Consider the following 72,089-nt stretch of genomic DNA (forward strand, 5'->3'; position numbering starts at 1 on the left):
ATTTTTGCGGACGACACCCTGGTCTTCTGTGATGCTGATGTGTGTCTCAACTTAGATATTTAAGGTGCATCTTGGCATGCTTTCAGGCAGTTTTTGAGCTGAAGGTCAATGTGGCTAAGAGCGTGCTTGTCCCGATAAGGGATATTCAGGATATTTCCTTTTTAGTTGTAGTCCTTGGGCGTAGGGTGAGTTCTTTCCCTATTCCTTATTTGGGCTTGCCCCTAGGGGTTTCCTCCAGGAGAGTGGGGAGTTGGGACCCTGTAATTGATAGGTATACGAAGAGATTGGCAGGATGGAATAAGCAATACTTGTCTAAAAGGGGTAAAGTTACTCTTATAAAGAGCACTTTATCGAGCCTTCCCACATATTTTTTTTATCTATGTTCCAAATTCCATGCTCCGTTGTTGATAGGATTGAAAAAATTCGAAGGGATTTCCTTTGGGGTGGAGGGGGCGAAGAGTTTAAGTATCACCTTGTCAGATGGGAGCAAGTTTGCAAGCCCATGAAGTTGGGTGGTCTTGGTATCAGAAGATTGGTTCCTTTTAATGAAGCTCTCTTGGGTAAATGGTTGTGGAGATACGGGAGGGAAAGACATCACCCTTGGTGAAGGCTAGTTTCATGTCGGTTTGGGGAAGAGAATGGCGGTTGGTCTACCCATCCAATTCTTCTTGTGGGAGGAGTCGGGGTGTGGAAATCCATTTGAAAGGGATATGATGTCTTCTCTTCTCACATCAGATTCAAAGTTCGTGATGGCAGATGCGTTCGTTTCTAGGAGGATCTTTAGTGTGGTGACCTACCATTATCTCATACATTTCCTAGATTATATAGTATTGCAGTTGATAGACACGCCTACGTAGCTGACTGTTATCGGCTTGATAGTAGTGGGATTACGTGGGACGTGCACTTTAGGCGTTCCTTTTAGGATTGGGAGTTGGATAAGGTATGTGTTCTTCTGAATTTGTTGTATCGGCATGAGGTAGTTGGCAAAAGGCAGTGACGATCTGCATGGATTCCCTATTCCCATGGCCGTTTCGAAGTGCGATATTTGTTCTTATGTCTATCTAATTTTGTTAGCCTTGACTTTCCGTAGAAGACCATTTGGCGTTCTATGGCTCCAACGTGGCATTCTTTGTATGGACCGCTGTATGGGGTATGATCCTAACGATTAATAATTTGAGGAAGAGGGATAACTGTTTTGTTAATTGGTGTTGCCTATGCAAGCAAGATGATGAGTCAGTTGATCATATCCTCATGCATTGTCTTGTGGCGTACGATTGTTGGAATCTTATTCTTGGGTTATTTGGCATGCGTTGGGTAATGCCACGTTCTTCTAAGGATTTGATTCATGCTTAGAGAGGATGTCGTGTGAGAAGTGGTGTGCGCGATTACTAGAGAATTGTCCCACATTGCGTTTGGTGGTGCATCTAGAAGGAGAAGAATAGAAGAATGTTCGAAGGAAATGAGTCGTCTACGGCGACGTTGAAACTTTATATTATTCGCTTTCTTTTCAGTTATGTGAAGAGGAGTTCTTGTTTTTCTTCCGATAATTTAATCATTTTTTTGGATTCTTTGGGGCCTTAGTCCATGGTTCCACTTTTGTATAAGGGACTTGTTCCCCTTTTGAACGCCTTTTTATTTAATTCTTACTTATCAAAAAAAAAAAATGAGTAAATTATAATGACACTGCGATTTGTCACATTGACAGTCATATGAATTGAACGCATAAGACTAAAAAACAGTATTCCTTCTTCTTTTCTTTTCTTTTTTTAAAAAATAGAGTTGATAAGTTGTAATTGGTTCGTGACTGAACGAGTACTTAAATGAAAACAAAGCAGGTTCCGATAGATCGAGCTTAAGAACAGAAATTTGGCTACGTCAATTAACTAGTAAAATCCTTTCAAGTTAATTAAAGCAAGATCGGTAGTGATATACATGTTGGGTGTTTTATGAACAATGACACCTCTTTAGGTTTAATAAAGTTGACAAAGACACCTCCACTAGCCACCTGCCACATCTGACGTGGAATTGACTAACTTGACCTTTGACTTGTTAGTTTACCTTTTTAAATTTACAATTTAACTAAAGGAATTGACTAACTTGTCCTTTGACTTGTTAGTTTACCTTTTAACTAGAAGAATTGACTAACTTGTCATTTGACTTGTTAATTTATCCTTTTAACTTTACAATTTAACTAGTTGGTAAGTATTTCGATTGTCTAACTTTATTTATTTTTATTTAGGGTTAAGTATAATGACACCCTTCAGGTTTGCCATAAAGACACCTATATACAAGTTAAGTCTTTTTTGGACAATGACACCCTTTGTCAGAAATTGAATCTAAACAACCCTTTAAGCAATGTAAAATGTCAAAACTGTCCTTTAATATATTTTTTTATTTAAATTATAAAATATCAGAACTCTTAAATGACACTTTTGTCCTAAGTATACCCTTATTACACATCACTTCTTCGTTCACCGCCACCACCGCTACCACAATAGAAGAAACACACCAATAACTACCACCACCGCCGCCACCACCACCAAACCCATAGCCTCTAAAACCCTAACCCTAAGTAACCCACCACTAAGCACCATCACCTTCAAACACCCAAATCTTCAAGATATACACACGTGCCATGCACGTGATGAAAAGTTATTTTATAATCTTAATTAAAAAATTTATATAAAAATTATCAAAATAAATTCACTTTTTCAAATAATTGATTAGTTTCTTTTTTAAGTAATTAAAATTTTAAATATTTATGAAGCTGAATGTGGAATGTGTTGTCAAGATTAAAATTTAATATGAAAACCTGAAGTGTAAAGGGTTGCAATTATTTGTATAATGAAATATATACTATTTAAAAACTTATGGACAAGGAAATATATAATATTACAAAAGTTATTATTTTACTTAATAAATGCTGACATGACATAATTAAACAAACACATAAAGATCAAAAAAAAAAAATCAAAATGATTAATGCAATTCAAAGACTAATTTACCTGTAATAAAACAAAGAATTTTTAACCATGCTGCGAAATTGATCAATTAAAATAAATTAAGATATTTTTTTAAAAATAAATGAAGTCATCATCAAAAAAAAAAAAAAAAAAAATCAATGCAATTTAAAGAAATTACTACTAAAGTTGACAAAAAACATAATGTATCTTTAATAAAATAAAGAATTAATGTACACCTATAATAAAACAAAATATTTTGAACCACGACAGATCAATTAAAATAAATTAAAAACAAAGAATTTTGGGCCATTATGTGTTATATCACTTGTTCCACTTTTGTATTGCTACTTTTGGAAGACCATGTGTTATATCGCTGGATATTCATTTTTCATGTATAAATGTAACTAATATATCTTACCATAACATTATAATAAAATATAATAAAAATTTTATTATAAAATTATAATATTATAATGGAAATATTTAGATCTATATTTATATTTAGGAAAGAGTTAGAAATAGAATAAAATATAAAAAAATAAAGTTGTTTTAACCTTGAAAATTCCGAGCATAATAGGATTTATTTTAATTAGTAACTTATAGGATTTATTTTAATTGGTAACTTATTTTATTATTTAATAAATTATTTTATTATTTTATCTATAAATGATTTGAAATATCTCGATTGAATTTCAATTAAATAATTACCTATTTAATTTTAATTGATAATCAATTAAAATTAAATAAGTAATTGTTTAATTAAAATTTAATCAAGATATTTCAAATCATTTATAGATAAAATAATTTACCAAATAATAAAATAAGTTACCAATTAAAATAAATCCTATAAGTTACCAATTAAAATAAATCATATTAAACAACTTTATTTTTTCTAATTTTATTATATTTCTAACTCTTTCTTAAATATAAATATAGACCTAAATCTTTCCAAATAATAAAATAAATTACTAATAAAAATTAGGTAATTGTTTAATTAAAAGATTTATTTAATGATTTGAAATGATAAAATTAATAACGATTAATAAATTACCAAGATGTTTCAAATCATTTATAAATTTTTAAGTTAAAAAATTACCTATTTAATTAAATTTGTAACTTGTTTTATTATTTGGTAAATTATTATTTTTATTTCATCTATAAATAATTTGAAACATTTTTATTGAATTTCAATTAAATAATCACCTATTTAATTTTAATTAGTAATTTATTTAATGATTTGAAACTAATTGAATTTCAATTAAACAATTAACTATTTAATTTTTATTGGTAATTTATTTTATTATTTGATAAATTATTTTATTAAATAATTATCTATTTTATTTTAATAAATATTTTTTATTTTAATAAATAAATACTGAAATACTAAACACATAAATATTTTTTTATATTAATAAATAAATATTGAAATATTAAAACAAAAACTGTTTACACTTTTAATAATAGTATATAGACCTATATATATTTATATATATATATATATACCCTTTTCTAAGGGTGAGATCCGATCCACGGCAAAGAGGTGTCATTGTATTTTACATATTAAAGAGTTTTATAAAAGACAGATTTATCGGAGGGATAACATTATTTTAAAAGTTTAAAACATTAATTTCATTTCGGCTTCACTTATCTAAAAGTTTTATTCTTTACTACTTTTTATTTTAGAAGCAAAATTTTTTATTCTTTGTAAAATTCTCAGATCACTTCTGGTTCTTAAGCCTGTAAAGAACGGGATATTTTTTTGAAACAAGATCCTCACACGGCATTTGCATTACATTACAAATTTAATATATAAAAAAAATGAAATGAAGGATATGACAAACTTAAAAGGGGTGTATGGTAATTTACCCAAAAATGGATGTACCACTTCGAATCTTGATTGCACTTGAAATCAATTTACATAGTGAAATATAGTTGCCCCAAGTCTTCTCCAAACACCAAAAAAAAATGGAGAGTTTTTTAAAAAAAGAGCAACACAATTCCTATTGCTTCAAGGGAACGAGTCGATCCGGAACCAAATTAATCCTGCCGACCAGATTAAGAAGCATTACACAACAGCTTCGGTATTGAACTTATTCTAATCAAACATTATTAAGCCTATTTAAAAATCCTTTGAATATGAAAAAAAGCCCAAAAATAATAATAATAATAATTTCCCACTTTTTTTATTTTCACGGGACACATTAAAATTCCTCAAAATTTAACACCCATATTAACAAATCCCCAATCAAACCCTACAACCATGTAATCCAACCATGTGCCCAATAAGATCATAAAATGAATCTTTTGGATGAGTAAATTGAAATTATTAATGTTGCAAACGTAGAAATTGCCTCAAAACATTCGCCTCAATAAGAACGGTTTTGGGACAGAGTGCGTTTGCTTCTTAACAAACAAATACATAAATAAAACAAGCTCAATATATATATATATATATATATATATATATATAGATATATAATGAAATTAGAAAAGGCAAAAAAAAAAAAAAACAGAAGATTTATAGATTATAGACATGACATGTGCCAGTATGTAAAGGGCCTGAAAAATCAGCAGAATTGGGTCAGATTCAGGCGAGTGATACCGGCGGCTTTCTATTGCAAGTTTGTAATATGTAATTGACTGGTTCGTGGATTGTCGAGAACCAGTCAAGAAGCTGAGACTTGCTTTGCTTTTTCAAATAAACAAGCACACAAAATTGAAACAACAAATTGATGACAACAACGTGTGTGTGTGACTGTGTGAGGGGGGAAGAGAGAATAGGCGGAGAGTGAGGGTTATGGTTTTGGCTCATATATATAGAGAGTAAACTTTGTGGTGATTAGGGTTTTTTTTTTTTTTTTGGTTTTGAATTGGGCTTCCTTCATCAGTTAATGTGCTTGGACTGTTTATATGACGATGGGTTTAATCTGGACACGTTTAGTTATCAGGCCCAACCCGTTAGGGAAGAGGATAGTGTGGTCATTTGTCTACTATTGAGCTACTACATGGAAAAATGTTATTGCAAATACATGAGATATGAGTGCAAAAATATAAAATAATAATAATAAGAAGAAGAAGAAGAGATACAAAGGATAAAGAGTAAATATATAAAACATAAAAGAGAAGAAGAATAAAATAAAAGAAAAGAAAAATGAAACACCTTCGAAGAGGAAAATTAGGATTTGCTTACTAAAGGGCTCTAACTGAGATGGTACAAGCTCTCCTTCTTTATGGGGGAGATTCAGAAAATATATATATATATATTTGAAGGGATCAAAGAAACTTGAAAAAGTAAAAGAGAAAAAAAGAATTAGGGAGATTTTTAGAAAGAGAAAAGTTTATAGGACATTTTTAAAAATCATGCATATTAAAGCGTGTGTATATATCTATATCTATACTATTATAAAAGTGTAAATTTTTTTCCTTATTTCCAAACACTTTTACTATTTTTTAAAATCATAATTTGACATAAAAAAATAACATTTAATAGAGAATTTTAGATGATATATATATAGATTATAGAATAGTGATTTTGGAATCGAATTTGGACCGTTACCGCAATTTATGGGAGGAGGAGGTGGAATTAACCTTTTTCCTAGTATATATATTTGTGTGGAATTAACACCTTAGCTTACACTTGATAGTTCCTTCAAAATTGGAGGAACAATTTCTATGTCATTTAATAGGGTATACAACAATTTATAATACTAATTTTAACGGTTTAGACTCTTGCCATTTGATTAAAAAAATTTAAAGTATACCATAAGCCGAGAGCCCTCTCATCCATATCATATTGCAGCCGAGCAGCCGACAGAATTAATAAATGTAAATCCAATGGTTTTATAAAGCATCATTTGCATGATGGATTGATCATGTTTTTTTTTTTTTTTTTTGCAGATGCAAAGAAAACTTGAGGTATTAAATGGAATTTTTTTTATTTTTAAGAGTGAGATACGTACATATAAATTATTAAAATAAATTTGTTGATGTATTGGAAGAAATTAAATTAAAAAATATAAATTATTATTTAAGAGTGAGATTTAATAGGAATGGAAATCTCTTAGAATGTTAAATGGTGAAGTTGATATTGAGAAATGACAATAAGTGAATATTAATGAAATTAATTGAGGTGTATTCAATTTACTTTATATTTAATTACTTTGTGATTTATAAGGGTTAAATTTTTTGAGAAGTTTATGAAAATTGCTTGGTAATTCTCTACCCAATTATATAATTTATTTGTTTCTTCAACCCTTATTTTAATTTCTTTCTATTTAATCAATCAAAAAAATTGAAAATCTTTGTAAATATATATTTTACTGAAATAATCAGATGTTCCAATTTTTTCCTTTTATTTTTTATTTTTTATATATATTTCCTTGAACCTTACATCTCTTAAATTCTAAGTTTTGATTTTGTTGTAAATGTTTAATAATTTTTGTGCTCCTTTTAGGCGGTAAAGCAAAGCCTTAATAATCAATATTACTCATTTTTTAATCATATATTTTTATTGTTCTTATTTTTGCCGATTATGTGTTACAATAAAATTATTCTACTTCTTTTTTCTTTTATTAACTATAAGATCCTAATAAAGTACCATATTAGAAAACAAGTGAACGTATTTCTATTCACAATACTATCCTATTACCTTATGATCATGCTCTCAATTTTTTTAATATATTTATTCACTTTTTTTTTTTAGTTTTAATAAATACATTATAATTTCTATACTTTTTTTTATTATTTTTGATATATTGCTTCATAAATATTAAAAATTTTAATTACTCAAATAAGTTGCTAATTAATTATTTGTAAAAGGGAATATATTTTTATAATTTTGTATAATTTTTTTTATTAAAATTATAAAATAGCTAATTACCACGTGCATGGCAACGTGTCTTTTGATAGTATATTATAAAAGTGGGGCTTTTTCCTTATTTTCAAACATATTTACTATTTTTTAAATCATATGTTGACATATAAAAAGAATATTTAATAGAAAATTTAAAGATGGTATATCTATCTATATGTATATATTTTCTTTATTTCTAAATATTTTTACTATTTTTTTAATCATAATGTGGCATTTAATTTATATCTTTTCTTTTTAAAAAAAATATTTTTACTATTTTGTTTAAAAAATCATAATATAACATATATCTATATTTATGTATATTTATATATATCTATCTATATCTTTTCCTTATTTCTAAATATTTTACTTTATTTTTTAAAAAATTATAATGTGACATAGAACTATATTTATATATATCTATATCTATCCATCTGTGTTTATATCTTTTCATTATTTCTAAAATATACTTTTTACATAGAACTATACTTTTTAAAAATCATAATATGACATTTAAAAACATTTATATATATATATATATATATTTTTCAAATACAATAATTATAATAACAATAATTATAATTGTTAATTCATATTCAATTTAAAATTCTAAAAGGTACAAAATTAATCACAACAATAAAAGCAATATATATCACATACTTTTTGCTAGAAAACAATTCTACCATATATGTCTTTCATTCGGTCGAAAATCGATTTTACGATATAAACGCTTATAACCTCCCTTCTATGTCATGCGATAATGATTCCTTTGATATTATAAGCTTTATCACAATGATGCCGTCGTAGATCAAATTATTTCGTAAATTGAATTTCACTTTACTATCTACCGCAATGGTGTGCTTGGGATAGAAGTTTTGTATAAATGTATTACCATGCTATTAAGCTATTTTCTTTCTACGTATTCCCTAACCAGACAAATATCTAATATGAGACCAAATTCTTGACTCCACTTATTCTAAAATAAATTTATATTTATATCTACATAAAATTAAGATAATTTAAAATATTGATTTGTAAAATAATTTATCTAAATTTAGAATTTTTTTTTTTTTTTGTTAAATCACTGTCACATCAAATTCATCAACTAAAATTTTGATAATTTTATTTAGATTTTTAATTAGCACTTACTTTTTGCTAATACAAGAAGAGGTTTCTTCTCCCTTCATGATATCATCTCTTTCTCACCATTGATTTTTTTGGATTCATATTTTTTTCTCTTTTACAAGCTAACACTAGCACAAACACAAATTAGACTTACACTTGAATAGTTCCTTCCACGTGGAAAAATTAAAAAAATTGGATGAACAATTTCTACGTCATTTAATAGGGTATACAACTATTTATAATACTAATTTTAACGGGTTAGACTCTTGCCATTCGGTTAAAAAAATTTAAAGTATACCTTAAGCCGAAAGCCCTCTCATCAATATTGCAGCCGACAGATCTAATAAATGTGAATCCAATGATTTATAAAGCATCATTTGCATGATGGATTGATCATGCGTTTTGCAGATGCAAAGATACATTCAATTAGAATGAATGACCTTTAGCATTATGTGTAAATATATATATATATATATATATATATATATATTTATTTATTTATTTATTTGTTAAAATTGAAAACTTTGAGGTATTAAATGGAAGGTGAGATAGGTACATATAAATTATTAAAATAAATTTGTTGATGTATTGGAGGAAACTGAATTCAAAAGGATGCTATGCGAATAGATCAGAGTGTTTAATATGAATGGAGATCTCTTAAATGCTGATGCTGATATTGAAAAATGATTCGGTTTCACCTACTTGAAAACTAATTTGGTATCTGTTGCTATAAATGAATGTAAGTTTTGCAGTCCAAATATATTTAATCTAGGTTGACAGAATATTGTGTGTATTCAATTTACTTTGTAATTTATAAGTTTCAAATATTTTGAGAACTTTATGAAAGTTGCATGGTAATTCTCTATCCAATTATATAATTTATTTGTTCTTGAACCTTATATTAATTCTTTCTATTTAATCAATCAAAAATGGTTCACCAATAATGGACAATAAAGTTGAAAATCTTTGTAGATATATATTTTACTGAATTAAAAATCTTTGTAAATATACATTTAATGACTTAAAAATACGGAAGAAATCAGTCTCCATGTCTATTCTGAATTGATGCCTTTTTAATAAAAATTGTTCAGCAGCCAATAAAGTTATTTGGATGTAATGTTTAGTAGGCAGGAATACAAAATATAATACAAGTAGGGATAAAATGAAATGATAAATCTCATTTTATTGGACAGTTGTAATGACATTACCAATTTAAAACTTAAAATAAAATAAATTTTAAATTGCAAATTTCAAATTACACTTTTTAATGACAAATAAATTAAACTAACAAAATAAGACTGATGGTGGAACGTAGCTACAGTGGTGGTGGACTAAACAAGAGTAAAGTTAAACTACTAATTTTTTTTTCCCCTTCTAAGATCAAGAACAGTTCTAAAGTGCGAGTGTTCACTCATCTTTATATGGTGAAATTCATCCAAACAAATTGTTGTAAACTAAGAAAAATGCTAAACATTCTACTTGATTACTAACCCATGTTTGGTTGGCAGGAATGAGGTGGTGGAATGAAAATCCCTTCTTTTTCTACCTAAAACCCAAATATGTGACACCCTAATGCTTCTTTCGGTAGGAAGGAAAAAAATTGAACAGAAGGGAGAGAAGAAGGATGCCTGAGGCTTTCATAGGGAAGAGATTGAGTATTCTCATAGGGAAGAGATTGAGTGTTTCCCTCATTTTGTTCGTTAGATGGAAGATAATGAAAAAAAACTAACAATTTAATTTGATTTGTAGGATAAAATGAAAGATAATCTTTTAAGTTGTTTTTACCATTAAACTCATTACTTACTTTATTTATGGAATTTATGAAGGATGATATAGTAATTTAAAAATTCTATAATAGGCTCACTTGTCTTCTCTCCCATCTTCAACAAGATGAGAGGATGAGTCATTCTTCCTATTATCATTTCTTTACTTATATGCGAATGAAGAAAATTTGTTATTTACTTCCTAAATTTAAAATATTAATTTGTAAAATAATTTATCTAAATTTACAATTATTTTTTATTTTTTATTTTTAAATCACCATCATATTAAATTCATTAACTAAAATTTTAACAATTTTATTTAGATTTTAAATTACATGTGCTTTTTTGCTAATACAAGAAGGTTTCTTCTCCCTTCATGATATCATCTCTTTCTCTCCATTGATTTTTTTGGATTCATATTCCTTACTATAAGAAGTTTCACTGGATATATATATATATATATATATATATGTGCAATTATCTTTTTTCTCTTTTACAAGCTAACACTAGCACAAAGACAAATTAGGCTTACACTTGAATAGTTCCTTCCACGTGGAAAATAAATAAATAAAGTATGTATACAGTATACCATAAGCCTAAAGCCCTCTCATCCTAATGAAATGTAAATCCAATGGTTTATAAAGCATCATTTGCATGATGGATTGATCGTGCTTTTTGCCGATGCAAAGATACATTCGATTAGAATGACCATTAGCATGATGTGTAAATACTTTTCGTTAAATATTAAATAGAATTTTTTATTTTTGAAGAGTGAGATAGGTACATATCAATTATTAAATTTGTTGATGTATTGAGGAAACTAAATTCAAAAGAATGTGTTTGCCAATCAATCACATGATTTAATATAAATGAAAGTCTCTTCATGGGAACGTTGATATTGAAAAAATAATCTGGTATCAGTTGATTGAAAATTAATTTGGTATAAGTGGATAGAGATGACACTAAGTTTTGCATTCCAAATATATTTAATCTAAGTTTACATAGTATTAATAAAATATATATTTAATCTAAGTTTACATAGTATTAATAAAATTAATTGTGGTGTATTCAATTTACTAGTAATTTTTAAGTGTCAAATATTTTAATTTATGAAAGTTGGATGGTAATTCTCTACTCAATTATATAATTTATTTGATTTTCTAACCTCTATTTTAATTTATTTCTATTTAATCAATAAAAATTGTTCAGCAATAATGGCCAATAAAAGTTAAAAATCTTTGTAATTATATATTTTACTGAATTAAAAATCTTTGTAAATATATATTTAATGACCATAAATAATGAAAAAATCGAAGAAATCAGTACATCTATTCTGAATTCATGCCTTTTTAATAAAAATTGTTAAGCAATAATGGCCAATAAAGTTATTTGGATATAGTGAATGAGATGTTGCTTTGTTTAGTAGGCAGGAATACAATATAATACAAGTAGGGATAAAATGGAATGATAAATCTCACTTTATTGTATAGTTGTAAATATGAAATGATATAGGAATGACATTACCAATTTAAAACTTAAAATGGAATAAATTTTAAATTGAATTTTCCAAATTACTCTTTTTAATGACAAATAAATTAAACTAACAAAATAAGACCAGTGGTTGAAGGTAGCAGTGGCGGTGGACTAAACACAAGTAAAGGTTAAACTATAAATTTTTTTTTTCTTTCCCTTCTAATTGATCAAGAAGGGTTCTAAAGTGCGAGTGTTCACTCATCTTTATACGGTGAAATTCACCCAAACAAATGGTTGTAAACTAAGAAAAATGCTAAACAGCTCAGATCAACCATGAACAAAAAAGTAATGGTAAAAATTTTCAGTGATTACCAACCCATGTTTGGTTGGCAGAATGTGGTGGAGGAATGAAAATCCCTTCTTTTTCTACCTAAAATCCAAATAACTGAAACCCTAAAGTTGGTAAAAAGTGAATATATCTGGCACCAAGTGTGTTATTTGGAGGAACTATCGACCCATGTTATCATCTTTGATCGAACCCCATGCCTTGCCATAAAACCTCACTTTTAGCCCAAGATTTTTGTCTTCAAGAACTCTGAATTGGGCGTGCCAGAGTTCACATTCAACTCAATGTGTGAATGAAGAGGCCAGCCAATCAATACTTTTACCCTAAGTCACACCGAGTACGGAAGCACGAAAGTAATAAAATTTAAATCACTTTGAGTTCACATTCAACTCAATGTGTGAATGAAGAGGCCAACCAACCAATACTTATACCCCAAGTCAAACCGAGTACGAAAGCGTGGAAGTCACAAAGTTTAAACCACTTAGAATAGGAGTGGAGCGGCACCCGTTTAGACAAATTGTGTCACTTATCTTTTACCATGATTGGAGTTTGAAGCGAAAGAGACTAACTTTGAGAGATGAGAATGATCACTCTCTAATTGTTGTTTTGCTCTGATACAAGGATTTTTACTACGAGTATTTGGAATTTGGAAATGCAGAGATAGTAAAAGTAATAATGTTCAGTTCATACCATAGTGTCCAGTTCAGAGTTTGCATCAAGTTCTTTCACCAATCGAAACTTTGAAAGCTTTACAACAGTAGTAACTACTAGTAAACTTGTACGTTAAGGTGGACAATGTTGTTAATGGCTGCAACTAGGGACTATAGCTATGACGGCACTGCTAACTACAACGCAAAAGAAAGGTTACAGCTATGGCTATGGAGACTAAAAGCAAAATGCTAAAAATGTTGAAGACAAACAAGATAGCTTATACACAAAGAGGCCTCCTTACCCACGAATCTGCAATCGGCAAATTCTCATCTCGTAACCGTAGAATTTTTCTTCACAATCTGGACTGTCTGTCAGCGAAAAATATACGACGACGACTATTCAAAATCAAAATGACTAATGGTAGCGACGACGATAAATAAAATTTGGCATGTACTCTATCTATGAAAGTCACACCTGCTCTGCTCTAGAAATACTGAAATAGATTTATAAACCACAATACACTGGCCTCAATCCTGGCATCTCGATGAATCAAAGTCCACCACGCTCTAGTCCAGAATACCTACAATGACACGGTCCAACATCCCCACAAACATAGAGTTTCCATATACCTTTCCTGTGAGATACAATCAATCAATCAATCTGATTATGTTTTGGGTAAAATATCAAAAGCCAACCCCAACAAGAGTTTGAGGATTCTTACCACATCAACAGGAAACTTAACCAATTGGCAGAACATAGGAGTCATTCTGTCACAAACTAAAAAATATGATAACTTCAATATAAAAGCATCCATTAATAACCTGTAATGTGCTTAACCAACCCCCAACTGAAGGCATGGACACGAAGTTCAAAAAACCAATGGTCAATTAGAGAGGTCATCCATCAAGGCGTTCAAATGTGAGGCACTTCAAAACTGGTGTGTTGCACACTTGTGATTGTAGAGAAGACCTTGAAGAATGTACGAAAAAGCAGAGTCTGCTATGCCCAACTGTTATAGATGTTTGGATTAAGTCTTTAAACAGGCCCTAAGTATACTCTAATGCACTCTTTTCTGGCTTTCGAAAATTCCTTTACTTAAAAAGAATAGAGCATTTCAGATATCCGCCCATCCTGATCTATTTGAAAATAGATCGAATTCATTTATCCATATATCGTGTTTCTGCAGGCATAAGAGCTCTTTCATTTATGTTCGGCGGATGCCACTCCCGTGTTTGTGTCTAATCAATAGCCTAAAGCCAGTGGTTCTCCAATTTAAGCAGTGTTGTAGAGAAGAGGACCATGAAATGAATAAGAAATGCCAACACTACAATCAACTATTTAAGCAATGTTGTACAGAAGAGGACCAGGAAATTAAAATTCAATGATATTCAGGAGCCTGAATAAGTGACATCAAATGGTTTGGTGTTAAGCACTAAGAGAAGGCTATACTTGCAGAGTAAAACGTGGAACTGAAAACAGTTTCATATTAATAGATGATCCAATGAACAGAGCAACTGGAGTTCAACCAAAAGATACTGCTGAGAAGACCTAATTCTGTTTTTATTTTAATGAAGATCTTTTGACTAGACTGATCACCAGCATAGAAGCTTTTTGTGTTTGACAAGAACTCTGAGCCATAGAAGATCTACACAGAATTTCATTAAAATATATATAGCCCAGCAGAAGTTTACTTGCACCATCCTTTGTCTGAACGTTGCTACTATTACTTTCTACTCGCCAGTTCAGAAGTTCAATCAAGGACAATTGCAAATGCAAAACTTGATTAAAAGGTCAAAAATGCCCCAGAATCGAAGGCTTTTATGTTCTCTTTAAGACCTCAAAATCCACACAAACAATTCTTGTCTACACAGGAAATTAATCTTCCCAGGATAGAAACAATCCAATAAAAAGAACAAATTCATGTCATCAATTCTAAGAAAAGGAAAGTGAATCCAAAAAGTACAAAGATGAGATAACACTTTAAACATCTTTAGAGTAACTCCAAGGTGAAAGCTCTATGAAACCAAGCTTATAATTTCAGCAATACTTTTCCCGACAAATACGTGTATTTCTTTCCTACCAGATACACCAAAAAATAGCCAGAGACACTTGCTCCACATTTCCCTCTATAACTTGTTTCCAACACCAACAATCAAACTTGATAGCAACTTAAAAGCAATCAAAGTACCTAATCCCAAAAGGTGCTAACAGAAAAATCCAAACATAGCATGCAATGTTTGAAAAGGTGATCCATCTACCTGGAATGCACAAATTCCCACCCATCAAGTGATCAATTGCAGGAAATTTATCATACAGTACAGCCTAAAAAAAGAGAAATCTCCTTTGTGAATACCTCTGGACCTCTACGTTGATAGAAATGTCCCATCGATCATCATTTATCAATTTCTCATACAAAAGTTTAACAGAAGAAAAAAGCACTGATATCATGCTTTTCAACTCCCATTTTTTGAAATTCAAAGAGAAACAATATTCTGACTCACCACTTATTCCCTCCAAAGCGCATAATCCTCCCCCAAGCATATTTATTTTCCAGAGCCAAGAAGTAAGAGGAAATTCCTCAATGAAGGTGTACTCTCCACGTCATACATCCTTCTGAAGCTTTACCCTCTCCATCAACCAGCAACCCGATTTTAAACTTCACAAACTTACCAACAAATCCCTACATACATAATTACTTTCCAAAGCCCGGCCCCATAGTTCCAGCAATTCCCTAAGCACTGACCACAGAACTCTCAAATGGAATTCAAAAACCAGTTCAACCTCAGATTGTTCTCTCGGTAAGAGAAAAGGAGTGAAACGCACGTATTTCCAAACCAGCCACTTTACCAACACAAATCTGGTAAAAACAAATTAGAAAGCTCAATAAAGTTCTATCTGACTACTTGAGGCTCGTATATTCAATGGATGATCAAAACTTATCTCTACAAATGGATGGTCAAAACTAATCTCTACAAACGGATGATCAATTGTTTTTTGAGTATCTTGATTGGAGAGAGTAAAAAGTTTTTGGTCTGACAAGAGAATACGGGGAAACAATTGGATGGTGATAAGTAGGGAAACAATCGGACTTTGATAGATATTCAAGGATAGGGAAAAAAATTTCCTATCTATTATTTCAAAGGTCCGATTTACACCAGAATTCCAAGTAAGTTATTAAAGACAATATAAGATTCCTCTACACCCTTCTCAATACATGTAAGCTAGTTACCTCGCATACAATTTACCCTTTTAAGATGATATATAAAGCACTTACAATATCATTAGTAAATCCAAATACTCTTTACACTAGGAGACAAAATCAAGTATCTCCTAACAGGATTCTTCACGCCTAAGAAGGAATAACCACACAATACTCTGAACTTGTTATGAGCTGAATGACTTACGTACTTGATCTTGTGCATAACTGGACGTTCAGGCTTCTCAATCGTCTTACAAGGAAGTTCAAAATGTAAGCTACAAGATTACGTACAACAATACACCATGATAAAAGAATTACAGCTGAATTAAATTCAGTGTTTATTGGAAACAAAATGACATTTGTAGGTGTCAAATATACTTTGGTCCACATGGCAATGCCACACCATCAATAATGGCCCACATAACAAAAGTCAAACGATCAACGGGTAAATTACGTGATACATACCACGTCATCAATAAATCTCAAACAGAAGACTGATGACTTGAGTTGGGAGCAGGGCTCAGGAATATCTGGGATTCGAGAAGGTACTTGGTTTGGTGGATGAAGTCAAGGATTTGTCGAGTCGACCCTCGACCTGACTTGTAGAGAGAGAAATAGCATTTTGACTCCCTTACAACTTATCCCCATCTTAGTTAATATTGTTTTATAATTATTTGAGAAATTTATCTCTTTTTATTATTATTTTAATAAACCCAAATGTGTCGTCGTATGATGACATCACCCACTCTCTCACTTGGCCTATAAAAGGAGATGATCCAAGGTCAAGGAAGAAAGGGGGGACAACACAAAAGGAGGAGGAAATAACCTCCTAGAAATGGAGAGCTCTTATGCTCTCTCATACCCATGCTTTCTCCACACCCTCTAAACTTTCTTTTTTTTTTGATAAGTAATACACCCTCTAAACTTTCACCAAAGGATTCAACGGTGTACTAGCACACTGCCATCTTCTTTCTCTCCCCCAAGTTTTCCTGGGCTTCCACCTCTCTTAGTCCACTTCGGATTCTACTATGTTGCGAGAAATGCCTCTTTTTATATTTTATATTGTGTTTATTTCAAGAACCCACTACTTTTTTATTTTTGCATTAAGTGTAGAAAACTAGAAATATATAGAGACTTTTTATGTTGAGATAGAAGAAACAAAGGTGAAAAGAAAGATAGCTACTTGACAACTAGTGACTCTCATTTGCAAGCAAATCCCCATCTCCAACTTAAAAACAGAAGCAAATAGAACTCTCTTAAAAGATGTGCAACTTGACCTAAATTGCATCTTGTCTATGGTAAAAGATGATATATTAACAGTAGGCAATAAATATTGCATTCTGAAAATACATTCCAAACACATCGTCATCTTTAACAGCATGACATATAATTGATAAAAAAAATGCAATGCAAATGACATATAATTGCATACTGAACATCCATCCTATTTCACTGGGGAGGGGGAAAAAAAGAAGAAAAGAAAGATCCCCAACAATCTATGCCAAAATGTGGATAGGCAAACTCATAAAGAGATGTCATATATCGATTATATAATGATTAATTGTATAACCAAAGCTGACATTCCTAACAATGGTCTATGGTTCACTCAAAAGTACAGAAACCAAAGAGACTGATGATAATCAAATGCAACTAATACCACAAAACATAGTTGATTTCCAACATATCCAAATACGAATTTTCAGACCCATCAAATAGAACATAAAAAACAGCATTGAGTACCAAAAGTGTGCACATTATTCAATTCAAAAGAACCCACATTCATTTCAAGATCCTTACAGTAATCACTCAGGAGATTCTTAGCAAGTGTCCCACTGCTTCGGCTCGGGCACCGCGACGACCATCCCCTGGAGATCCTGCGTGAGCAGCACCTGGCATCCCAACCTCGAATGCTTGTTTAAAACCCTAGCTCTCGAAGTCCTCTTCAGGATGTACTGCTCATCGTACGACGCCGGGGGCATCCTCTCGAGCCACTCTTCGGCGATGTTCACCTCGCACTCCGCCGAGCAAGCGTCGATATCGTCCAGCCTGTGCGACTCCGGATCGATGAGGCCGTTGTTCGCTAGGGCTCTGAGCAGGGTCTGACCAGTGAGTCCGACAATCTCGCGCTTCACGCCATCGGGATCGATGGCGAAGAGCTTCACAATTCGATCAGCGACTTTCCTGGATGATGATGATGAAGATGGTGACGATGCCGATGAAGCGGAGGATCTTGTGATGATTGCTTTGGAGGAGAGAGAAAGTGAAGGGTTTCGGCAGATTCGGGATGTGAGTCTCTGTAAACCAGCTATCGCCATTGTTGGGGATTTTCTGGGGTTCGAGAGAACGACGATTGTATTAGACTACGGCACACCGATATAGACTAGTTTTGGTCCGGTGAATGTTGGTCCGGTGTGGTGAGGTTACCAATAAAATGATGCCATGTCATCGTTACGGTCAGTTTGGCATGAATTTTGTTTTTGGCATTTTGTTTTTGATATGCTTTGGAAAAAAATCAGGAAGGACTTTTGGTAACGATATTTTACTGTAGAAATATTGGTCCCGGTTTGTAACTTTAAAAATAGTTCTCAAGAATTCAGAGAACTATAAACAGTTTTCAAATAACAATAAACAGTTCTCTGAAAATAAGTTTTTTTATAACTGAGTTTTTAGAAAAATAAATCAAGTAGAGTTTTTTGTACAATTTTCCATTTTCTGTTTTCTGAAAACAGAAAATTGTTTTCACAGTTACAAACCAAGCAAGGGTTTAGTTTTGAGCTATTGTTCACGAAATGTTTTAACACTGTATAAAATAAAACATGGCAGCACTAAATATGTTCTTGTTGCCAAAATCGACATTGTAGCCAGCCTAAAAATAAAAACAGCAGAAATAAAACACATGCCAAACAAGGCCTTAACAAGTGTGTTAGGATTTGGGATGCATTCTTACTGGATCGGGTTAAGGCTTCGTCCAGCCCAAAGTGACAAACACATGGATGGATATCCAACGAAGAAGTGATTTGTGTTTGACTTAATTGTGTTTAGTTGAGTTCACATGCTAATTAAATGTATTGCGGTACATTTGTTTAACTAAATCTGTCCAGTAAATGTATCATGTTGATGCCAAGGGCAACAAAGTGGTATCACCTCTATTTTTTAAATTGGATGGTGATGGTTGAGTCTCCAAATGAATGAGTAAAGTGGATGCGTAAGTTTCTTTTCAATGACAAAAATGTATTTTGTTGATGTTAGAAATAACTCGTGTAACTAAACTTGTCGAATAAATACGCTTGTCGAATAAATACGTCGTGTTCGTATTAGAGATGATGATAATAGTTTAATTTTTTAATTAAACATCTCTTATCATATTGTATTACCTATATTATATATGTGTCGAGAAAAACTTGACACGAGAACAAGTCGTTGATAGAGAATGGTTGATAGAGAATGACGATATATGTTTGATAAACAACATATAATTAAATGAATTCCCGTAAAAACAAAACAACAATATATAATTACTAAGGCGACAAATGAGCCGAGCGAAACTCCAATTTGTTCGAACTTAGCTCGTTCATTTGTGGTTTTAGTTCATAGACTAGTCATTATTTTAAAAAACTTTTCACTTTTCATAACAAAAGTTGTTTAAGTTTGATTTGAGTTCGTTGAAGAGCGTTTTGACTCGTTCATGAACCTATATAAACCTAAATAAGTTTATATTCACAATTACATGTTCGTGAATTTAGATTTATGAACTTAAACAATATTAGCTCCTGTTTATGAACAAATGCAGTGACGGAGCTAGGATTTCAAGTGTGTGTGGGGGGGGGGGGGGGGGACACATATATATATAACAACTATAAAATTCAAAAAGACAAAGAAGAAGAAAATTATTAAAATATAAAAGGAAAGAAAAATGAAAGAACTTTAACAGGAAATAGTTAAAAAGTTTCAAAGAAAAATTTGACTTTTTCTACTAAGGAAATTTAAGGAATGTGAAGAGTAAAAGAAAAAATAAAGAAAAAAATAAGAATATAATTTTAGGAATTACAAATTTGAGGGGGCACTATATAAATTTTTTCATACATATGAATTTTTTTAAAAAAATTACCACATATATTATAGGTTGCTGACCAACTCAGGGGGGCACGTGCCCCCCCCTAGGCCTTCATTGGCTCCGTCAGTTTAAACAAATTTAACGTTCATAAGTAAAGCCTAACAAAATTCAACTCATGTATCAAACAAACTCAAACTCAAACTCGATTCATTTACTTAATGAACCAAACTTTAAATGAGTTGATATTGAACTCTTCATGAATAATTTGGTTCAAAGAGACTTGATTTATCGATAAATGCTTCATTAAGTAGAATTATGGCATTGATGGTTCTAAACCTTAATATCACTTTACAAAATTAACGTTAAATTTTAGTTTAAATAAATGCAGTAGCTCAAAATATTCAAGAATACAAATCTGAAACTAAAGATCTTGAGTGTAGCTTCCGGTTTTCACACTCCAATTTTAAGAAATAAAAAGAAAACTCCAACTTTAAGGATTAAGTAATTCAAATCCATTGTTAGAAACCAAAGGTGAGCACACCTGTTTTTCTCTGCACGAGGACATTCTCTTCTTTTCCAAATCTATTGCAGAGTATATAATTTTCCTCCAAACCAAACATTCCTAGAACCTTAAAACATTCCAAACCAAAAATTCCTCACCCCACAAACACTCCATAGACCAGATTCCATGCAGAGAGCTAGTCACATTCTATGCACAGATGTTTAAAATTCCTTTCCATCCTATACCATCATAAAAATTCTACTAAAAAAGATCTGAATTTTTTTATTTATCGCTAAACGCGAAATGGTATTTAGTGCAAGATTATTCTAAACTTCAATCTAACTCTAATGATTTACCATTAAGTTTTCAGTTTCACAAATTCTTCTGCTCAAAATATTCAGGATTACCAACCTAAAGAGAAAAACCCCAAAGGAAATCAAGGATCAGATCCATTGCTTTAAACCAAAAGTGAGCACACATTTTCTCTCCCTATATGGACATTCTTTTCTTCTCCAATTCTATTGCTGAGTTCATAATTTTCTTCCAAGCCAAACATTCATCGTACCACAAATACTCCAGAAATCTATGAAGAAAGCCATCCAGATAGAGAACTGAAAGGATTGAGGGAAAGGGAAAAGAAAAAAGGAAAAGAAAACTATGGAACAACGAGGCCTGTGTTTGAGCCTCCAAGATTGTCTGAATTCTGCCCAATGCATTATAACTGGAAAAATCATCATTCAACACAGCCCAGGAAAATCTGGTCCCGGAAAATCAGCATCAGTTCAGCTGTATAGTAGCACCCAAGTCGACCCAAGTAAGTTCTCTACAACTGCAACAATGACACTAAGGTTAGGTGTGGCACTAAGGTTAGGTGTGGTAGTTTCACCTTCATTCAGTGCCTCCATGTTGGCTTTTGCATGGTGGTTTAGAGAGCTAACCTAAACACAATTATTTTACCCCTTTGGTTGCCTGAAATTGACTGAAAAAGTACATACCTCAAAACATTATCATAACATAATATTCAACTGATGTCAAATCTTTTCATTATCCAATAGATACAAAAAAGGGGAAGTTAAGCGGGAAAGCATACCTCAAACATGGAAAGAGTAACAAGCACAATGGGATAAAAAACACAACATATAAATTAAAGTTCCACGTCGAGCCAGATTTTGGGACTCCAGGAGCTTTTGTCATCAACAGCCAGCATAAGCACAAGTTCTTCCTTGAATCTGCAACTCTCCAAATCTCCGAACATCAGACTGTTCATTTTGACTGCAACTCTTGGGTTTATCCCTTTGATAAAACAAAAAGAAACCGACTCTTCTTTTCAAACACTGTAAGTTACATACTGAATTGGTTCATTTTTTCCCTTCTTCCTTGTTTTTTCTGTCATGTTTTTGGAATGCAATCAATTAAAGCATGTGACCTTGATTAGAGTTATCTTCCAAACCAAACACCAAATGCTTTGGTGGAATTGAGGAAGGAAGAACTTGCTAGCTTGAGAGGAGATGGAACAGGGAAGAGGAAAGAGTGGGATCGAATCTATGACTATGATAAATACAATGATCTTGGCGATCCCAATAATGGTCCTCAACATGCGAGGCCAGTCTTAGGTGGGTCAGAAATGCATCCATATCCCCGAAGGGGAAGAACTGGCCGCCCTCCTAGCCGCCAAGGTATTCAAAATTTTCTTGTTTTCATATTCCATTTTTATATACACTGATGATATATATAATAACTGTTGCATACTAATGTTCAGATCATCAAACTGAGAGCCGGCCAGAAACAATCAACTTAGATATATATGTTCCCCCAGACGAGCGATTCAGTCCCAAAAAACTGTCAGAGTTCACAGAAAATTCAATCCAGGCTGCTGTACATTTCCTTATACCTCAAGCAAAATCATTATTCCAAGAAAATTCCAGTAGTTTTGAGTCCTTCAGTGAAATACGCGACTTGTTTACGAGCAAAAAGTACCAAGTAGTGGAAGAATGGGTTACCCATAAATTGAAGAAGCTAGTACCAGATAAGCTCTTCAAAGAGATTCAGCAAACAAGCAAGGAGAACCCAATGGATTTTCCATTACCTCAAATTATAGCAGGTCAAAAAATATTTACCTACAGTTCACAATCTTCAATCAGAAAGTATATCATTTGCAGAATAGTAGTTTCACTTGTTTTTTTTTTAAAAAAAACAAACTTAAATTTCTTTAATTTTCAGGAAATGAATTGGTATGGAAAGACGACGAGGAGTTTGGGCGTCAGATGCTTGCAGGAATTAATCCAGCAGTTATCCGGACATTGGAGGTACATTCAAACACTGAACTCGATTTGAGCTATTAAAACTTCATCCTATGGCCTAGAACGAAAATTGAAATGTATGCCATTATCAGGTACCATACTACTGCAGAAACTAGAGCATGTAACGGAGTAGTTCCATGATAATCAAGATTAGATAAGAAAGAAAGTAGGAAGTGCAATCTCATCAAAATACAATATGCATAACACAATAAACCTCTGCAGATGAGCTCACTTATGATTTTCAGGTACTCTAAATGTGTGACCGACGTAATTTGTGAATTAAACCCCCCCAAAAATCAATCCAACATATAGCAAATCATAAGATCAACCTAAAGGCTAAATCAGGAAACTTGATTTAATGGAACCTTATGCTAGAAGACTTTTCCTTAGCATTTTAAATGAGTGCAAATACTCAATTAAAATGTATCTCATGACCATTTCTTTTCGATCAATTGTTGACAAGTTTCCTCACCAGACAAAACAGGCACCCAATATATCAAACCAAAGAAGTAAGAAACCAATCCTCATCTAGCTGGTTCAAGAATCTGTTCACCCTGAATACTGTTTTGAACCTCAAATATTAAAAATACTATTTTTTGCCCCAACCTTCTTTAATCTCTTCATATATTTTGTACAATGATTTTACATTTGAATGGTTTTTTGTGGCGTTATCACTTCTAATCTTCTATTTGTCATATCAATAGCAAAATACAAGCACGAGTTAACTGTTCAACAATTGAAATGCAATACAGAAATTCCCACCACAAAGCAAAGATGGTACCGTGAGTTCAATAAAGGCATCTGACATAGAGCACAACCTCGATGGGCTGACTATTAACCAGGTAACCACATCATTTCTCTCTTCCTTGAATAAATGAATGGTCGATGATGAAAAATATTTCAGGATAATCTAGTTATTTTAGTGCCAAAGTAAATATAGAGCTTCTCTTATATTAATATCTCAAGTTATCAGGTTTCATTCAGTTATTTATATCTCAAGAGTTATTTTAGTGCCAAAGTAAATATAGAGCTTCTCTTATATTAATATCTCTAGTTATCACGTTTCATTCAATTATTTAAATCTCAAGTTTCACTTATTATCATTTTTCTTTCTTTTTTGGTTAAACTATGCAGCTAACCTGCTACCTGAACTTAAATATAGAGCTTCTCTTAGAGCATCTAAAAACCTCTTACAGCCTCATCAGTTGTAAGAAATTACTGTGTAATTTAAAAACTGGAAAAGAAAAAAAGAAATAAAAAGATAAAGAAAAAAGAAGCATAAAATCGTTATATCATGCATGGCTGATATATCCAGTTCCTCAATTTTCAGCAGTGATAGTAGGAAACTATAAGCAACCATAAACTAGCTAAACAACTTTAGTACTTAATATAGACTTCCAACTGATCTCTTATCGACTTGAGAATGACATGTGCCATAGTTCATGGGAAAATTACCCTGACCTCCCAAGGTTTGACTTTATTACCTTCGGATTAAACTTTTAAAAAAATAATTTTGACACCCCTGCTCAGAATTAAGACCCGTTGGGTTAGTTAATGGTAGCATTGAAATTACCAAACTACCCTCATCTTTGATACAACCATTCTGTGTGTCATGCTGACATAAGCAACCCAAAATTTTAAAAGATGAAATTGTCCTTAATATGATTGCCCACTCACACAGTCACACCGTCTCCCTGTACCCAACCACCACCAGCAGATTGAGTTAAGGGAGTGGAGTTGAAATAACATAGCTAATTTCAGTAGCATTGTATACTGTTCATCTAGGAGCATAATTTACACATTAACTATTAACTTCAATCTAATTCATAAAATGATCTCCTTTCCATTTGAAAAATGCAATAACTTTTTTTAATAAGAAGGCTTTGTACTCAGGTGCAGACCCTTGCTTGTTTGCGATCCCTTCTTAAAAGTCCTTCCCGATTGGCCTTTTGGCAGTAGTTCAGTTGTGAAGAGAGAGGATGGGTGAAAGGCTCATTCGACTCCTATGTTCTCTCTTTCTCCACCTCCCCACTACCACCACCTCCTCTATATTCTCGCTCTAATTATAATACAAATGCAATGTGTGTGTGTATAAACCCAGATGCAATGTTAATTATGATATATATGTATATATGTAAGCACAATACATAGCATGATCTGCGAGGAACCCATCGATTGAATGAGCATGAGCATGACCATGAGAATTATTACTTAAACTGAGTGATGCTTTACATGTTTAATTAATAAAACCAGACATCATACCAACAATAAAAAGCAGAAGAGTGATGTTTTAAAATATAGCTTAAGAAGAACCAAAGAGAAAATGAAAATTATTTATTTAAACTTAGTGCAAGGAAGGCAGCTGCAGAGATTGATGCAGCAACGTCATATAGTTACTATAGAACACTGGTTGCACCAGAGAACCTGGTTCAAGTGGTAAAGAAGTGAGGTGTTAGTTCTTTCTTAGAGGATTGCATCTCACAAGAAAAAGCAGTCTGTTGAAAAGATGTCAAAAGTTGGCTAAGATGCTTTGACTATATAGATGGCCCAATCAATTGGTATTGGTAAGGAGTGAAATGGGTCAAGTTTAAGGAGTATAAGGACAACAGAAAGGCAAAAGAGAAATGTAGCATAGCTGGTGAGAAAAATTGTGATGACCTATATGGCCATTGACAGAGCAATTGGCGAAAAAAGGTGTGAGTTGACAACCACAAACAGCAATGGTACATGGACTTGTTAGATGTTTTAACATGATGATCATTGCAATGTGTTTCAGACAACAGAATGAAACATATTTCAAACTTTTGAAAGCCAGTTTCAGTTGTACCTGATATTGCTTAAGCCCAAGTCATTTGGCAATCAAACTAGGAACTGATCTCGCCTTGTTCCAGGCTCTAGACAAGCACAATATACTCTATTTAAGAACCAAAAGAATGAGTAAAAAGAAAGAAAAAAATAAAATGAAAAATACAAAAATGAAAACAATAGATAAATTTAATATATTACGCAAAGGGAATCCTACCAATTACTTTCTCATTAAAATATATGCATAAAATATTCATGTCCATTTAAAATACAAGACTCGCTCATAGATAATACATTTCCCCAAAAACCAATGTGAGTGGTACCGCCAGAACATGATACACATGTAAAAAAGGACAGAATATGGATTTGTTAAGTTAATATGACTTATGTTGGTGAACCATGCGTGACTTGCGAAATTCGATTTCCAAATAAAACACAATCTATCTTAAACCTAATCTCTATGATTTTAGAAAAAGTCTGCAAGCTTATTCATACCTAAGGCATAGATATTTTGAGCATATTGAGTGCATCCTAGCATAAGTGTATGGTGTGAATGTTGATCATCTGATTTTCTATGATGATAACGGAGTAATCAACACCAAAGTTCAATCACACAACCAACACAAGCTTGGACGACCAGTCATGGAGATTTCTGAGGTTTGGAATCCGGTAGTTGTATAGTTCATTCACATAGTAGATGCGGTTTGCCTAGACTAGAACTTGTGGTTTTTTATTAAGGTTTGTGCAAGATTACAACCCAAGACAGTAGAACAATCTTTTGAAGCCAACAGCGAGAAGGCATTATGCAAGTGAAATCTTCAATATATTGTGAATTAATAAAGTACACAAGATGTGTGTCCTGTGTACCCTAAAACAAGCTTGTCTTTCTCCCTCTTTGAACTTCAAAATCTTAAGCCAACAAATCTTTATCCAAGTACATTATGGTTTTTCCTAAAGGCAGTTTTTGGCACATAAGATCTTATTGCTCATAACCTTCGAATTTACATCACAGGCAACGAGCCAATGGAGAATCTCCATCTTGGATTACCATGATTACTACATGCCCTTTTTAAAAAGAATAAACACAAAGGGTGTATGTGCTTATGCGTCTCGAACACTATTGTTCTTAAGGAATGATGCCACATTAAAGCCAGTGGCAATAGAACTGAGCTTGCCTAGCTCCTCGAGTGACGAGGAGATCAGCAGAGTGTTTGTTCCATCAACTCAGGGTACTGAGGCAGCATTGTGGCAGATGGCCAAAGCTCATGTTGCAGTCAACGATTCCGGTTACCATCAACTAATCACCCATTGGTAAGTTATTTCGATTATTTTGCATGCTCGCTGAAACTACAGTTTTGAAATCATTTTCGAAATTATTTTGCTGGCAAATTTATGAATATAATGTCATGATGCATTTCCTAGGTTAAAAACTCATGCAATAGTTGAGCCATTCATCATCGCCACCAGAAGGCAGTTAAGTGTGATGCACCCAATCCACCAGCTATTAAATCCTCATTTCAAAGATACTATGCACATAAATGCACTGGCTCGGAGTATTCTCATAAACTCTGGTGGAATCCTTGAGAATACATTGTTTACAGGAGAAACCTCAATGGAGTTCTCCTCTGCTCTCTATAAAGATTGGAGATTTGATGAACAAAGCCTACCTGCCGATCTAGTGAAAAGGTATGTTATTGATCTTAATTTATGTCCCTCAATCTAGGCTAAAATGCAGAATACCTCAAGGATCATGTTCAAAAAAGAAGTGAAGAAAATGCACAAATTAAACCAAGACAAAGATTTACATGGTTCAGCCCTAAGCCTACACCCATAGTGGAACAAACAAGAGATTAATCCACTATTATAACTTAAAGACTACAACATGTATAACATTAACAACCCAAGGGAAACATGGTGAACCCTATCAACATCTCTCTTATAATATGTATCCAGTTACCGTCACTACAATGCAACCTGCTGCCACGCCCAACTTACCATCACTTCCACAGTCACATTATAGACAAATTTCTAATGGCACTGCTTCGAATTTTGAACCTAAAGAATTCACCAAACTTGCTGCTATCAAGAGAAGAAGTGACTTCGCACACAAGACAAGATCAGCTATATGGTTGTAGGTACATATACATATAATTGTAAGTAGATGTATATGTAGGAGGATATGTGTAAGAATGTGCATATATAGAAGGTATTGAATATTATATTACCAAAAACAAATAACATAATCACAATATCAACATTGCCTCAGCTATATGTCATATTTAATAACAATCACATTTGAAGATTATTCGTTTTTCAAAGGAACACAAGAAATAGTTTTGAAATAGCTGACTATTTTTATATTGCTTTTTTTTCTTCCATATTATAAATCCCTTTGGAACAAAAAATCCAGACGTATGGCCTTCAAAGGCACAGAGAAGGGCTCTGGAGTTCAACTTCTCTTTGAAGACTATCCCTACGGTGCAGATGGACTTGACATATGGGTTGCCATTAACACATGGGTAACAAACTATTGCTCATTCTTCTACACAGATGATGATTCTTTGAAGTCTGACAACGAAATCCAAGCATGGTGGTCAGAAATTCGAAATGTGGGTCATGGTGATAAGTGCAATGAAACCTGGTGGTACAAAATGGAAACTCGTTCTGACCTTATAGAGGCTCTGACAATTCTTATATGGACTGCATCAGCCCTTCATGCTGCAGTGAACTTCGGGCAATATGGATATGCTGGTTACCCTCCAAATCATCCTACACTGTGTCGAAAATTTATTCCGGAGGAAGGAACACTAGAATTTGCTGAGTTTCTAAGGGATCCTGACAAATACTATCTTAAAATGTTGCCTGAAAAAATTGAGATGACCCTTAGTATAGCACTGATAGAGGTGCTTTCACGTCACACATCAGATGAAGAATACTTGGGTCAAAGACCATCATTGAGGTGGACAGCCATTGAACAGATCCAGGAAAAGTTTAAGCAGTTTAGTGAGGACCTTCAAGAGGTGGAGAAAAGAATCTCAGAGAGGAATAGAGATCCAAAACTTAAGAACAGATGGGGTCCTGCCAATATTCCATACAAACTTCTGTATCCTGATACATCAAATGTTAGATCCAGAGGGGGCATCACTGGAAAGGGGATCCCTAATAGCATATCCATTTAAAATATCTTTAAGATGGTGTGTATGTAAATTCAAGACAATACTTACAATATTTATGTTTCGAACAAATATTTCTTGCATAAATGGACTCATTCAAGTTATGTGAACTCATAAACTTTGTTGATGATACTGAGTAATCCACTCAAGTGAGAAAACCATCACCGCATCAGATGAGCAATTGGGCAAGTGATACATGTATACTTAAAGGTACAAAAGGAATTTGACGTGGTATTTTAGTTCAATTGAACCATCAGGTTTCCATCTTATGTATAAAGCTTCTATGTAATCATTTATGATGTTATTATGGCCTTATATTAACACATTTTCCAACTTTAGATGAATAATAGAAAGTTACAACTCTTATAACCATTAGGTTAGATAAAAAGAATATAGAATCACAACATTTCAAGCAAGTGGGCCAGAACATATTCGAATCTAGAACAGCAACACTGCATTCGAATTGGCCAGCACATAAACACAGAACATGCATATGCATGTCATCTAATCAAAGAAAACATATTATTACATTTAGTACAATTCTTCCAAAACATGTGCCCAATATAAGCAGAGGAAACAAAATAGATAGATGTTAATTTGTTGGAGCGATGATAATCAAACTAACATACCAAATGGAGAGAGAATGTTGAAACTGCTCAAGAAAGCACCACATTTAGAAGACACAATTATGAAGTGAGGTGCAGTGACCTTGAGATGCTTGAGAATGTAATCTAAAACATGTAGTCCACAAAATCGAAAGCAAGCATCGCCACGGACTTTTTTTCCTCTGGTGCAATTTTTATCAACATCGACCTTGCAAGGCAAAAGGTGCATGATCAACTTTTCCAGGATTGCCTAACACCATATCAGCAACCATTTCAGCAGTCCCCAAAGCCTGAAAATAGGGGGGCAAAAAGCGACATGATTATTTCATTACTTTAAAAACAAGTAATTTGGAACCAACACTAAAAGGACTGGGTCACCCACTCTCCGCTTTGGTTTAAACAGCAAGCAACATGGACAGATTAACAACCCACAGACATAATTTTGGGTAGAAGAAACTGAAATTTTAGTGACGACAGACACACACACGCACATCTAAGTACATCATACTGGAATAATCTTGTATGAGTATCCCCTTAGATTTAATTTCCAGCAGCATAAGCAGAGAATAAGAAAAATTACCAATGTAAGTCCTTCGCCTTCATGCCCAGCAGCAAGGAACACATTTGACAAACCAGGAACAGGCCCAATCACTGGCTTACCATCAGGCACTGGAACAGTGAAATGTTATATTATTACATCAGTCTACAGTTGAAGACTCATATGTCCAGCACTATCAAAATTCCAATACTCAATTAATAGTTGAGAAAATATGTTTACTTTGCAAACTTACTATAAGGTCTTAATCCTATTCTCACTTCTCTGCTTTTGCTGAAATCACTCAAACATACTTCTCTTAAAGTGGGAAAGAACTCCCCAGCCCGATCCCATATATTATTGAGAATGGACGCATCCATTTCTGTATTGAACCCAACAAACTGGCGGCTGCTCCCTGGAAAGACAGATATGAGATGGAAGAATGTGCAAGTGTATAATTAGCAGAAGCTACTCTTAAAGAAGGGAAGCAAATGACTAATACAATAATAATTCAAATGATAATTGCTTAAAAAATTTCTACCAGACAGATATAAGAGAACAGGAATTAAAAAATTTGGAAAGATTTCAGGTTCTCTTGCATTGTAAACCCCCTAATAGACAAGCTAGGTACTACCACCACTGAATAAGAGATTTTGGAGCCTCATAATCAACCTCCATTACAGCATTCATATTCAATACCCATGCTCTTCTGGAAAGTCATGACAATGTAAAGAATGTTATTATTTTAAGAAGAAAGAAATGTAACGATCGGTCCAGGTATTTGTTAACTTCATACACTATGATTTTCTAATGAATCACCTTTGGACCTCAAAGACTCTTGTTGAAACCATCAGAAAGTGGAATCCAAATCTCGTTCTCTGTGTAGAACAATTTCACAAAGATTTCCCTTTCTATCTTCCTCAATTGACTCAACTATCCCCAGTAAGTTACAGAGTATCTTTGAGGCACTATGGTTATCATAATTAAAATAAATAAATAAATAAAAGGAAAGAAAAAATCTAAAACCAGCAATCATGGAAAAGTATACTTTGGTTAGGAGGCGCATTGCCAACAGCGTAAGCTCAGCTTCAGCCAAGGGAAAAGAAAAAAAATTAGCGCTGGACACGCAATACCAGTGCAAGAGAATATAACAATTAATGTAATTTTCTCTAATGGAAGAAATGAAAAGGAAAATTTATTATTGAAATGGGAAGAAAAAGACTCATTATAAGAAGGGAGAAAAAGATTTATAAGAAGAGCACAATAAAGAAAGGAAACAGAAAATAAAATTAACTAACAATCCAGAATAGGAAATAAATAACTAAATTGAAGGCTAGAACAGTTACCAAGAACAAGGTTTCCCGACGCATCCATGGTGGCTGTCATTGAAATAGACGAAGTTTGTGTATGAGTTGATCCTGAAGCAGAAACTGAAGAATCCAGTGTCACAACTTTATGACCAATGTAGCCCATCTCCATCAGACCATGATTCAGTTGTAAGGAACTGAAATTTTCTAGCACAAGCAGGTGACCCTGTAATTTAATATCAGACAAAAGGCATATTTAACAACCAAAAACTAAAGCAAATCATGCAACAATTTTGACATGAAGAATCACACTAAAAATATATCAGGGGATTAATATCATCACTTAAGAGCATGTTTTTCGTACAGACCATCTATTTTCTGTAGGTTGGGTAATATTTGTATATAGTCATAGAGTTGGGGTCTTCATGTAAATATGCGATACTTATAAATATATGTACACATTATTTTTTAGGGCTCTCTGTATGTGAAAGTACCCCCAAAATCAGTTTCGTATCTCTCTCTCTAACTCAACATGGTATCAAAGCCAACATTAAAACCCTAGCTCTTCATCATCAGAGAAAGTCGCCGCTGTTGTCGGAGAGAGTTGCCTCCAGCGTTGTCGAAGAGAAGTACAGCAATTGGCTTCGAACAGAGTCGTTGTCTGAGGTGTTGTCACCGGCAGAGGTAAACGCACGATATTGAGTCATTGATAGTTGTGGTCGTATTTGTTCCTATTGCCGATTGACATCGTGGATTCCTTCCTTGGTCGTTGTCGTAATTGCTGTGTGTAGTCATTGCGGTTGCTGGGTCTCTGTGCTCACTCTTGTATTTGTTTCTTGCTCGTCAGATCTGGTTCGTCCATCATCATTCTCGCAAGTTCATGTGTGTTCGTTGTTGGGATTCTCGGTGGTCGCTGGTTGTTGCTTGTTTCTCAGCTGTAGAGAATTGAGTTGACCCGATTCGACCAAGAACCAACTGATGGATTGCGTTCCCAGATCAGATCTGTGCATTTTCTTTTTTGCCAGTATAATCTGTTAAGAGGCCGGTTTCGCTTGTTTTATTGGCTGTTCAGTGTTCCATTTGGCTGTGCAGTGTTCAGTTTGGCTGCCCTTGATTTGTTTTGCATTTCTTCCCAACTTCTAGTTTCATAGCAGAACCTAATGAAATCAAGACAACTTCTGCTACAATTACTGATCATGTTGGAATACAAATTACTCAGTTAAACTAAGCAATACCAATTACTTATTATTGGCTCAGGCTGTGAATCCTTGGGAGCTAGATGGAAATTAAAATATGTCATCAATGATCCTCTAGCTAAAACTGATAAAGTGTATGATTATTGGAAAACTGAAAATTGCATGGTTATGTCGTGGCTGTGGAATAGTATGGAGCCTTCAATTGCAGCTAATTTTATGTTCGTTAATACTGCTAAGGATATTTAGGATGTTGTTTGAGAAACTTATTCTATGGACAAAAACGTTTCCAGAATTTACTCTGTGTATGAGAAGATGTTTCTTTCACAACAAGCAGGAAAAGTATAGGTGAATATTATAGTGCTTTGAAAGGACTGTTGGATGAGAGAAGTCAATATCACCCATTAACTACTGATGTTGAGGTTCTAAAATGACAACGTTTTCTATTTTTCTTGCTGGTTTAGATGTTGATATACAAAATATTCGTAATCAAATTCTTGCTAGTGATAGAGGACTCCCATCTTTGGGTAATATTTATGCTCGATTACTCCAAGTTACTGAATCATTGTCTTCAAAATCAGTTGGAAAAGAAAATCAGCTGTGTTGTCCTCATATTGGAATCAATATTCCACTAGGGGTCGTGCTAATTCAAGTTGTAACTGTGGCTATTGAAGTTATTTGGGTGGTACACGAGGACATGGTGGTCGTGATCATGATCGTGGCCGTGGGGACACACGTCATTGTGGTAATTGTAATGGTACAAATCATAATATTGATGCTTGTTGGGATCTATATGGAAAGCCAGCTTGGGTGAATCAAGCAATTATCTTTTCTGAAGGTGCTTCTTCTCATTCCTCAGTTGCGATAGATCATCTAGCTTCCAGTGATTCCATTTCACAACCAAGTTCCTCACCACTGTCACACTTTCTGATGAGGAGTTAAATGCCCTGGTCAAGAAGGCACAAAATTAGACCATTGCCGATGTTGCACATTTACTCACTCAGGTAATATTGGATGTTTTTCCGACTTATAGTCTACATCTTCCCCATGAGTTATTGACTCAGGGGCATCTGCGCATATGACTGGTAAGGATTTGTTATTTACTAAATTATATGTGACACCTCAAATCCCGTGATCCGAAACATCACCGGTAAAGACCCTAAACCCTGACCCGATACCGAGTCAGAATGGGGAAGCGATAAAAGAGAAGGCACCAATAGAGGTAGAAGCTACCTCTAATGTGATGCCCCAAATCCCATGATCCGGTGCATTAACCAAAAAGATCCAACCCGACCCGTAACCCGAGTCAAGAATGCGGAAGCTAAGAACAACATTAGCCTACATGGCTAATGAGACCATGAATGAAACACCAAAGGTCAAAATATGCCACGCTAAACAGATAGGAACATTCCATGAGGTTCTAGACTATATGGGAATGGATTCGTTACAAATCGGTATTTTTAACATACGAAAAACATGACCAATCTTCAATAAAATGATCATAACTCACTCCATGATTTGAATTTTGAGATGGAATTGGCACCATTGGAAAGATCGTTTCGACGCAGTCAGTTTAGACACAAGAATGACTTGGAGTTAAAAAGAATGAGATATGATTGTCTGAAGTTAGCTCGACGGTGCTGTGAATAGGGGGTGCGACCGGTCGTAGTTTTGGGCTACCGGTCGCCCAAAACTGAACTTGCTGCCCAAAACGAAAAATAAGGCTAGAAAAATAATTACCAAGGATCCGGTCACATGCAGAGGTGTCAAAACGCACCCAAATGACCCCGGAATGTCTCGGAATGGTCAGTTCGGTTGCAAGAAGGTACGGATGAGCTAAGGAACTCATCCTAAGGATTCGACCATGCGCCAAAACTTTCTCCAAACCTCATATAAATACAAATCATGGCATGGACAAATGTGATCCAAATGAATAAGTGAAACATATATTGAAGTGTGCATTAAAGATGAAACTCACACATTGGAAATAAAATGGCCTTATGGCCTCAAATACATCATCTTGAATTCACTTACACTTATATATTCTAAAAGTAATACATGAGTTTACAATTAAGAGGGAAAGAAATGTAACATAGGGTTTTGAAACCCTCAAATATACATTAGGGTCAATTTACAACAAAATCAGTCCACCAATGATACAAGACATGTCATCAACTCCAAAAGTCATCCTGAGCAACTCCTTTCCTGAAAATTGGTTATATAATAGGGGTGAGCACCACGGCTCGGTAGGATGATGGATTATACAAGTAAAATGCGTCCTTTGGAATCCCCAAGGACATGCAAGAAATGCTCGGCATCCCAAGATGGTAGGTCATGCAACCTAGAGTCTAAGCTTCGTGAAATGAAAGGGGATCATACATCAATTCTAGTTTCCGTAGCATAATAGTTCGACTCAACATAAACAAAACACCTAGTGAAGTCATATACCCAAAATACCAAGTAGATAAATAACGATCACAATAAGTTACAAGTTACATAAGGCACATTATCCCCATAATGGCAATCATGAACCCTAACAATAACAAGTCCAAGTAATTTCATGAATTATGAACTCAACGCAATCCCATGAACTCCACCATGACTCAACTCACATGATGAGGACGCCATAATGCAAATGATAATGCTCATGCCGTAAATCATATCCCGCATATTCCGATAAATTGGTGCACCACCGCACCCCATTGGACAATGTACACAGGCCAATGTACATAGGGGCTCACAACCCTTGGGCACCAATCCCCATTTCTCAAAAACTTTGGATAACAACTATCCATCAAAAGAAAAAAATAAAAAAAATCAAGTATGTCATGCATACGCAACCCGTGAACTCATGAACCGAATAATGACCACAATGTACCCATGGCCAAAGTGGCACTCACACATGACCCATGCATGATAAAAATATATCAATGCATCCCAATGCCAAAATAATGTCTAGCTACTCAAATAGACATTTGATCAGTCAAGTCCCCCAATGAATATAACCACATATACACCCAAATGTCCACATTGACACCATTTCTATGCAAGGAATGGTTAGGCAAATATAAAGTAATCCAATACGCAAATTCTATCCCTTCCCATCATGCTCAACATTTCTAAAATCCAACACAAGCCCAAGCTACACAAGAATCACATTCTTAATCATTTAACATTACATATATCACATATATGAACAATTAAACATGCACATATACATTTAGCAAATAATCATGCTTTAAATTTCCCCACATCCATAAGACCCAAAGAAGGTGCAAGTTACAAGCATAAGACACTCCTACCTCACTTTGAGGTGAAAACCTCAAATGACACCGAAACAGAAATGCTCCAAATGCGACGAGACTTCGAAGGAATGACAAGGAAGACGATAGGAACAATAAAGCCTCCTACGGCCGCCTCCGAATTCAAACCCGAACTCGGCCCCCAAAACTCAAAGTGTTCGGAACCAAAAACAAAACCAAGGGTTTTGAAGCCCTTGGTGTCCCTGACAAGAAACTCTTCAATAGCGAGTCAAGAATCAAAGCTCTAACCCACCCCACACTCAAAAGTGTCCGGAAATGAAAATAAGGACAAGGGTTTTGTAGCCCTTAGTGTCCCCAACCTTTCTCTTTCTTAAGGCTAGTCAAAATGGTGAGTGGAAGGCAAGGCAAAGCAAGCTCTAAGGTTGGCCATCAATGGAGGAACAAGGTGAGAGGAAGAAAATGAAGATTAGGAGAATGGAGACCAAAATCCAATCTCACACACACACATCCACACCCTCCACTTGTCAACAATCCGACCATCCACATGCCACAAATCAAGACCCAACACTTGTTCGAATCAAAACACAACACATGGCACTAACTTTCAAAAATTGCACAAAAGTCCCTCCAAGAAAATATCTAAAAAGATAATCGCACTATTGCCCCAAATGAAAATATCTTCAAAAGATAATCGCACAAATACCCCCAAAATGGAAATGTAACAAAATAAAATCGCACAAATACCCCCAAGTAACAAAAGGTAAAACGTAAACAAGTGCAATACAAATCCATAATGGCATGAAGGTAAAATACGCAAGATGAAGTGAAAGAAGTGTCGGGAACTATTCCCGAGCACTTGACTTCTTGTCCGACAAGACACAAACCAGAAAATAAATGGAAAAAGAAAATACAGAAAAATGAAAAAGGGACAGATCCTCACATTATACAAGTCTAATTATACATCCTCTGTTATTATGGCTTATGGTAATACTTGTCCAGATGTTGGTCAGGGTACTATTCAACCTACTTCTTCCATTTCATTATCCTTCGTGCAACTTGTTGCTCAATTTCCTTCCAATTTGTTATCTGCAAGTAAAATAACTAGAGCACTTAACTGTTCCGTAGCTTTTTATCATTTTTATTGTGTCTTTTAGGACCTCAAAACGAGGAAGACAATTGGTGGCGCACTTGAATGACGTGATATCTATTACTTGGACTGCGGTTATCCTATTTGTGGCGTGGCTCTTCACTCGAGGGTCTCTACTGGTATTACTGACTTTGGTCATCCTTCATTGAAGTATTTGAAGTCTACATTACCTTTTCTTAAGTCAGTGTCTGGTTTAAAGGGTTAGGCTTGTCAATTAGGCAAGCACCATAGAGTTTACTTTCCTTCTAGAGTCAATAATCGTCGGTCTTCTCCTTTTGAGTTAGTGAATACCGATATTTGGGGCCCGCCAGTCATAAAAGTGTACTAGCTTTTTCATATTTTGTTAATTTTGACAATAACTATTCAAAGATGACTTGGTTATTTTTAATTAAAGATCATTTTGATCTTTTTTCTATATTTCAGTCATTTTATAAAGAAATTAAGGTTCATTTTGGATGTGCCGTTCGTACTTTGCAATTTGATAATGCTATGGAATATATTAAAGGTGCTATTTCAGAGTTCTATGATTCCCATGGTATTCCCCATCAAACGTCTTGTTTTTATACTCCTCAGCAGAATGGAGTCGCAGAACGGAAAAATAGACATTTGGTTGAAGTCGCTCGTACTTTAATGCTCAATATGCGTGTTCCAAAGGAATTCTGGGGTATGCCGCTTTAACTGCTTGCTATTTAATGAATCGTATGCCATCTTCAGTTCAGTTGAAACTTGTGTATGTGTGTTTTAGGGTTAGATTAGAAGAAGAAGAGCAGAGGGAGGAGAGAAATCTGACAGAAAATAAATAAACCAGAAATATATAAAAGATACTAATCTGTGTAATCTCCATATAATCACCAATAATGAGGCAGAAAGATGGGAATGCAAAACTGTCAGACAATTGAACAAAGAAGCGTTGTGGGTATTTGAAATGGCCAAGAAGACTGATGTTTAATCAAAGAGAGATTATATATTATAAAAAGCATCTCAGTTATCAAGGCCAATGTGATAGAAAAAAAACAAGGCACAGGATGTGAGAAGAGGAAAACAAGGTATCCCATCCCATCTACCTCATTGTCATACTCATCGATTCGAGAAAAGAGAAAGGAAAACTAAGTATTGCTCTTAAAAAGGGAAGAAGATACTTGAAAATAACACCCTCTTTAGCATGAAAGGCCAAAACATTTCAGTTCTTCTGAAGAGAATCTTTGCTAATCTGAAATATTTAAACAAATGCAAGCATATCCTAGATTCTAACCTTTCGAGGCATTACAGGGACAGCAAGATCAATATCAGAATCCCTAGTCAGATCAAGCATCAAAGACCCACTCCAACAACCGGTAGCAACTACAACGGCCTTTTTGCTATACAAGGTGTTCTTGGTAGTCTGAACAGCTTCAACCTCCCCACAGCCACCAGATCTGAACATAAAAGTATTGTACTAGTTAATCTTGGTCAATATCGCCTAGTACAAGAATTTCCATAATCATTCTCTACTTTCAGCATAGCAGAAAAATGATGAAAACAAACCTTAATAAACAAGTCACAGGCTCATTATAGAACTCTGCATATCTTCCTTCTGATGCAAAATGCCTGTTACCCTACAATACCCACTTCTATATTAGTCACAATGCACGAGTAGCAAATACCGAAAATCACTTCGTTAAACAAGTCAGCTTTCTATCACAAGGCACAAAAGACATACCTTCTCAATAAATGCAACCGTACGTTTAGCATCCAATTGGTAGTCATCAGGTACAAAGGCCGCCCCACCTTCCTTTCCAACCAAAAGTGCAGGTTCCTCTAAAAGCAAATCACAGCTACCCAAGAACTCTGCTCTTAGCCCAGCTTCAGAAAGCCGATCCACCCTTCTTTTTAGCATGTCACACTCTTCAGGGGTTCTACCAATTAATAAGCTGCCTGTTAAAAAGAATACGACAACTATGTTTATAATATGCTTTTATAAGCTATTAAAATTATGTAACAAATTCAGTGGATGTCATTGGCATTGAGCTCACCACCAAACCTAAAGCCATGTATATGCTGGTATATATACATATATATATACATGTACTGTCTGAGCACATGAATCCCAAGTGTCGGATAAAAATTGACTTATGGAAAAAATAATAAATAAATAAATAAATCTCAGGATGTGCAGGTTTCCAAACCAACTTTTATTTTCCCCTAAAGTATGTTTCCCAAAAGTCTCCTTTTTGTTGGGTTATGGGGGAAAATTGTAAATCTATAGAGGAGATAGTTGATATTTTGGGTTCCTTGAGCTCTTAGGACCTTTTTGGAGCTGTTGTGTAGTTTTCGGGATGCGTTCCACTTTTGAAGGCTTTCTTATTCATATTTACTTATCAAAAAAAAAAAAAGTCTGTTTCAACATTTCATAAGCAACTAAATGCCTTTCAGGCAGAACACATATTCCGGATAATATTGACGTTGAAACAAATGTAGCATGCATATAAAATAGTGTCTTGTGACAAATTCACACCCCTCATCATCCAAGTCATACTCTTAGAATACCTGTCTTTTGTCCTCTCCAAATCCATATATCCATTGAAATCTTTGGTCTATTTATAAATTGTATAGGCCACCAAAGTCCCCTATTAAATTCTAGATTCCTGGGCTCAACTCTACTTCATCTTCCCTCTCGGAAGGAAGAGAGAGAGAGAGAGAGAGAGAGAACTAGAGAAGAAAAAGGAAGTTCTCCTTTGGTTCTGCCATGTGAAGGATATAAAGTTGAAATGAGACCTCAAGCCAAACACCCACATGAACAAAAAAATAAAACAAAATAAAATTAGTTCTACTCTGGTTCCATCATCACAGAGCATACAGGGAAAAAAAATCTACACGCTAAGCAACCTGTTTTCTATCGATCCTGTACCTTGAGGCTTTCTTATAAAGCCCCTTAACTGAAGGGTTTTTTTTTTGGCTACGGATTGGTACGGATAGAATCCGAAAACTCTGCATGGCATGAAACAATTATAAGCAGATGAAGTAAACCAAAGAACGATTTCTCTATTTCGGACATTGGGCAGGAGAGCCAGATCTAAACCACAGTAAAGAAAATGGAGTTATTTATATCCTTTAGAAATCTTAAGTATTACATCTCCTATGCTAGGCTCACTGGTCTGATTTTTCTTGAGTGCTGTCTTGCCAATTTCTCCTCTTTTGTTAATCAAATCACGGGTAGAGCTGCTTTCATAGAGAAACCCTATGGTTCATGAGATTTTGAAGCCTCTCAAGTTAACATACAACATTATACAGCATATCTGCAACAAAAATAATCAAGCTTCTGATTGCTTAAACACTTGCACATAAATTATATTAACTACATCTACATTAGGCAAGATCTTCCTATTTGAATTAAGAATCTGCTTTGATCAAATATATAGGGGTTGACACAAGCACGTGTAAATTCACATTATGATGTTGCTTAATACCTTATTAACTGTAAATCAGTTGATTGTTTAGGAGTGGAACTCTTGCTTTGTTCTTTTGTTTTGTACTTAATTTATATCAATATCCAGGTGGGGTTCACACATCTACGCAACTATTACAGTGACTTGTCCAAAAAGGTCCCCTCCAGCTGACATTTAGACAAATGTGGTACTAAAAAATCAATAACAGAAGTGGAAGAACCAAAAAAAACTCATTTCATCCTTTGGGGAGAAAATCAGAAAAGTTAAATACCTTAAAGAAAAAGAAAAATCTTAAGAGTTAACTATGCAGAATCTATTATAAAGCACTATATTAACTCGAGAATATTAATTAACCTGTCTTCTTCCAACCGAGTGTCTCTAGAGGATTCATACCCTGAAGTTGAATGTTCTCTGCCAACATCTCCCACAGTTTACGGCTTCTTGTTATTAACTCCCATGTCTCACTCCCAGGAGTTCTGTGTACCATCCATATATAGCCCTGTCCTAGAACCGGTTCAAATGCCAAGCAAAAGGTGAAGACATCGTACAATCAATCAGAGTTCAGGAAGAAGAAATATGCACACCATAACTTTCAGAAAAGAAATAAAAAAATTGCACACCATATATTGCTTGAGCATTTTTTTTCACTTGGTCAGATTTTTTTTTTTTTTTTTAACATCACTTAGATCAAAATAACAAGAGCATTTCACATCTATCTACAGGAGCTAATGCCATGATTAACAGAGTGTCCCTACATTGAACATCAATTATCTAGTGACCCACAAATTGTCTTGATTTCCTGAAAAGAACAGGAACAATAATATCTAATAAAAAATCATACCATATGAGCAGTATATCACTAGTCTTTGAGTAACATCAAAATCAAGGAGCTTTTTTTGAATTGTATTTGCAACTAAGATGTTAATGGGTAAAAGGATAGGAGAATTTGAAAGTATGGAATGATACCAAAACAAACTAGTATGCCATATATATATATACACACACACATACATAAATACTGGCAATATATATATATATATATATATATATATATATATTGTCACAAGTGAGTTGTCTACACTAATAGATGACAGTTTGACATACAGCAGAAAAGGTGTCAATGCTTACATGTATTGATGTCTATGCCTGTATATGGCAGGAACTGTGGATAAACTATTAACAATTAGTAGGTAACAAATTTGGATTATGGAACTCAAAGTGAGTTTTTGGCTGAAAGATCGTTGCTCATCTTAGATTACAAAGCTAAGTTGATCTATCAAACAAAACCTCAAACACTTTATGGGATGCAGCTTTATTTTTTAATTTGAGATTACTCCACTTATGGGGAGTTATGAATGATCCAATATTCTAGTTTCCTTCCTGTCCTAAATTTTCTCATCAACCAAACAGATGTAGAGCGTACCTGCACCAGTAGCGCCAGAGCACGGCACGGCTGCGTCGACCACGGCGACGGATAGGTCCGACCCGAGAAGTAACTGGCGGGCGATCGTCAGCCCAATGATTCCGGCACCGGCCACTACCACATCGAAAGAATGGGACGCAGCGATCGGGTTGGAATCAGAAACACGAAGGGCTTTGAATGGATTGATGTGGACTTTCTTGGTTGACAGTGACAATGATTTGTCGACACATTTGCAACCAAACAAGCTTGAATTGAAGGCGAAACTGCACAACAAAGGCCTGGGAAGAGATGCTCCGACGCCATTTAACTTAGGGTTAGGGTTTGGAGTGACAGAGAGAGAAATGGAAGCCATGAGTTCTTCGTCCAGGTGGTTTCTGCTACTGAGAGTAAGCTGATTGCTCAGTTGAAGCTTCGATAATGATGTGTATTGTAGTTACACGTGGGTTATGAGTAGGGTCCAAACCCAACCATCAATGAATAGAAAGGGATTACAAATCCAAAAGGCCCAATGGCCCAATTTGTAAGAATCGATCGAATGAATGATTAGGCCCGACCCGGCCACCTTTAAGGGGGATGGGTTTGACAATGGATCATGCAAAAAACCCATTTATTCAATGTGAAAATATAGGTAACAGGTGGTGTCCCCGTCCAATGCACCAACAACATTCAACCAAAAATATGCCGTACCAAGGTTATTTTACAAGTGGTATCCCTGCCCAATGCACAATCATACTTATTTTGAAAACTCCCTATTTCTTGTGTACCAGGGATATTAATCATATTATTATTCTCAATGTCGAAATGTTATATACTTTCTCCTAGTATCGAGTGCTGAGATATTATATACTTTCTCGTGGTATCGAGCCTCTTTGACCATCCCCGTCTACCATCGAGCACATGCAGGTTTCCTCGCGCCACATGTCCTAGGCAATGAGTTCCTCTTACACTGCAAATTACTCAGGATGGCTTTTTATGGTTGATGATTTAAGAAATCGTTTGACTTCAGTTAATAAGACCAATACTAAAGAGCACCTGAGTTAAAGACTTGTCTTGACTCCTGCCATTTAAGTTAAAACCATATAATGACATGGCTAGTTAATAGGGATAAGTGTAAAAAACACCCCTAAAGTATATTCCGCGTAGCACTTTTACCCCTTATTTAAAAAAATGTACAAAAAACACTTATAATCTTTTCATGTTATGCAAAATACCACCTCTAACATAAATTAGTGCTATAATACCCGTTTTGCCCCTTTACTCTTTCAAAAATGTCCAAAGGGGTATATATGCTACTAATCTGATAGTATAGAGGTGATATGTGAACATTATATTATATATATATTTTTAAAAACTTTTTTTCCTATATATATCTCTAAACAATTTTTATTTTTTTAACTTTAATAATTTATAGAATAAGGATTTGAATTTTTTGAGTTTCAGTTTACTCTTTTCTATTAATTTTTTTTTTCTTTATTTCGTACCAACACTGTTAAACAAAAAATAATAATTCCCAATATCAGTAAGCACTAGTTAATTTGAAAAAAAAAATTGTTTTCTTTAGTTTAAAATTTGTTTTCTTTAGTTTGCACTTTATTTCAGTTTTTATTTTTATTTTATATTTTCATTTTTACTTGTCCATCGCCGGCATCCTCTAATAATGTCATTTTCGATGATTTTATAAAATGATTCAGTAAGGGTAATTTAGTCAAATTATGGTTTAAATTTGTCAGATTGACCTATTTGGACCAAATTGAAACTTTAGGGTTGTTTTTTGCACACGATGGACATCCTCCAATAGTGTATTTTTCGATTATTTTACAAAATTATTATTTTTATATATTTTATAAAATGGTTCAGTAAGGGTAATTTAGTTAACTTAAAGTTTAAATTTGTCAAAGGTACTTATTTGCACCAAATTGAAATTTTAAAGGTGTTTTTTGCACGTGAAGAATATGATATGTACCGTAAGCATACTTTAAGAATATTTTTTGCACTTAACCCCTAGTTACTATTTAAAGTCCTAAAGACCATTATTAGTGGAGGTGTCTGAATATAGTTTTGTTTCCGACATCAAAGCAAAAGAAATCTAATTTTCCAGACAAAAGAATATCCTATTGTTTTACAAAAAGTACATGTGAAATTTAGATGGAGTAGCAGTGACGCACCATCACTGCTGCTCTACCCAAAAATGCAATTCAACAACCAATCCTTTCATGAACTCTCAACCTTTCTAAGAGCCCATTACTACAGCATCGCCCTTAGGCCTCGTTTGGATTGAGGGAATTGGAGAGATTTGGAGAGAAAAGAAAGGGAATGATAGAATTAAGTGTGTTTGGTTGGAGGGAATTGAGAAGAAAAGAAATTATTGGGAAGGATTTGGAGGGATAGGCTATCCCTCCAAATCCCTTCTGCACAGTAAAAACAAATCCTTTCAAAGTTAAGAAGATTTGAGATGATTTGAGGGGAAAGGATGACAAAGACAGAATTAACCTTCCAATTTCTATATACAATAGGGCAGCAGCGTCTCAAGTCCTCTTCTCTCGCATCTGCAAGCGCCGCTCCTCTTCTCTTGCGTTTTCTGTTTAAGTCTCTTCTTCGTGTTAGTACTACTAAAGAAAATCTGAACATTTTAATCCATTGAAAGGCCAAGAAAAGAGATAAGATTGGAATCAAAGATGGGTTTTCTAGGATTTGCAGTAACGTGCTTTGATGTTCTTTCTTGGTATTGTATTAACTTCTTCTTCTTCTTCATTTTTTTTTTTTTTTCACCACAAAATGAGAAAATTTTGGAAGAAATTAGTAATTTTTTTTTTTTTTTTAATCCTACAAACAAATTAATCTGCTTTTGTTTATCTATTTCCATTTTCCTTTCGAAGACCCAAAATTTCATGTTAGATGCTCTGTGATCCTCTTGGACTTGATCTGCTGCTCTTTATTTCATTTCAAGTTCATGCTCAGTATTATATATATAATATTGCAAAGTATGTGTGTATAATCAGTTTATTATATATATAATATTGCTGGTATGGTTATTACATCCTTCTTGCTGCAATCAATTTATTTATCCGAGCTTTGTATCTCATTAATTGACTTGCCTTCCAAGCTCTTCAGAGCTTTGCAATGCAGGTTTTTTCAATTTTTTAATTTTTTATGTCCACACGCGAATAGGTTTCTTGTATCATAAGGCTGTTGTTTATGAAGAGATGAGAAAATGTGGTATAAAAATCTTACATACATACATATATTACTTATCAAAATCTACAAAAGGGTAATACAGTAATTTCATTATTATCATTTCCTTTTTTTTTTCTCTCTCCTCTGTTTTATCCAAACAAGAATATTATATTTTCCTTTCTTTTCTCTCTTATTTATCCAAACATTATAGTTATCCTTTCCTTTCTTTTCTTTTCTCTTCTAATCCTTTCTTTTCTTTTCCCTCCTCCGTATCCAAACGAAGCCTAAATATCGGATGGCACCATCAAACCTCAAATTTATGTCAGGATCAAAAAGACTAACAGAATCTACTACTTCGCACCTGGAAGCCCTTGCTTTAAATTAAAATTAGAACATTATAAGTCACAGATCATCCAAATTAATCATAAAGTCACTGTTCCAGTAGATCTCTGATTGCTCCTCCTTGGAATGAGCTTCTGAAAGGTTGTCAATGTCTGCAAAAATGAGAGCGACTGGATTAGCAGGATGCTAAGGTTTCTCATTACTTGCGACTTGACCTGAGTTTCATGGGCAAGAGCAGTAAACATGAAAGAATTTTCTAAGCAAATAGTTAGAATGGTATATGTATATGTGCGTGAGAAAGTAGTAAGAGAACTTGCCTTGATGAGGAATTTCCAAATCAATAGGCGCAAAAAATCGTTCTTTTAAATAGGAAATAGCTGCACGCAAATTGGTCAGAGGGCCACTTTCCTTCATAAGATGGTTGACATCGAGTATTTGGGGGAAAACCAATTGCAAGGAGCTACTGAACTCATCCATAGTTGGAGGTCCCCTCCATCCATAACCCATTTAAATAAATATCGCTAAATATTTTATATTTATTTTCAAAAATTTAAGGGTACAAAAGTTCAAATTTCATTCAACTACGAGACACCTTTATAAACTTAGCTTTGTGACCAAACAAGTGATATATGGGGATAAGAATGTAATCTTATCTTCTCTCTCTTCCTCATTTCTCTCTTTAACGCACGCCTGGCCCTCTCTCTTCCGGCCGTTATTTTCTCTTGCTCCTATCTCTTCACATTTCTTCAGATCTCTCACTGGAAATTTCAAGTCTTGTCCACAAAAACTTCAGATTGAACGAAGGTGACATAGAACACGATATTGGCAAAGGATAACAAGTCTGTAGCTTTGGTTATATTGTATCAGTTTATATTTTGTACCATGATTTGAATCTTGAATATTCTCCATGACTTTTTCCTTTGCGTATTATATATAGAGAGATTGAATATATATATATACCCACCCATACAGATATCATCTTCTTCTATCTGTTAGCAAAGGCAAAAAAAAAATATAAATAAATAAATAAATAAAATTCCAACACTAAGCCGTGTCATCTAGGTGTTTCCAGCGTATCCCTTTTCCTATTTAAATAAGGATAATACTTAGCAAATTCCAACACTAAGCCGTGTCATCTAGGTGTTTCCAACGTATCCCTTTTCCTATTTAAATAAGGATAATACTTAGCAACTCACTGGTGAGTAGCTTCACCCTACTCACCCATTGTATGTTCTAATAAGAATTTACCACATCAGCTTTAATAACAAAATAATTCACTTTTATTTAATGGTTAATCCGAGAAAATATAGGAGGACGTGAATTATTTCGATCTAGGCCATACATCCAGAAAATTTGGTAATCATTTGTTGCATAATGGACCAACGATTCAAGCAGGCGATATGATTTCTTTTGGGTGTACCGACACCACTAACGTGTTGCTCAAAATTGTCTTGAATTCGGATCCATAACGCTACCTTTTGTTGGTCTGAACCGATGACCGCATTAGTGCTAATGGCCATCCACGCATAACATAAAGCCCCATCTTCAACCGTGGACCAATTAGGAGGCCGAATAGCCCTTTGCTTTCTGGGAGGTTGGGAGTTAATGGATTGTGGCACTTCAGTAGGAATGTTGGAAACTTGAGAAGGTTGATGAGACGGCAATTGAGATTTATCTCAACAAATTGAGATTCTTCTCCAACAAATAAGAAGGGATCAAAATTATGATTTGATTGGTTGAATTGGGAATTGTAGTTGTAATATGGTGATGGAGGATTCATGGAATTAAACTTGAGTAAAAAATATAACTAAAAGATTGAGAAAATAACTTTGTGGTTGTAATTGTAGGTTGAAAACTAGAGAAGATGGGTTAGATATGAGGTGAATAATAGTAGGGTTTGATGTATTTATAGAGGAAAAATGAAAGATTTTTTTTTTTTTAAAAATAAATAAATATATATATATATATATATAATGACTTTTTTCAAAAAAAAAAAAAAAAATCAAAAAATAGGTTTTTGTACCAATATAGCCATTAAGGCACTGTTTGGGTCAGCCAAACAGTGCCTAAAACGGCTATATGTTACTAGGAATATTTTAAAAAGCAATTTTTCTTTTTTTTAAAAAGCACTTTTATCTATTTTTTTAAACTTTTTTTTGCCTAAAAAAGCATTTAAGTCATTGTTTGTGTCAGCCAAATAGTGCCTTAATGGCTCTTTGGTTCAATTATTTTGAGGAAAAAAAAAAAAAAAGATCAAAAGCAGCAAAAAAACTAAAATTTTTTCCTTTTTTTCAGCCAAACAGGCCTTACCAAACAGTGTTCTGGGCTAAAACACTGTTTGGGCCAGAATTTAAAAAGAAAAAGAAAACTGATGCGGGCCCGCATGTCAGGCCCGCAATTCGTTAAACCAATCTTGGTTTTTGGCTACTTGGATCAAGATTGTCTTAATGGGGCCCACTTTTTGAAGAGTCCATTGGAGCAACCCAGTCTTCAAAATTGGCCCAACAACGCCGGATCACTCACCATTGGACCTACTCTAAAGCCATGTATTGGTATATATACATATGTATACAAGTACTGTCTAGCACATGAGTCCCAAGTGTAGGATAAAAATTGACCAATGGAAAAAATAAAAATAAATAAATAATGCAAGGATGTTCAGGTTTCCAAACTAACTTTTATTTTCCCTAAAGTCTGTTTTCCAAAAGTCTCTTTTTTGACGCTTTCTTATACACATATGTACTTATCAAAAACAAAAAATCTGTTTCAACATTTCATAAGCAACTAAATGCCTTTAAGGCAAAACACCTGTTCCCGATAATATTGATGTTGAAACAAATGTAGAATGAATATAAAATAATGTCTTCGGACAAATTCACACCCCCTCATCGTCCAAGTCATATTTTTTCACTTGGTCATAATTTTTATTTTTATTTTACATCATTTGATCAGAACAACAAGAGCACTTCGCATCTATCTACAGGAGCTAATGCCATGTTTAACGAAGAGTGTCCCTACATTGAACATCAATTATCTAGTAACCACAAACTGTCTTGATTTGCTGAAAAGAACAGGAACAATAATATATCTTATAAAAATTCAAACCATATGAGCAGTGTATCACTATTCTTTGAGTAACATAAAAATCAAGGAGTTTTTTTTTATCTGTATTTGCAACATATAGCCACATAATCAGACCCAACAAACTAATATGCCACTTAATTGATGGAGTCAGAAATTATAGTATGGATTAATACCAAAACAAACTAGTATGCCACTTACCTAATGCAGTTTATATATATATATATATATATATATTGTCACGTGAGTTGTCTACAGTAATAGATGACAGTTCGACATACGGCAGAAAAGGTGTCAATGCTTACATGTATTGATGTCTATGCCTGTATATGGCAGGAACTACGGAAAAACTATTTACAATTAGTAGGTAATAAATTTAGATTATGGAACTCAAAGTGAGTTTTTGGCTGAAAGATCGTTGCTCATCTTAGATTACAAAGCTAAGTTGATCTATCGAGCAAAACCTCAAACACTTCGTGGGATGCAGTTTCACTTTTTAATATGAGATCACTCCACTTATGGGGAGTTATGAATGATTCAAGATTCTAGTTTCCTTCCTGTCCTAAATTTTCTCATCAACCAAACAGATGTAGAGCGTACCTGCACCTGTAGCACACCAGAGCACGGCACGACTGCGTCAACCACAGCGATGGATAGGCCCGACCCAAGAAGTAACTGGCGGGCGATCGTCAGCCCGATGATTCCGGCACCGACCACTACCACGTCGAAAGAATGGGATGCAGTGATCGGGTTCGAATCAGAAACACGAACGGCTTTGAATGAATTAGCCAATACATTCATCTTACTCCGCAAATTACTCAGGATGGCTTTTATGGTTTACGATTTAAGTAATCATTTGATTTTGGTAAATAAGACCAATACTGAAGGCACCTGAGTTAAAAACTTGCTGACTCCTGCCATTTTAAGTTAAAACAATATAATGGCATGACTGGTTATTAGTTAAAGTCTTAAATACCATTATGAGTGAAGGTGTCTAAATGTAATTTTGTTTCTGACATCAAAGCAAAAGAAATCTGATTTTCCAGATAAAAGAATAGTTACAAAAAAACAATATCTGATTGTTTTACAGGAAAGTACAAGTGAAATTTAGATGGAATAGCAGCGAGGCACCATCACTGCTCTAGCCAAAAATGCAATTCAACAACCAATCCTTTCATGAACTCTCAACCTTTCTAAGAGGCTATTACTGCAGCCTCGCCCTTAATATCGGGTGGCACCATCGAACCTCAAATTTATGTCAGGATCAAAAAATACAACAGAATCTGCTACTCCGGACCTGGATTCAGGCATCGTAGCCCTTGCTGTAAATTAAAATTAGAACATCGTACGTCACAGATCATCCAGATTAATCATCAAGTCACTGTTCCAGGAGATGACTGATTGCTCCTCCTTGGAATGAGCTTCTGAAAGGCTGTCAGTGTCTGCCAAGGCTTTGTCCAAGGCATCAGCTAAATTTTTTTCCCACAGACCCAACCTACAAACTCTGTTGTAAGCCTCATAACATGCAGCTCTTAGACCTTCTGATATCAACTCTCTTAAAGGTTCACAGAAAATCCCTCCAGATTTCATTGCCTCGAGGAAACTTTCAGCGAAACCAGGATCCCAGAAGACAACAATGGCACAACTCTTATCCACTAATCGGACATCAAATTCTTCAGAGAACACTTCATGGGAACCACGGAGCTGGTTCTCGAGCATTCTGGCAGATATCCCACCCCTAAATCCCCACAAGAAAACCAAATCCTTACATCTAACTTTTCTCGTGTTGTCAGTCCAAACCATGACATCCCCATTAATAGGATCTTCAGAACTGGTTGAGCAAGGATTGAAGATGTTTGCATAGCATTCAAGGGCTGAAGTCAAATGGCCTTTATCATCTTCATGAGCTTCAGGAGTGATTTTTAGTATCGAGCAAAGTTTAGCAAACAATTGGCTTATCCTGAGAACATTATGGCCATGTCTATTGCCTTCATTTGTCTCACCTGATAACCAAAAAGTGGTAAGTCAGGTTTGGTAATGGACCAGGACATTACTGGCATCCTCATGGAAAGTCCATGAAAACAAGGTCAAGTTGCTAAAGATCTCCTTTGCCAGCGAAACCTCCATTTTGCAAAAATGAGAGCAACTGGATTACCAGGATGCTAAGGTTTCTCATTACTTGCGACTTGACCCGAGTTTCATGGGTACTCCAAGAGAACAGTAACCATGAAAGAATTTTCTAACCAAATAGTTAGAATGGTTTGTGCATATGGTGAGAAAGTAGTAAGAAACTTGCCTTGATGAGGAATCTCCAAATCAATAGGCGCAAAAAATCGTTCTTTTAAACAGGAAATAGCTGCACGCAAATTGGTCAGCCTTTTCAGAGGGCCAATTTCCTTCATAAGATGGTTGACATCGAGTATGTGGGGGAAAACCAAACGCAAGGAGCTACTGAACTCATCCATAGTTGGAGGTAGTGGAGTGAGGAATTTTGAATGAATGAATGTAAAATCTGCATGAGGAAAATTTGAGAGCAAAAAATCAGTAATACAAGGAAAAAAGGTTGGGGCTGCAGAGTTTAAAATGACTAGGAATTATTCATATAGAGTTAAACCATTAAGTGAGTTGTGGGCAACAACAGGCTTCTGAGAAGCGGAAATTGAATCGATCACCTCTCGGAAGCCGCGAACACGCTTGTTTTGTTCCTCTTCCATATGTTGAAGCTCCCTCTACAACATTTAAAACCACAGGTATATAACCGAGGCTTGAACATGCAGTATCACACATGATTAAGCCTTACTTAGTACCTCAAAAAGAATCCTATCTTCTTTTGAGCTTGTCAAAACAATGCGAACTGCCTGGGTTCCCCCTCCCTTGGTTGGGATTAACAAAGGTACAAGATCATCAGAGAACTCTTTCAACATCTGCAGTCAACAGAAAAGCCTAAAAGATAAAAGACACAATTCGCTGTCCTAATAAAAATTTCCATTATAAGAACCTAGAAATGATGCTCTGCAATTACTTCCAAGTTCCATGATTCCATCCAACCATATATGGTCTAAATATGTGGCACATTAATATACCTCTAGTGCAAGTTGCACTTGACGCTCACTGCAAACATCTAAATTCAAGCATGGCCTGGACCCATACTCTTCACCTCCTACAATGAGTTTCCTTAAGGATCTGATTAAAGCCTCTGCAGATGACCAGAAAACAGTTTGAAGACATGGGACGAAAATCAAGAAAATAAAAGAATGTAATGCAACATTTTCCTTACCCTCACTCCTTGTGTTTGAGTCTTTACATGCATTTCTCCAATGCTTAACTCGTGATTTAATTCTTTCTACAAATATTGTATCAGCAACCGAAAGTGTAGAAGGCAGCTGCACCACATAATTACTAGGCACTGGATTCCCTATTCGATCTTTTGCAGCTGATTCCTGTGCTCTGGATAAGTATGATATGCCTGCCCAAAAATGAAGCTGTATCACTTCCCTAGAACTATGCTTAGAGAATTATTACTTTTACTTTCCTATAACTAGATTCCTACATGGATTATCTAATGGAGATTGTAAGGAACAAGATGATAACTAGAAACTTACACACACACACACACACACATATATATCAGATCCCACATATATAATATCTTAGATACAGTGACTGAACGAATTAAAATGACTTACCACTGTATATGCAGACATTGAAATCAAAACCTTCCTGAGCCATTGTGGTCAAATAAGACGATTGACATGAAAAACTGTAAGAAGGCATCCCTATTTTAAACTCATCCCTAGGGAACAAATGAAAGTTGTATCTGCACAAAAAGGGGAAGATTCCGTCATTTATAAATTGTTGCAAATGATACAAATTGTTTTTCCACTTATGAAAAGAAAGAGTCATCTAGTTTACACTGTCTAAGTTTTAACATTATCAACTGGTAACAGCCAAAGGTGCGGTTAAAGGCTCATTTGAGATCAACTAGTAACATAAATATGCCAACCTTGCTCATATTTTAAAGGTTGTTTATTCATTAAGCTCAACTCAAACTTGGCTCGATAAGCTAATAAGCACACTACGATTACATAAAAAAAGACAAGATACTCGAGCTAAGATAGCAATCAGCAAGAGTTAGAGGCCGCTCAAAATTAACTCCAGAAATAAATGAGCCAAGCTTAATGATTTTGGAATTTGTTAATCTTTTGAGATTAGTTTGACTGGTTTACTCCACCTGCAACCGAACGATCAAACTTCCACAGCAATGGAAATCTTCAAATATACAAAACAAGGGATAAACACAGGACCTAGATATTTAACATTCAATATTTTTTCATTGGGGTATATAATTCCAATGGGTTAGTCAATCAAAAAGAAAGAAAAAAGAAAAAATAAAAATAAAAGGCGGGTTAGTCAATTGAAATATCATTTGTTAGTTGCCCATAATATGCATATCTTCCGGTCAATTGCATGTGGTTATAATTAATGAACGATCACTTTTCACATCCACATTGAAAATGAGGGAATTTATACCAAGCCAATAAATTGTGGTTTACATGTGTGCTCCACAAGCATAACCAATCCAACTCCCAGAAAGTAGGAGAAGAAAGATCTTGCATAACGAACCAGATTCTGATGATAAATAAGAACCATTGTAGTTGATGGAGCGAGAGATTTGCAAGAGCCTACCTCAGCCCTATGGGTTCTTCGATGATTAAGATAGATAAGACAAGTAAGCTGTGATTGCACAAAGAAAAATCCTTGATAAATTAGCTGGCAAAGTGGAAAGGGGCCAGAAATTGGATAATATAAGGATTTAGTCCAAAAGAAGCAAAAGCTATGGGATCATAGAGACAAGAAGTTCATGTCAAGCAATGAGTAAGAAGGAACAGTTGGCAGAATGAAGGTTCGTATATCCCTTACCTGATTAAGATAGAAGGAGCTAAAATTAACACACGCACAGTCTTTATACCCTTTGGTTAATTGAATACTCATTCATTGAATAATCAAATGAATAAATTGGTTGTCCTGGGATTTCCAGATTTATGCTTGTCCATTTCCTTTCACATTTTTTCCTACAATTTTAAGCCCTACTTCAAACTTGGTACAACAACACCGTAGCTGGAAAAACTAAACAAAAAGTAATATTGGGTAGCTTTTTGAAGGCATTCGAAATTTTAAAAATATAGGGTGCCTCCCTGTGACTTTCTGGTCTATAACCGCCATCACGGGGGGCTCATTAATATCCTCATGCTAGGATTTCCTACTTAAATTAATTTATCAATGATAGATTTTATAGTTCATCCCCATTATCAGCTTGACTTTCACCTATTCGACTTAAGAAGATTGGTACACAACGAAACTGATCTTCAAAACGTTATTAAATGACATTTTTTCACACGTTCAATACTGAAACATCAATCTAGAAGTGTAATAGGTTATCTTTGTGATGTTCCACATTGTCTGGGGGGAGAAGTTGTTAAAACTTATATGTGTGGACAACTGGACACCCCTAAGTGTGTAGACGCATTTTAAGAATATCAAGAGGAAAGTGCAAAGCGGACAATATCTACACGATGTGGGCGGGTTGTGACAGAATGGTATCAAAGCCAATCCCCAGCCAAAAATGGTGGTGTACACAAGCTCATCAGGGAAGGGAACCTAGTGAAGACGCTGGGAAGAAGTTGTTGAGACATATATGTGTGGACACCCCCTAACTGTGTAGATGCGTTTCGAGAAAAATCGTGAGCATCGAGAGGCGAGTGTGCAAAGCGGACAATATGTATACGGCGCGGGCGGGTCGTGACAATCTTTGAGTGGTGTCCAAAATTTCTTGTCTTTTATTTCTCTTTTCGAGATTGAACTTAAATCAGTTTGCCTAGAAGGCCTTTGGTTTTCACCATCATGACTCATGCAGCATAATAGACTAATCCACTAGTTTGGGGGAACTAAAAGACCTTACCTCCTCAAGACCTCTCTTTTGAAAAATAAGAAGGCTGCAATCAACCTTTTACATATATCATATTTTCCACAAAAAAATTTAAAAATCAGTAATTTTAAAAATGTATGATTGGAAACTCAATTTAACAGACACATTAATCAAACATTCCTGCTCTGACAAAAGAATTATTACCCATCTCATGCAAACACAAATAAATAATGCCAATCATATCAAATATATTTTCTATTATTAAATGTTCACTAAATAAAAATGAAATGCATGTTTAATATCCAAGATAAGTCAGCTTTTAAGGCACCCAAACCCAACACTACATACCTAAAAGAAAAAAAAAATCTATACACTTGAAGGATAATATTAATTTTTATTATACCTTTAGGTTAGGGATTCAGAGCTAGATTTTCTGACATATGCAGACATGGTTATCATTTTCTCCTGAGTTGAATATGGAATTATAGAAATGTATTTCAACTTTCAAGTGCTTCCAGCAAGCACACAATTTCCTTCAAAATAAGTTATATCTGTGTTCTCAACATAAGCAAGCTGTTTTTTCAACTCTTGCAGCAATGAGAGAGAGCTTGATTCCAAATCAATATGTTACCTTTCTTGCAAGAAACAACTAAATCCTTTACCCTCTACCTCTTCAGTTGAAGAAGTAGATCCCTTCTCAATATAATTGACTTTAAAGAATTCCCATTTCCTCTGATAGATGAACTTTTACTACTTTTCAAACACGTGGAAGACATTCTAACATTTAATCACGTCATAATATAACTACATCATTCTAAAAACCAACAACACAAACCTTAAAGCCTACCTAAATTTTTTTTTTCTTGCAAGTAAAAATAGTTGTTTTCTTCAGCATGGACCTCCAACAATATATTTTCCTACAATTGTTGATCCAGCTATTTTAAATTACAATAACATAAACCGGAACAAAGCAATCAAGTCGAAACCACCATTCCTTATTTGAAAAATCTCTAACTAATCCACAAAATGAACTATCTAAAGTAATGCAGACGCACACAACACATAGTCACCCACCTATTCCTCCCATTTTTTAGCATCCATCTCCGTCTAATTCTTATAACAATTTATACTTTCTGTCAATCCATCTTCTCCACTAGAGCAAAAACAATTATCCTCAACTCTCACAGTTACACACAATTCATTTTGTATCATTCTCTAATAGAACCCTTATTCAAAAAACACGATCAGGCACTCTTAGCAGTAAGAATCCGAATCAAGTAAAACGTACAAAATCAAAGTAGTATATTCAGTCAAATATGCAAAGACAATGTGAACAAATAGATGCCCATTAATAAACTACTGAAGAAAACTGGCATATTTGTTTTGCTTTGTTTAACATTTGTACTTCGCCAAATTCTCCAACACAACACGTTTTTATTTAAAACCATTTTACAGAAAACAACAGTGCCAAACTAAGGCCTAATATAAATGTTCAAGTGTGCTTATCAAATATAAATATATAGTTGAAGAAGTGATAGTTAATCTGTATAGGCGCGTAATGAGTTGGGTACTCACGGATGGGCTATGACTTTTGCAGCCCTAACGGAAAAGGGGCAAACGGCGAACTGAAGGACCTGGAACCTCTCGGCAGCGTACTTGGCCTTGAAGTAGGCGGTGTCGGCGGTGTCGAAGGGCAGTAGTCGTTGCCAAGCGGCGGAGTAGGAGCCGGTCTTTTGCATAGACACGGCCACAAAGTCGGAGTGAGTGATGTGGTTCTTGATCTGTTCGAGTGACTCTGTGAAATTGGATTTGGTTACTTGATTGATAGTCCATTGGTTGTGGTGGTGGTGGTGGTTGTTCTTGAGAACATTGCTGCTGAGGAAGCGTCTCTGCAATATTGGAGGCCGAAGCACCATTGCTGCAATCGCCTCTAGGAGAGGGCACGAATAATGAGATAGCTAAGCCATTTTTCTCAATAAACGTAGGTATTTGGTTATGGCAGAAAATTAGAATTTCAATTAAAAAGACTTGGAAGTTAATGTTTTTTTTTTTTTTTTTTTTTTTTTTAATTTAATTTAATGTAATTTAATTTAATTATTATTATTACTACTATTATTATTATTATTATTTTTTTAGCATTACCGAGTGGGCTGGTGTGGTGTCCAACTCTCCCATGGATCCGAATCTGCTCCAATGCAGCTCTCACTAGAGCAGGTCCATTGAGAATATAAGGGTTGAGATTAAACCACCTCAATCTTTTTACCACATCATCATCTAATCACTTCCAACTTAGCGCCCACTCAGCAATTTAGTAAACAAAGTTACTAATGCTTTTTTTTTTTTTTTTTACCAGATATACTAATACAACAGCCAAATCGTAATTCAATTATACAACATACACTTACATTATATATATATAAATATATATACAAATCTTATATATAACAATATATCGGTGTTGTTCAATATCCAAATATATGTATAACAATATATATATATATATATTATATACAAATATACGTATAACAATATATTATATACAAAAATATTTTATTCCATTCCTTTTCAGTAAAATTACAAATCCCCATCTTATATACAAAAATATATCAGTTTCGTATCCAAATATACGTATAAAAATATATTATATACAAAGATATTTTATTTCATTCTTTTTCAGTAAAATTACAACAAAATATACGTATAACAATATATTATATACAAAGATATTTTATTCAATTCATTTTCAATAAAATTACAAATAGTAAACATTGATTATGTATCGGTACAGTTCAGTATCCAAATATAAATTTATTTGAGATTTTAAGATTTTGAAATAATTGACTGATTATATAGATTGTAAGGTTTTGAATTATGAAATTGAGTTGTGGAAATTAATTTTTTTAACGTGTTATGAAAATATGTTGATGCTATATGCACTTCATACATGATACATGTTTAAAAAGTTGTAATAATAATAATTTGATCTCTTCAACTTTTGTATTGAATGCTGTTACAAAAAGTAGGTAATGAAATATGTAAATCTTCATACATATATGTTGAAAGTATTTGTGATTTTTATTATTAATTTAGGAATTGTGAAATTGAGTTGTGAAAGTTATTTTTATTTATTATTATTTTTTTTAACGTGTTAAGAAAATATGTTGATACTATATACAATTCATATATGACACATGTTTAAAAAAGTTGTAATAATAATAATTTGATGTAGAAGTTGATTTTTTTTTTATGTGTTAGGAAAATATGTTGATATTATATGTAATTCATACATGATGCATGTAAAAAAAAAGTTGTGATAATAATAATTTGATCTCTCCAACTTTTATATTGTATGTTGATACAAAAAGTAGGTGATGAAATATGTAAATCTTCCTACATATATATTGAAAAAATTTGTGATTCTTATTATTAATTTAGAATTTGTAAAATTAAGTTATGGAAGATAATTTTTTTAATGTGTTAGGAAAATATGTTGATGTAATATGCAATTCATACATGATACATGTTTAAATAAGCTATGAGCATAATAATTGATCTGTATGCTGTTACAAAAATTAAATCACCACTAATATAAGATAAACTTTGATATATCATTATGAATAAAGTTACAAGAAATTCAAAATAACAACCTAATACTTATAATGATCGGAGCTTCAGCTTCTCGCCAGACTATCAGAAATATTTTGGGGGAATTTCTCATTTTCAGAAATTTTAGCTTATTACCAGAATATATGTTGATTTTTCTGACTAGATCTCCTTGTTTGCTATGCCTCTTCGACCTTCACCGATAGAGTTTTTATACATAAACATAAATAACAGAGTTTTGGGGAGAGTTTCTTTACCGAATTTCAAATTTCCGAAAGGAATTTCCTATTTGATATTTCAGGCATGGTATATATATAGTAGAGTTTTGAGGGAAGGTCACCTTTCCTTTTAGGGAGAAATTGAAAGTTGAAACTCAAATACGATTTTGAAAAGATGCAATAATGCGTGCATAAAGAAGATGTATAAATTACGCTGAACTGGATGATTGGAGCTTCAGCTTCTCGCCGGACTAAATTTTTTTTGGGGGAATCTCTCCTTCTCTGAGCTTCTTTGAACAGGGAGATCCTTTGCTTTCCAAAAAACGTCAGATTCCCCTTCAGAGCTCATTTTAACAGGGAGATCCTTTACTTTCCAGAAAGCGTCCTCATTTAGCTTCTTCTTCTCTAAAATCTTTATCTTTATGTCTTGGTTGCCTTGTTTCTCGGTTGCACTTGATCATGGAGATCAGTTTGGATGTGAGAAAGAGAGAGATATTTCAGAATCAGTATACATATGGCAGTTTTGGGGGCAAGCTCAATTTTCGTTTTAGGGGGAATTTCAAATTGAAACTGAAATGATGTATTATGTACAGAAAGGTAGAAGATACGGAGTATTATAAATAAGTATGTATATAAATGGTATAATAAAAACTACAGTACTTACCCATTTTATCACCTTTGCCACATCAGTCGAGGGACCCACCACTGGACACTTTCCTGTGAGATGCGAATGGGGAGGATTTTTCTCCCTCCCCCATATGCTATATTTGGTGTGAATTACAGAATCCCATGAATCATTGAGTCTTTGAACAATCATCCAGCCGAGAGCACGTGGGCGTTCTCACATTGCGTCGCCCCCTCACACTCCGTGGCCACAAGTCATGCTTGTGATGGGGGTGGACAATGGCACCACGTGCACTGCCCAGTTTGCGGTCGGCCCAAAAAAAGAGTCCCCGGTGACGAATGTTTTGGTCGTGTTCAACTCTTCTTCCCCTTTTTTTTAGGAGAAAAAAAAAATCTTAATAAATAAATAAATTGATTAACAACTACTAAAAAATTCCTTGTCACTTTAATCAAAATGCTTAAAACTTTCATCTTATCCAGAGATATAAATCCCTTGTCAGACTTTATTTTGGATGCAACTAGCATTGTTCTTCTCTTCATATGAAGCATACACTAAAACTCAACACTTTTTTCTTTTTTTTTTTTAACAGAAAGATAATTTTATTATGAAAAAACTTTTAGTGTTTTATATTCATGTTGCGGTCAGAAGTACTTAATTATTTTTGAGAATTAATATTAGAGGAAATTTAGTTTAAACTTAATGTAATGTAAAAAAGATGGCTGCAGTTGGGTGCTCCAATGCCACACCTGCCCCTTCCCCTAATGTGACTCCCAAAAGATATATATATATATATACACACACACGCATACATATTATTACTATGTAATTTTTAAAATTTTTATGAATGCCTCCCCTAAAATTTTCCATTGTTAATTTGTTACCCACTGTGGCTCTACAATGTGTCTCTGTATATATATTTACTTTAGTTTATATAATTTTTTAAGATTTTACAAAATTTCTTTTCTCTTTAACCTTTTTGTCTTTTCAAGTTTTTTAATCCCTTCAACAAAAAAAAATTGCATAACCCTAATTTTTCTCTTGAGAGTTCTTTCATTCTTCTTTTATTTTTATATTTTCTTCTTCTTTTATATTTTTGTCTCTTTCTAAAAGTTTATATTCCTGCACTCATATATGATATATGATATATATGCTCTCTGTTATTTTTATTTTTATTTTTTTATTTTTAAACATCACTGTAATTTTATAAACTTAGGCTTCATTTGTTTCGACATAAAATATTTTTTTTGGAAAATAATTTTTTTTCCCAAGTAAAATATTCTTTTATTTTTACTTTGTCGGTGTTTGGCAAATGTTTACGTCAAGCTTGAGGTCGAGTCCATCGAGCGGGGCATGTAAAATAACTTACTGAAAATTGATGGATAAGTTATTTTTGTTAAATTTTAATATTTTTTTTCTTCATAAAATATTTACGACAACCAAACACCAAAAAATAAAAAAATATTTTCTGAAAAATATTTTACGTCCAAACAAACGGAGCCTTAATGTTAATATTTTACCTTCTTGTTTTGCTGTTAATTGAAAAAAATTAAATTAATTTTTTTTTATTATGTTCCTGCCCTAAAGTAAATTCCTTGCTTTGTTTCTGTCTGGTGAAACTACATCATATTGAAACTTTTTAAAATAAATAAATGTGAAGAGAGAATAATTTTAGAAATAGGAGAGATTGAAATAAAGTAACACTTCTATTTCCTCAATTTTAAAGTCAAAAAGTAACTGTTAAGCCTTATATTATTTACAGTAATTAAGAGGTTTTTGGCTTAGTTTTGGTGGGGGAGGGAGTATGGAGAAACAATCAATCCTTGGAACAAGCAAATTCAAATAAAAGGGAGGTCTTGGCTTTTGGGACATGTAGGCTTTTAATTTGAAATTTTTTTTTTTTAGTTAAAGCTTTTAATTTAAAATTACTAGCTAATAAAACATGGATTTTTCAGAGAGGATTTAATTTTTTATCATTTTCAAGAGCAAATTACTACCAGATTGTGATTTTTTGAAAGCTAGGAGTGCAAATTCATCTTGGGCTAGGCAAAGTTTTATGGGAGCCAAGAAAGTGGTGGAAAAGGGGTTGGTATGGAGGTTAGAAAATTGTCACGCTCCAAAAAAAAAAAAAAAAAAAAAAAAAAAAAAAAAAAAAAAAAAAATGAGAACTCTGCATGACACGGGAGTAGTAGTTCTAGAGCCTTTCGAGAGTTGTGTAGAGAATTGTGAAGTGTAGATAGAGTTGAAAGATTGTACAATATTGCAGAGCTTTTATTTTCCAAGAGTTGTGTAGAGAATTGTGAACTGTAGATACAGTTGGAAGATTGTAGAGCTTTTAAATTTGTAAGAGTATAGGAGGTTTTAGGTAAGAGAAAGCTTGGAGAAGTTAATAGACAGCTTTGTAAAGGGGTTATATATATATATATTGTTTTGGAAGGTTAAGCAAACTCACATGTGTATGCTTTAATTAAGACTCGAATCCCTAACCTTTCCTTTAAGAATTTGTAAATATTTAAATAGAATGTTCCAGAGAGTAGATTTCAGTCATAGATTACAACGCATCACAGTGATCAACATGAATCCTAGCCATCTAGTAAATGGGAGACATCAACATGCATCCTAGCCATCTAGTAAATGGGAGATGTGTATAAATAGATGCCCAGTGAAAGGAACATTGTCAATCACCCTAGGGGATGAAATTGTGAAATAGTGTATGCTCAACGCAATGCTAGATCACATTGGAAAATGATACGGGCTTCGTACAAGGAAGTGATAGCATACCACTATTGCGTTTATAATTTGTTATTTAGCTTGTTGATAAAAAATAAAAAGGTAAATGCTAAAATACTAAGCAAAATCCTCTCTGAATTAAAAAATGCAATTCATAGTAGTAATGTCGTGTATAAGTAAAAATATGTTTACCAAAATATGCTAAGTGTTCCTCATTCTCATTTGCGTAAAGTGCAACCTCCACACCTTTTCAAGTCATTCATACGCATCTTTATTAACATTTTTTTATGATCCGCATGTCATATTCGAATGTGATATTTAAATGTTTTTAACTAAATTTAAATATTACATGCAAATAATAAAAAAAATTGAAACTTATTTTGAAACTTGGAACTTCCTAATATATGTTGGCAGCCGCAATTTGTTGATTTAATATAACCTAAAAGTGAGAATATGATGGAGTAGTAATCTTTCTAATACATTTTCATATAGTATTAAGTTCTGAAAAAAAAATAAATAAATAAATAAATTGATCGTATTAAGTTTACCATGGTTGCAGCACCCTAACAAAGAATGACATTTGGATGAGAGAATTGAATTGTTGTGGACGAGTCCAATATTAAATTTAGGATGGTTGCACTACCCTGACAAAGAATGCCACCTGAATGAGAGAATTGAATCATTGTGTAGTCCAATATTAAATTTAAAATGGTTCGCGTACCCTGACAAAGAATGTTACCTGAATTAGAGAATTGAATCATTGTGTTCGAGTTCAATATTAAATTAGATTGGTTAGTACGAGTTTGATAGTAAATAGTTGATTATTGATTTGAGTTTACATTTATAATAATAAATTATGAATAAATTAAGTTTTTCTTTCAAGGAGGACGAATGAAAGCTGTTCATGTGAATAGTGAGATGGTAGGAGTGCAATGCGTGACGTTCAGAACTAGCAAAGTAAGAAATAATATTTTAAATAATCTTGGAAGTTTTAGGGCATGCTTGGTTTGTAATTATGGAAACATTTTTCTGTTCTTGAAAACTGTACAAAAAACACTGTCTGGTTCAGTTTTTTAAAAATTATTTTCTAAAAACTTAGTTATAAAATGCATGTTTTCATATAACAGTCTTTTAAAAATATTTGCAAGTCCTCAATGCAACAAACACCACAAGCAAAGCACGCACACTGAGTGCGGAAACCCGAGATTAGAACAATGAGATGAGAGGGTGTTTGTGACCAGGAACTCGAGTCACGTATTGTTACTCTGTGCATGCCTTCTGGAGGATGCAGCGGCCAGAGCATTTCCCAGGCGAGTATGCTCGTGCCAGTGCAAGAATAGTCTGCCATTGCCACGATCACTAGGCCTTAAAGAGGTCACCTCTGTAAGTTTTTTCTTTAAGGGGTGCAACACGGAGACTTTCCCCCTTGACTGCGGAGTTCTGATGGAATTTAGTCCATTAGTGCTGGTATGATTGCACCCATTGTTATCTGTATTTCCCTCTTTTTTTCTCTATTTTATCTCTTTTAATAAAATCTAAATTTAGCAACAACAAAATAAATAAATAAAAAGGGTTAAAATGTTATCATGAGATTACTCCATCATACTTTGTATCTTAAAACAACCTGTATCATACTTTATATCTTATAGCAACCAAATCAAACAATGGATCACCCACACCACGCTCTATGGCAGAAGCAAAAACCAATGGATGTTATTATATCCTCTGTTTAATTCAATATTATATGAGAATTGCTATATCAAGGTCATTCCCTCATCAATGTCCAAGTATACATTAGCTGCTGCTTTTTTCACATTCATCAGTCGTCAGATACAAGTAAAAATAAAAAATAAATTACCATGCTTCTATCTCTCTTTCTAAGTAGCCATTGAAATTCTTTCATATTTTCTTCCCTGCCAACCAACGGCTATAAAAGTCCAATGCTTCACGTGGTTTGTATTCTGGGACGGTATGTCCAGAACCCTGGCACCAAAGACACAAAATAAAATGCAAAAATCAATGTCGAGAAAGGGGAAAAAGGAGAGGCTGCATCCGCAGTCCTCTTTGTCACATGTGGAATCCACATATGTGAGGAGCTGTGAAATACAGCCTCCAAATAAATGAATAATTACAATATTTGTTATAAATGTGGTTAATTTATTCGAGAAAAAATTGACAAGGTAAGTGTACAGACCTTTACAGTGAGAAAGGTGAGATTGTTATCATATCCTTGTAGGTACCTGAAGCCAAATAAGATATAGTTAGTGGGTGTCTTTGCACGATAATGAACTTTTCATGGACCATCATTTTGTTGAGGACTGTAAAAGACAGGAAGATATACATTGGCTTGTTTGGAAAGTTCAAAAAATGTTCCTATTCCAAATAATGTTTTTCCTGATTAAACAATAAAATTTCTGGAATATTAACGCTTCTTCATGATTAACAAGAACAAGTTCCGTAGTAGTAGTCTAGTAACATACCCAGCAACTTGTCCATTGGAAGTCCAAGGCCTCCATTCGTCCACAATTTTGTATCCCATTGATCGTGTCCATGCTTCACTCCCGGTGTATGGAACACACATATCATGGTCCCCACTGCAAAAAAAGTAAAATCGTATGAAATTAACATACATAAAATGATCAAAGATAATCTAAGCCACATAAAGGAGTGCGCACCACTAGTTGTAACTTATAAGTAACATACCATATATTTATGTTCGTTTATATTTCTACATTATTTAAGTACCAATTAGGTTTTTTGAGAATGTCTCGGTGTAATCAGGGATGGGAGAATATATATAATATGAATACAACCTCAATTTGGGAGTCTTTTTACTGTCTATTTTCGTGTTTTATTCATGTAATGAGCTATTTATGGGGCAGAAAGGCTGAATCCACGTCACCTCATGTGTGGCATTAGAGAAGACGGAAGATTTAGTCTTTTTGGCAGAAGAAATTACAACTTCCTTTCCTACTTCTATGAGGGAAGTTCCATAAGTCGGACACCGCTGCCATGGAATACATGATTGAACCCACAGCAAATCATGCAGTCACAGCTGCAACTCAAAGTACCAACCTTCTATGTTCCAGCTCCAGAAATTTTATATGCTCACATTCCCTTTCTTATTGACGCATCAACATTGCAAGCAATGGTCTATGGGAATTATTTCCGTGTTTATGGTTTCATTTTTTGAGTCAAGGCCGTTTCTTTCTCCTGTCAGGTAAAGCACTAACATGCTATTGGACAGGAATTGCTTCATTATGCCCACAAGAACAAAATATTGAAATATTGTAAAGCACCTTACATCTGTTGTGCATGATTTAGGCCCATAAAGGCTCCAGGATAGAGCTGTGAATCTATTACTTCCTGTTTGAAAACCATAGAACTGATTTTAAAGCTGAAATACACACATTTCTTGCTTATAAATTAAATAGGGTATATTACACCGACACCCCTTGACGTTAGGTCATATTTCAGCTAGATGAAAATTTTGGTTTTAACTTTCACTTACACCCCAATCATGCGAATTGACTCTTTTACCCTCAATTTTTTAATACAAAAAATATACAATCTTAAATGACAAAACACACCCTATCCCTACCCCACACCACCACTGCCACCATCCTCCCAACCATAACCACTACCATTCCCAACTCCACATCCACCACTACATACCCTCTTCGGTACCCCAAGCAGTCATGTCTTCTTGCTGGCTCTTTCTTTTTCTTCAAGTTCCAAGAATCCAAGTAGCTCTGAAGCTGTAAATGTGGACAAGCTCTCCCAATCATTCTAGTCGATCGACACCTCATCCCTTCACTTCTTCAGTTCAGCCCGTTCCAGCCCTTGCCCAAGAAGATCAATGTCAGAGGGTTTAATGGAAGCATTAGTCAATTACTGTCGCAACTGAAACTTCAACATCCGCCAGGGCATCACAGATTGAACCCATTATTTTCGAATGTAAGCAGTCATCTTTATCATCTATATTATGCGGAGGCAGCTACGAACAGGTTTGTCAAGTAAAAGCTCGAGTTTTGGAAGACAATCACCCCATTACACTAGTAAAGGGCAAGTCAGCATCTTGACTGGATTGGGGAGCAGAGGTGGGAGCATAGATTACAGGCTTATAGCCACGACGGCATTGTAATCGGCGGCAAAAATCCGCGTCTCATGCTCGTCGGCGCCAAAACCCTCGACCGTGACTTTCTGGCGTACGCTAGCCTCGACGGCTTCGTAATCGGCGGCGAAAATCCGCGTCTCGTGATCCTAGTGAAGCCCCAAGTAGCGAAACCCAGTTCATCTCCGGCGACGAATAACAGAACAGAACTGACCCAGTTCCGGCAAGCTCCTAGTGTCGGTGAAACCAAACTCAATTCCGGCAAGCTCCAAGTAGCAAAACCCAATTCATATCGGCGTGTTCCCAAGTGACGACAAAGCAACGGCAAGCTCCAAGTGTCGGCTTCTAGTCAGAGCAATCAGTGATGACAGCGTCGGAGCTTCGTTTTGGGTATTGGGTTCTCTGTGGTGGAAGCTATGTTGTGACGGGGACGAAGGTGAAGGCTTGGTGGTGGTGGTGAGTGGTGTCAATTTGTTTTTCGGAAGGTAATTATTTAGTTTGATTTGGTGGTGGTTGTGGGGGGTGATGATGGATGTGGGTGTGGGTGGTGGAGCTGTGATACGGCTGGCCGGCGACGGCGGTATATGGTGGGGGTGATTGGTGGTGGTGATATATATGTGTGTGTGTGTGTGTGTGTGTGTGTGTTTGTGTTGTGATTTAGTGGGAAAAACAGAGTGTCCATGGTGGAAAAAAAAACTTAATTTGAAGAAGGAAGAGAAGGATTGAGGAGAGAGAAAAATAAGACAAATTTGGCAATTTTAGACACGAAAGATCTTTGCCGCCCTTCTCAGCAATTGCCACCAAAACTCTTTTCTTGTCTGGGAAAAAATCAACAATCATGACAGAGAGGTAGAGAGAGAAAGTGGAAGAAGGTTCACGACAGAGAGGCGGCGAAGGTGGTGATTGTGATAAGGGTAGTTTGGTCATAAAAAAAGTCAATATGAGGTCAAAGGGTATTATAATCATTTAATACTTCAAAAGTACTCTGACTCGGTCAAAATTGATCTTTGGGGTGTAAGTGAAATGTTAAACCACTCATTCAAATATAAGTGAAATCTAAAACCAAAATGTTAATCTAAGTGAAATATGACCTAACCATAGGGGGTTTGAGTGTAATTTACCCAATTAAATATCATCATTCTAGTAATATACACTCCTTAAGATTTTAAGTCCTGTTTAGACAGGTTCTGTTTCCTTTTTTTTCCCTTTTGAGAAACCTCAACCTCAACTACCCTGCAACTTAAAATCAATAGTAACCCTATATATATATCAAATAGGGTGGATGTTATCTCAGGTCAAAGACAGTCTGATTTAGCTCTAGTTTGTTGTTTGTAGACGACGTGCACCAAATTAGGATCTCGTGATCAGAGTGAAAACTGAAAGAAATTACACAAGCAAGCAAACACAAATATATTATTTGCTTGGTTCAGCAAGTGCCTACATTCACGGAGGAGGAGAGGAGATCAAAATCCACCATTAGGAAATCAAAAGGTGTTTACGAGAGCACACAATTTAACCCCTTGCTCACAATCCTCTCGAAGACTCAAAACTCTTTACTTATTGATTTGAGTCTCAACCCATAACCTACTCTGAGTCTCAACCCAAAACCTACTTATTGATTAGACTCTCAACAAGTTTTAACTCATGTAGTCCCACTCTAGGTCCTTGTTAGAAAGAAATGCAATTCCTTAGAGTCGAAGTATATTTCTATTAAAACTTTCCTAAACAAAATACAACTCTAAAATAGAAACTTAACTGACAAAGAGATTTAAGACAGATCACATTCATACATGGACTCTTCTATTTCCCTTCAAATACATGTATTGACACAAAAACGGCATGGGTAATAGATCATATAGGATATGTGTCTGGCACATGAACCTAAATCAGACTCTCCAATCCTTTGCATGGCATGATTGAAAAAGGAAACACACAAATTTGGTAGAAGAGACGAGTTTCCTGTCTATCATATAAATGGAAAAGCTTTGATTTTACCTCAACCCGTTTATTTTAATTAAAAATGAAGTATACTACTAAAAAGTAACAAAAGTAAATGCATAGGATGTGTCTACCTATAGGTATCCAACTTTTAGACACATATTCCATATCCTAAGATTTGAGATTAAAAAAGGTCCCACAGTTAGAGAAACACCCGCACCCAATACATTTACCCGAGTCCGGGTAACACAGCATGGATGAAATCTCAGGCTAGGCAATTTGATAAGGAGATCAACTCCATGGCATCTGAGAGCAGACTGTTGTCTAAATCATATATATGAATTCTTCTTAGATTGATGTTATAATAGATATGTGATCGTTATGCTGAAATTGAATATATGATATGAAAGAATATTAATATATTAAACTTGTTGACTTTAAGAGATAATCAAACCAAGAGTAAAGTATAAGAAGATGAAGAAGAAGAAGAGAAGAAAGAGGAGGAGAGAAAAGAGAGAGAGAGATGGGGAAAAAGAGAAAGAATGAAAAAATACTTTCATCCTTCCACCACATTCTATTTATACTAACAAGTTTCAGAAATTACACATAAGAACCCAACAATACATAAGTAATAACAAATAAGCCCCTGACAACAAAACTATATATTCATAAGAAACATAAAGTTGGAGAGAGAGGTATCACTAGCAGGTTGCTAGATTCGCTAGTTTTTCTTAAGTGTGGTCACCGTTCACAATTGAAATAACTCTTTATTACTCATTTATTTATTTATTTTTGCATCTAGACTTTGACGAAATGGTTCTATATGGGCCTGAACTCTTCAATGAACTATAGAACGTATAGACCTAATGTAAAGAAATAGTTCATGCTCTCATTATGGAACAGAAAGTAGGCTCAAATATTTTTAATGAAGAACAAAGTTTTACAAATCTTAATAGATTCTCTACAGCACCAACTCCAGATGAAACTAAAGAGGAGCAGGCTAAAGGTGGAATATAGTTTGACTGGGGAATTTTAAGGATGAAAGCACCATTATAGGCATTATATAAAAGAAAGTGAAAAATATGCCAAGGGATCACACTTCCATCATAAACTAGATCAGTTTATACTAAAGACAGATTAAACCAAAAGGAATTTCGGAATCTTACAACCAAATCAAGCACCAACTTGTTTTGGGATTTTGAAATTGTTTCACTTCCCTATGAATCATTAAGGTTTACAACAAAATATATAATGACATAACACAAACAGTAGAGTAGTAAATAATGTTATAGATGCTGATCTACCTGTAGATGAGTGCCCGATATCCTTTGGACGTGAGGTTCCTGTGATACTTGATCATGCTTCCAGCATCATGATGAAATAAAATTCTGTCCGTACATAAATCCCAACTGCCCGATACGTTTACCTAATGTATCATAGGGATGGTAAAATCAGTGTCCTTAAAGCTTGTAGAAACTGAAGTGCTGAAATCTTACCTGTTCAGCATGAATTGCTTTCCGGACTGCTTCATTGTTCAGCCATGTAGTTGCAACTTCATCATCCTGCATGTTGAAATTTGAACACCAATCATAAGAATGCTAGTCACTGATCCCCATAAAGTGGCCAAGCATCACTGGCCAGATAAAAACAAAGATAGGGGAAAAATACTATAAATAAATAAAGAAAAGAAAAAAGAAAAAGAAGAATATAGCCACCCACATAACAAGAGTCACAAGGATGCCGTGTCAAGGCAATGAAACCAGAGAACATGCGTACGCAGTGTTTCAACAGCTAAAAGATCCATTTTTGTACTGAGAGACTGACCAGAAATTAATTACTGGATTGCCATGAAAGTAGACCAATGCTGAAGAAGAATGCATTTTTGTTCAAATCACATAACAAAGTCATATGCAACAACTTTTTTGGCATTTTTCCTGCCCTTGTGGAGTGTTCTAGTCACACCAAATGTTCACATCACTTGGTTCTATCAATGAGTGATATTAGACAGCACATTTTCTAATTCCAATTATACATCTAATCACCATCCCATCTGGATCTAATCAACCGAGCTACACTAAATATAATGACATATTTCATGATTGCTCAACATTGTGTTCCATATTTTAAAATTCAATATGGCTGACATTAGGCTCATTGCTCATATATCCATACTCAGTTTGATTATGGTGCATGATTAGACATCGCCCCAAAAGAATCTTTGTTTATAGTTTCTCATAAGTTTATTTGAGATTAAAAAAAATAAAATAAAATTATGTCTAGAGAAGCTAGGTATTCCTAGTGAAGCTAAAGATAAATGTTCAACGAAGATGAAAATAGGAAATATGCCAATTTTTTTAGATGAATGAAATAGCTCAAATGATTTTGGTGGCAAACGCTGCACTGATAACATTAATTTATTTTTAGTAAGGAATGCTGGCAATGTGGACATACACCTTCAAGCAAATTAAGTTACCGGAAATCACCTGAAACAAGTTTGAGAAGGATAGGAAGTTGAGTAACTTACAGTGCATGGAACACTGTCACTGTTGAGAATCTGTGGCCAAGTTGGGACAATTCCATCTTTTACGGAAGCTCTGAAAGGCCATGCACGACCAAACATTCTTGTTCGTACAGGAAGAGGTCTTTCAGTCTCGCCTAATTTCTTGAAACTGGATGGTAACCTCAGGTGAGAATTTGTAGTCGCTCCAGTTTCTGGGGCATGATAGCATGGTTCTAGAATGTTGTATATATTTAAAGCTTCAATATCCTGAGTTTAGTCAGAATATAAAAGTAAATAAATCGCTATCAGAAAACTCTTTTATGTAACAGTAAAAAAGTGTTATCTTACTCTGTCAACTTTCGCAATTGTGTTTTCGCAATTGGTACTGGTTGGATTATAATAATTTCCTTGACACTCGGTAGTAACTTCCTGCAGTATGTGTAGCATTAGCAGAGGTATGTTGTTGAGAAACAAGAGAAGCAAGAGAACAGTGGCAAGTCTTAGCCTCTGATTCAACATTAAAAATGAATCTGGTTGATTTTAAAATAAAGTCCCAAAATTTAAAAAATCCTGGAATTCAGAGTCTGCAACTAACAGTGAATATTAGTGCTACAGATGCTGAACAGGGGGGAAAAAAAGTTGCTGCAGAAGCTTCCTTTGGGAAACGGGAAGGGTTGGGTATGGGGTTGGCTACTCTGTTGTGAAGACTAGTTCACCCTTGAACTCCCTCCCAAACTAAAAACTAAAAGAAAAAATAAACAGAGGCACTTTGAAATCATTTTTAGTCTTTGCTTGTGGTTATGTTGGTTTCACTGAATTATTCTTGGACTAAGAATTAACATTGAACTAGCAAATAAAAAGCTGATCTCAAGTATATGTAAAGGCACCCGAATGCAGCTAAATAAAGAAAATAAGTACCCCACAGCTATGGTGTTACAACTACACTAAGCAATAGCCCCACCTTCAATAAAAATAATATAGAGAGAGAAGAAAAGATTGAAATAGGTGGAAGCCTCAGATGCAGTTAAAATTGGAATGGCCTTAAATGGAACAAAATATCAAAATTGATAAACTAGGAATTGTAACGTGACTTCAGAGCAGTACTTTCACCGATACACCGAAGGCCTAATAGTGAGATAGATCAATCAGCACAAATATACCCTTGATCAAAATGAGAAGCTCTACTCACCTCATATAGCTCATCTGGGATGAGGCCCATTCCATGCACGAACGGAATAAGTGCATTGCCGTCGATCACCTCATCTGTAACTCCATTGCCCACCATGTAACCCTGTATTCCATTTACTTAATTTGCAGCCAAAACCTTTTAGTTTTAGAAAGAGAAATCCTATAAAAGACATACCTTCAAGTTGAGAACGGGTTTCACACCAGCATCAATTCCTGCAGAAGATCCAATAGATCTTAGATTCTTATCCCAACACAGATGCAGTTCAGAAATCAGATGATATACCTTTCGCTACTTCAGAAGCCAGTGTCGGCACATATATTCCAGCGTATGACTCTCCGGTAATAAAAAATGGATTGGAAAGGAACTCCGGGTATAGCTCGAACCACTAATTATATAACAACAGTTTGTAGGAAAATGAAAACATTTTAGGATACGAGAATACAAATATACATATAACAGTGTGTAAACATATCTGTCATCTTTGATTCTTTTTTTTCTTTTTTTTCTTTTTATATTAAATGATACCTTGAGGAGAAATGTGTGCGAAT

The 72,089-nt window shown here is 34.5% G+C and overlaps 5 protein-coding genes across 8 annotated transcripts in view; 1 reads left to right on the forward strand and 4 right to left on the reverse strand.

The window, feature by feature from the left end:
• Window positions 1–17,881: 17,881 nt before the first annotated feature.
• On the reverse strand, window positions 17,882–18,773 carry LOC132306586 (uncharacterized). The gene has a single exon (XM_059804031.1). The coding sequence runs from the start codon at window positions 18,685–18,687 to the stop codon at window positions 18,190–18,192; it is 498 nt and encodes a 165-aa protein (XP_059660014.1). The 5' UTR covers window positions 18,688–18,773; the 3' UTR covers window positions 17,882–18,189.
• Window positions 18,774–21,327: 2,554 nt separating this feature from the next.
• Window positions 21,328–29,474, forward strand: LOC132306587 (linoleate 9S-lipoxygenase 6-like). Its single transcript, XM_059804032.1, has 9 exons — window positions 21,328–21,742; window positions 21,984–22,264; window positions 22,364–22,604; window positions 22,688–23,029; window positions 23,149–23,234; window positions 23,981–24,070; window positions 27,046–27,344; window positions 27,456–27,719; window positions 28,444–29,474. The coding sequence occupies exons 1-9, from the start codon at window positions 21,586–21,588 to the stop codon at window positions 29,210–29,212; spliced, it is 2,529 nt and encodes an 842-aa protein (XP_059660015.1). The 5' UTR covers window positions 21,328–21,585; the 3' UTR covers window positions 29,213–29,474.
• On the reverse strand, window positions 22,926–42,569 carry LOC132306588 (uncharacterized). Of its 4 annotated transcripts, none has more exons than XR_009482048.1 (11): window positions 42,105–42,565; window positions 41,036–41,185; window positions 38,956–39,170; window positions 38,781–38,851; window positions 38,509–38,671; window positions 31,693–31,879; window positions 30,603–30,761; window positions 30,392–30,480; window positions 29,836–30,101; window positions 26,056–26,142; window positions 22,926–23,045 (listed from the first exon to the last, which is right to left on the reverse strand). XR_009482048.1 is itself a non-coding variant. In XM_059804035.1 (9 exons), the coding sequence occupies exons 1-9, from the start codon at window positions 42,454–42,456 to the stop codon at window positions 30,009–30,011; spliced, it is 1,440 nt and encodes a 479-aa protein (XP_059660018.1). In that variant the 5' UTR covers window positions 42,457–42,569; the 3' UTR covers window positions 29,541–30,008. The 4 variants fall into 4 exon arrangements, 2 of the variants coding, with proteins under 2 accessions (XP_059660018.1, XP_059660016.1); XR_009482047.1 differs by lacking the exon at window positions 22,926–23,045 and adding an exon at window positions 25,637–25,652; XM_059804035.1 differs by lacking the exons at window positions 22,926–23,045; window positions 26,056–26,142 and having other exon boundaries at window positions 29,541–30,101; window positions 41,075–41,185; window positions 42,105–42,569.
• Window positions 42,570–49,719: 7,150 nt separating this feature from the next.
• LOC132306589 (poly(A)-specific ribonuclease PARN-like) lies at window positions 49,720–56,635 on the reverse strand. The gene is made up of 8 exons (XM_059804036.1): window positions 56,203–56,635; window positions 52,388–52,518; window positions 51,979–52,167; window positions 51,785–51,897; window positions 51,509–51,625; window positions 51,316–51,430; window positions 50,998–51,213; window positions 49,720–50,704 (listed from the first exon to the last, which is right to left on the reverse strand). Exons 1-8 carry the CDS (start codon window positions 56,541–56,543, stop codon window positions 50,052–50,054), a joined length of 1,875 nt encoding a protein of 624 aa, XP_059660019.1. The 5' UTR covers window positions 56,544–56,635; the 3' UTR covers window positions 49,720–50,051.
• A 6,858-nt stretch (window positions 56,636–63,493) lies between these two features.
• Window positions 63,494–72,089, reverse strand: part of LOC132306590 (serine carboxypeptidase-like 20) — a 10,876-nt gene continuing 2,280 nt past the window's right edge. Inside the window, exons 4-14 of the mRNA XM_059804037.1 lie at window positions 72,067–72,089; window positions 71,824–71,926; window positions 71,716–71,753; window positions 71,542–71,643; window positions 70,701–70,781; window positions 70,377–70,619; window positions 69,349–69,414; window positions 69,157–69,278; window positions 64,281–64,394; window positions 63,995–64,040; window positions 63,494–63,783 (exon numbers count right to left, since the gene is read on the reverse strand). The exon at window positions 72,067–72,089 is cut by the window's right edge and continues 100 nt beyond it. Coding sequence (XP_059660020.1) covers window positions 63,700–63,783; window positions 63,995–64,040; window positions 64,281–64,394; window positions 69,157–69,278; window positions 69,349–69,414; window positions 70,377–70,619; window positions 70,701–70,781; window positions 71,542–71,643; window positions 71,716–71,753; window positions 71,824–71,926; window positions 72,067–72,089 — 1,022 coding nt within the window. The 3' untranslated portion in view covers window positions 63,494–63,699. The remainder of the gene's footprint in view (window positions 63,784–63,994; window positions 64,041–64,280; window positions 64,395–69,156; window positions 69,279–69,348; window positions 69,415–70,376; window positions 70,620–70,700; window positions 70,782–71,541; window positions 71,644–71,715; window positions 71,754–71,823; window positions 71,927–72,066) is intronic.

The sequence above is a fragment of the Cornus florida genome, unplaced genomic scaffold (assembly GCF_030987335.1).
Source record: "Cornus florida cultivar Cherokee Brave unplaced genomic scaffold, ASM3098733v1 CherokeeBrave_3.0.0_Hap2_Chr05, whole genome shotgun sequence".
Taxonomy (NCBI): Eukaryota; Viridiplantae; Streptophyta; class Magnoliopsida; order Cornales; family Cornaceae; genus Cornus; species Cornus florida.

What these genes read in the sequence shown, in the direction of transcription:
- LOC132306586 (XM_059804031.1), bottom strand. Translation starts at nt 18,687, where the DNA reads ATGGCGATAGCTGGTTTACAGAGACTCACATCCCGAATCTGCCGAAAC.
- LOC132306587 (XM_059804032.1), top strand. Translation starts at nt 21,586, where the DNA reads ATGGAACAACGAGGCCTGTGTTTGAGCCTCCAAGATTGTCTGAATTCT. An exon ending in TAGCACCCAAGTCGACCCAA is followed by an intron (nt 21,743 to 21,983) that starts GTAAGTTCTCTA and finishes ATTATCCAATAG; the next exon opens with ATACAAAAAAGGGGAAGTTA. An exon ending in CAGTTATCCGGACATTGGAG is followed by an intron (nt 23,235 to 23,980) that starts GTACATTCAAAC and finishes AATGCAATACAG; the next exon opens with AAATTCCCACCACAAAGCAA.
- LOC132306588 (XM_059804033.1), bottom strand. Translation starts at nt 42,456, where the DNA reads ATGGCTTCCATTTCTCTCTCTGTCACTCCAAACCCTAACCCTAAGTTA. An exon ending in ACTCGGTTGGAAGAAGACAG is followed by an intron (nt 39,171 to 41,035) that starts GTTAATTAATAT and finishes TCTTTTTAACAG; the next exon opens with GCAGCTTATTAATTGGTAGA. An exon ending in GTCGGGAAACCTTGTTCTTG is followed by an intron (nt 30,762 to 31,692) that starts GTAACTGTTCTA and finishes CTGTCTTTCCAG; the next exon opens with GGAGCAGCCGCCAGTTTGTT.
- LOC132306589 (XM_059804036.1), bottom strand. Translation starts at nt 56,543, where the DNA reads ATGGTGCTTCGGCCTCCAATATTGCAGAGACGCTTCCTCAGCAGCAAT. An exon ending in TGCCCACAACTCACTTAATG is followed by an intron (nt 51,214 to 51,315) that starts GTTTAACTCTAT and finishes TTCCTCATGCAG; the next exon opens with ATTTTACATTCATTCATTCA. An exon ending in TTTGGAGATTCCTCATCAAG is followed by an intron (nt 50,705 to 50,997) that starts GCAAGTTTCTTA and finishes TTTGGTTATCAG; the next exon opens with GTGAGACAAATGAAGGCAAT.